Source organism: Symphalangus syndactylus, chromosome 23 (genome assembly GCF_028878055.3).
Source record: "Symphalangus syndactylus isolate Jambi chromosome 23, NHGRI_mSymSyn1-v2.1_pri, whole genome shotgun sequence".
Classification (NCBI taxonomy): Eukaryota; Metazoa; Chordata; class Mammalia; order Primates; family Hylobatidae; genus Symphalangus; species Symphalangus syndactylus.
The window spans coordinates 34,691,486-34,763,574 of NC_072445.2; the positions used below are offsets into that span (position 1 = coordinate 34,691,486).

Here is a 72,089-nt window from a genome sequence, read left to right on the forward strand (position 1 = left end):
AATTAAAACTTTCATAAACACACTGAAAATGCAGCTGTTTCCGTTTTGATGTTTCTGGTTCAAATAACAGAACACTGAATTCAAACTTTGTTGAAATATAAAAAATTTTTTGATTGGCTAGCATAATTACACTTTTCAATGTTATGAAAATATTCAAGGTTAGTTGATATAATGGCTCAATTATATTTTTAAGGAGTATTTTTCTTTGTTTATTTTGTTCCATGAGTCACAGTATTGGATTAAATCTGGCTCTCCTATCAGGAGAAGGGTTTCTATCTGTAGTGATTTAGAGAGTGCTCTTCCCACAACTGCAGCAGAGGTAATTGACCCAATTGCGATGTGGAATAGAGGAGTTATAATATGATGGTTGCAAGAAGTAATGCATTTTTCTTCCTGTTGACTTACTTGAGCACACCTTGTCCTTCTCTTTTCCAATGGTGACAATAAACAGAACCAAAGACAAAAACCACATGATTACCTCAATAGATGCAGAAAAGGCCTTTGACAAAAATCAACAACCTTCATGCTAAAAACTCTCAATAAATTAGGTATTGATGGTACATATCTCAAAATAATAACAGCTATCTATGACAAACCCACAGCCAATAGCATACTGAATGGGCAAAAACTGGAAGCATTCCCTTTGAAAACTGGTACAAGAAACAGGGATGCCCTTTCTCACCACTCCTATTCAACATAGTGTTGGAAGTTCTGGCCAGGGCAATTAGGCAGGAGAAGGAAATAAAGGGTATTCAATTAGAAAAAGAAGTCAAATTGTCCCTGTTTGCAGATGACATGATTGTATATCTAGAAAACCCCATCATCTCAGCCCAAAATCTCCTTAAGCTGATAAGCAACTTCAGCAAAGTCTCAGCATACAAAATCAATGTAAAAATCACAAGCATTCTTATACACCGATAACAGACAGAGAGCCAAATCATGAGTGAACTCCCATTCACAATTGCTTCAAAGAGAATAAAACACCTAGGAATCCAACTTACAAGGAATGTGAAAGACCTCTTCAAGGAAAACTACAAACCACTGCTCAACCAAATAAAAGAGGATACAAACAAATCGAAGAACATCCCATGCTCATGGGTTGGAAGAATCAATATCGTGAAAATGGCCACACTGCCCAAGGTAATTTATAGATTCAATGCCATCCCCATCAAGCTACCAATGACTTTCTTCACAGAATTGGAAAAAAAACTACTTTAAAGTTCATATGGAACCAAAAAAGTGCCCACATCACCAAGTCAATCCTAAGCCAAAAGAACAAAGCTAGAGGCATCACGCTACCTGACTTCAAACAATACTAAAAGCCTACAGAAACCAAAACAACATGGTACTGGTACCAAAACACAGATATAGGTCAATGGAACAGAACAGAGCCCTCAGAAATAACACCACACATCTACAACTATCTGATCTTTGACAAACCTGACAAAAACAAGAAATGGGGAAAGGATTCCCTATTTAATAAATGGTGCTGGGAAAACTGGCTAGCCATATGTAGAAAGCTGAAACTGGATCCCTTCCTTATGCCTTACACACAAATTAATTCCAGATGGATTAAAGACTTACATGTTAGACCTAAAACCATAAAAACCCTGGAAGAAAACCTACGTATTACCATTCAGGACATAGACATGGGCAAGGACTTCATGTCTAAAACACCAAAAGCAATGGCAACAAAAGCCAAAATTGACAAATGGGATCTAATTAAACTAAAGAGCTTCTGCACAGCAAAAGAAACTACCATCAGAGTGAACAGGCAACCTACAGAATGGGAGAAAATTTTCACAACCTACTCATCTGACAAAGGGCTAATATCCAGAATCTACAATGAACTCAAACAAATTTACAAGAAAAAAACAAAGAACCCCATCAAAAAGCGGGCAAAGGACATGAGCAGACAGTTCTCAAAAGAAGACATTTATACAGCCAAAAAACACATGAAAAAATACTCATCATCACTGGCCATCAGAGAAATGCAAATCAAAACCACAATGAGATACCATCTCACACCAGTTAGAATGGCGATCATTAAAAATCATGAAACAACAGGTGCTGGAGAGGATGTGGAGAAATAGGAACAGTTTTACACTCTTGGTGGGACTGTAAACTAGTTCAACCATTGTGGAAGTCAGTGTGGTGATTCCTCAGGGATCTAGAATTAGAAATACCATTTGAACCAGCAATCCCATTACTGGGGTATATACCCAAAGGACTATAAATCACGCTGCTATAAAGACACATGCACACGTATGTTTATTGCGGCACTATTCACAATAGCAAAGACTTGGAGCCAACCCAAATGTCCAACAACAATAGACTGGATTAAGAAAATGTGACACATATACACCATGGAATACTATGCAGCCATAAAAAATGATGAGTTCGTGTCCTTTGTAGGGACATGGATGAAACTGGAAAACATCATTCTCAGTAAACTATCGCAAGGACAAAAAACCAAACACTGCATGTTCTCGCTCATAGGTGGGAATTGAACAATGAGAACTCATAGACACAGGAAGGGGAACATCACACTCTGGGGACTATTGTGGGGTGGGGGAAGGGGGGAGGCATAGCATTATTATATATACCTAATGCTAAATGATGAGTTAATGGGTGCAGCATACCAACATGGCACATGGATACATATGTAACAAACCTGCACATTGTGCACATGTACCCTAAAACTTAAAGTATAATAATAATAATAATAATAATAAAGAGAATGTGCAGGAGTCCATTCCTGAATAGATATTATGAATAGGGATGAGATATTTTGAGGGTGAAAGTCTAGACTATACTGTTAAATAAATTATGAGACCAGTAGAGATGCTAGCAGAAGGTGAAGTGGGAAAAAATTGATAAGGAAGAAGATCGTAAATCACAGTTGCAACTCTGAGATCACCTGCAGTAGCAAGAGAGATAGTTTTTCCTTTAACCTTTCTCTTCTATTTATCCTCAAATAAGAGAATCCTAAAAGAGCTGTTCTGATAATGTGTAGAAATACACAAATTCAAGTGGCATAACGGGTATATTGTGGTGTATATGAAGAGGCCATGCCCTTCCCTTCATTTAGGCAAGAAAGATATATTTTTTTCAGCTGTTGGGTGTGCTGTTAGACAGCATTGAGATGATAGTGCCTTCAATATCTGTAAAGGTGCTTTACCTCACTTACTAGAAAAGGTATCCCCTGGTTAGAAATGACAGTGATTGTGGTACCATAGCAATGGATAATGGATCATTTCCCATACATAATAAATAAGGCTAAAGTACTGGGACTATTATATAACCAGAATATATAATATAATGACAAGATGCTGTTACCACACACTGAGATTCACAATGAAGTGAGCTGTCACAATCTTGTTAGTTGTTTCCCTAGCTATTGGTGCCATGTTAGGAAGGTAATGATGGACACTGCTAATGGCATTTTGGACCTTGAACACTGACAGTAGCCAGAGCAGCCATGGTGAAAGGCAGATTATGTTCTTCTTTGAGCCCTTGTAAAATAATCATCTCTGCCACAGAGACTACAAATATGACTGGGAAAAAAATTCATGAATGACATCCAAAATACAGTTCAAGTTGCTGACTACATTTCTGTAAGCCTCCTCTGCCGTAGGTTCCCTTTGATAGGCACTTATGTGAAAAACTAACTATTGCATTTGGTGCCCATTCTGGGTATCTGTACCACTCCACCTGCTTTGTAATCTTTTTTCCATTTTTAAATTTCCAATTTCCTCAATTTCTTATCAAATATGTTACCCATGTTCTTGAATCTTTGTGGACCCATAACTCAGGCTATTTCTCTTTCCAAATGAAGTGGAAATCCAAACATAATCCTCAAAATACTGCTCACTGGGATATTTTCCTCCACTTCATTGTCTCAATGTCACCTTCCAGGGAGAGTACTGTGCAGCATTTGTCCGGTTTCACTTGCTTTTGCCATACCAAGCAGATTGGTAATGTCTTTTGTTGTTGTCTTTCAAACATAGTTTGCTGTGTGGTTTTTAGTGTTATTGAGGTGTAATTCAAAAATATTTTATGTAGTTAAAGTGTACAATATGGTGTTTGATATGCATACACCTTGTGAAGGGATTACCACTATGTAGCTAGTTAATGTATCCATTATCTCACAGTTACCCTTATTTGAGGTAAGAACATTTGATGTATATTCTCTTAGCAAATTTCACGTATCCACTATGTATTACTAATTATGATCAACATCCTGTACCTGAGCTCTTCAGAATTTATTCATACTGCATTACTGAATCTTTGTACTCTGACCAACATCTCATTTTCTTCAGCCCCAGCCCCTGGCAACCAGCATTCTAGTCTCTGGCTTTTATGAGTTTGACATTTTTTAGATTGCATATATGAGTGGGATGATGTGGCATTTATGTTTCAGTAGAGGAAAGAGAACACTGGTGTACTGTTGTTGGAAATGTAAATTGCTATGGCCATTAGAGGAAACTCTATGGAAGTTCCTCAAAAAATTAAAATTAAAAATATGATCTAGCAATGTGACTTTTTGTAATATATGTGAAGGAAATGAAATCAATATCTTGAAGGATGCCTGCACTTCCATGTATAGTGCATCGTTATTCACAGTAGTCAAGATATGAAAAAAAAAGTCTATCAAAGATGAATGTGGAAAGAAAATATGTATCCAATGTGGAATGATATTTATGTATCTATATACTTAAAATTGTATTATAAATTATAGTCATCATGCTGTACCTTACATTACCAGAATTTATTTATTCTGTATAGCTCATTTTTGCCTATATATAATACAATATTATACAATAGATAAATATATATAATACAATATTATTCAACCTTAAAATAGAAGAAAATCTTCCATTTTTGACAATATATATGGACCTGTAGGACTTAATAACTTCACCACTTTATTTCACTTTTAATTGATGAACAATAATATTATATATTTATAGGGTACAATATGATGCTTTTAAATCACTTGCAGTATCATGGATGAACCTGGGAGGCATTATGCTAAGTGAAATGTGTTCTTGAATGAATGTTTTGTGCATTAATTTTTCAGTCTTTATTATTTTCTAATTAATACAACTAAGATTTATGCTACTTTTACAAGCTTTGGTAGGTTGTATTTTTAAAAACCTTAACATCAAAATATTTTCTAATTTCCATTGTAATTTATTTCACCAATAGTTTGTTAAAAAATGATTTACTTAACTTCGAAGTATGTAGAAATTTCTGGAGAATTTATGTTATTTTATTTTTTATATTTTTATTTTTCTACAAGTTATTGGGGTACAGGTGGTATTTGTTTACATGAGTAAGTTCTTTAGTGGGGATTAGTGAGATTTTGTTGCACTCATCACCTGAAGAGTAAATACTGCACCATATATGTAGTCTTTTATCCCTTGCCCCCCTCCCACTCTTCCTCCCAAGTCCCCAAAGTCCATTCTATCATTCTTACGCTTTTGCATCCTCATAGCTTAACTCTCACATATCATTGAGAATATATCTAATTACCTCCTGGCAGGCTTCACCTCCAACATTAGGTATTACATTTTGACATGAGATTTGGGTGGGGACACAAATCAAAACCATTTCGTTCTGTTCCTGCCCCCTCTAAAATCTCATGTTCTTCTCAACTTTCAAAATACAATCATGCCTTCCCAACAGCCCCCCAAAGTATTAACCCATTCCAGCATTAATTGAAAGTCCACAGTCTAGTCTGGTGGGAGACAATGCTAGTCCATTTCACCTGAGCCTGTAAAATCAAAAGCAAGCAAGTTACTTCCAAGATACAAAGAAGGTATAGGAATTAGGTAAATACTTTCATTCCAAAATGAAGTAATCAGCCAAAAGAAAGGGGTTACAGGCCCCATACAAGTCAGAAATCTCGTACAACAGTCATTAAATCTTACAGTTTCAAAACAATTTCCTTTGACACCATGCTTAACATCCAGGGTGTACTGGTGCAATGGATAGGCTACCAAGGCCTTGGGTAGCTCCACTAATGTGGCTTTACAGGGTTTCTCCCCACAGTTACTCTTACTGTCTTTTGTTGCTCTTGTGGGGGCCTGTGACTTTTCTAGGTGCAGGGTGCAAGCTGCTGGTGGATCTGTGATTTTGGGGTTTGGAGGATGGTAGTCCTCTTCTCACAGCTCCACTAGGTAGTGCCCCAGTGGGCACTCTGTGTATTTGCTCCAACCCCACATTTTCCCTCTGCACCGCCCTAGTACAGATTCTCTGTGATGCTCCACCCTGTAGCAGGCTTGTATCTGAAATTCCAGGCTTTTTGATACATTCTCTGAATCTTAGGTGGAGGCTCCTAAGCCTCATCTCTTGCAATTTGTGCACCTGCAGGCTTAGCACTACATGGAAGCCCTCAAAGCTCACAGCTTTCATCCTCTGAAAAAGTGACCCGAGCTGTACCTTGGCCTCTTTTAGCCATGGCTGGATCTGAAGTGGCCGGGATGCACACAGCAGTGTCCCAAGTCTGCTCAGGGCAACAGAGCCCTGGGTCCGGCCCAGAACACCATCTGGTTCTCCTAGTTCTCCAGGCCTGTAATTGGGGGTGCTGCTGAAAATGTCTCTGAAATGCCTTTGAAGGCTTTTCCTCATTTTCTTGCCTGTTAGCTCTTGGCTCCTCTTAGTCAAATTTCTGCAGCCTGTTTGAATTTCTTCCCAGAAAATGGGCTTTTCTTTTGTACCACATGACCAGGCTTCAAATTTTTCAATTTCAATAAGTGCCAGTTTCAGGTCATTTCTTTGCTCATTCATTTGAGCTTAGATTATTAAAAGCAGCTAGGCTAAATCTTGAATGCTTTACTGCTTAGAAATTTCTCCTGCCAGATACCCTAAATCATCACTTTCAAGTCCAAACTTTGGTAGATCCCTACAGCAGGGGCACAATGCAGACAGTCTTTGCTGAAGCTCAGCAAAAGTGATCTTTATTCCATCCAGTTCCCATTAAGTTTTTTATTTCCATCTGAGACCTTCTCATTCTAGACTTGACTGTCCTCTTCACTATCAGCATTTTGGTCACAGCCATTCAAAAACTCTCTAGGAAGTTCCAAACTTTCTTTCACCTTTCTGTCTTCTGAACCCTCTACACTCTTCCAGCCTCTGCCTGTTACCCAATTCCAAAGCTGCTTTCACATTTTCAGGTATCCTTATAGAAATGCCCTATTCTTTGGTACTAATTTTCTGTGTTAGTCCATTCCTCCATTGCTATAAAAAATATCAGAGACTGTAATTTATAAAGAAAAGAGGTTATTTGGCTCATTTTTCCACAGGCTGTAACTGAAATCATGAGGCTGGCATCTCCTCAGCTTCTAGGGAGGCCTCAGTAAATTTACAATCATAGTGGAAGGCAAAGCGGAAGCAGGCACATCTCACATAGCAGGAGCAAGAAGGGGAGTTGCCACACTCTTTTAAACAACCAGATCCCATGAGAACCCACTATTTTGATGACAGTACCAAAAAGGAATGGTGTTAAATCATGAGAAACTTCCTCCACAATCCAGTCACCTCCCACCAGCCCCTATCTCCAGCATTGGGTGTTACATTTCAACATGAGGTTTGGGTGGGGACACAAATCCAAACTATATCATTTTTAAAAAGATGATTTGGACCACTGTATTTTCTTTTTTATGTTTTATTATCTTCTTTTTTATATTTCTGATTTACTTTTATTCAGTTGTATCAACAGAGCCATTTATTGCATTGTACATTTCCTACTAATAATATAATTCTGAAGCAGAGCATTAAATAACTTCAGTTAAGTTCTCCCATTTATGTGAAAAGGAGTCTAGTATTTTTTCCTAACATTAACTGACTTATGTCATATATGAGAGAAATAGTTAATAGTTTTATTCTCAAGAGTCAAAATAATCTCATGGGAAAATAATAATCATGTCCTTTCTAGGAATTATTATCCATCTATGTGCTCCTTTCCCATTTGCTATGATTTTTTTCAATAACTTATTACTCTTTTAAACCCAATTTCAGCTTTTGTTAAGCCATTATTATGTGGGTTTTAAGGGGTACAATATGTCCATTATGATGTACTTTTTAACCCATTTATGTCCATAGACCATGAGGAAATCTCTGCCTTAGATCAATGAGATGTAATTGGGCAGGCAAATTGGTATTATGTAGTGTTTCTGTCACTTGACAGTGTTGTCCCTTGTGCCTTGTGTCATAGGCTAATTGAATTCCAAAATGGAAAAACATCTATTTTAAGAAAATCTATTTGAAACCACTAGGATCTATGGCTAATGGTCCTATGAAATAGCCAAAAAACAGTGTTGTAATATTTAACCAAGCAAATACTCCTCAAAGTGTTACAGAACTTTATTCTTCACCACATTTTGGTTGGCTTAGTGGAGTATGTCATTATTCTGCTCATCATTATATGTCATTCATGCATATATTCAAGTGGCCACCACCTCAAAAGCCTAGGCCAGTGGGATTCTCTTTCTTTTTTGAGTCAAAACCTGGGTTCTTTGGTGGATTCCATGCCCACTTTAAACTTCCCTGAGAATACTTGTATGACTTTCCATAATAGCATTCTGCATTCCTGAATTTCTTTGTAATCCATTCATCAGAGATTCTTCTGCCTAACCAAATGGCAAGAGTACCACAAAGCTGTTTGAAACTATGCAGACATTGCATGGATAACCAAATGCTACGTGCAGTGAAGGATACGCTCTAATACATATAGTCCTTCAGGGGCATTAATTTCACCTTATTTGACCAAGGTTTTACCATTCAGAGGGAGAATTTCAACAGATTTCCATAACAATCATACCCCTCAATTAGAGAAATTCCATTGGGAAATTCAGTATTTTGTTTTTCTCTGGTAGGAAATGTATAATTGCATTCATACTACTGAGCAATAGGAGTGGAAACCTCTGCTCGAGGTCCTTTTTGTTCTGAAATTTATGCTTATGAATATGATATACTTCCCAGGACCACCTCCTAAAATATGTTTCTGTACATACTATTTCCATTTTGTTAAGATATTTTGTTATGCTATGCCATTAATAACAATAAATTATGTCTCTGTGAAAGCCCTATAACTTTTCAGTAGTGCCTATCCAATGGGCTTCCTCTGGACATGCTATCAGGAATTTGAATCCCAAATTCCAGGAATCATTACAGGATGGCAGGATTAGATTTCTGCTAGAGTCTCCAGTCTGCATATGTTCATATATTTACACTTCCAAAAATGACTGGACATTAGGTTTCTTGGGTCTAATGGCACTGCATGAGTAACTTCCCATTATGACACTTCTAGGGCCCTTGTCATTTCTTTCTTACTACCAGGATGTGGAAGAGCTAGTGGCATAATTGCTAAGGTTTGAGAAATGTCTCTGATGGTAATTGACCACGTTTTTCCAAGAATCTTGCATGATTAGTCTAAGCTCTGTTTTTTTACTAGAATGATCAATCACATTAGACTAATAATATTTACTGTAGTCCCTGTACTATTCCATGTTGCTTCTTCTGAGGAAGAAACTATTACAATGTTATCAAAGTAATGAATAAATTTTAATTATGTTCATGTCTAAATTTTATTTCACTAAATTATGGCATTATGATAAGTATATATATATATATATATATATATGTTTGGGGAAAATGGCAACCGTATGTTGCATTTCTTTCCACATAAAAGCAAACTATTCTGGATATTCCCTTAATCCTAAAAGTAGATCTAATATAATGCGGTGCTGTTTGAAATGTAAATAAGTTAAAGTACTTGTAAATTAAAACCATTTCATAAACACACTGAAAATGCAGCTGTTTTAGTTATGATGTTTTTGGTTCAAGTAATAGAACACTGACTTTTTAATGATCACCATTCAAGTATAATAAAAAAATAGAACACTGAATTCAAACTTTTTTGAAATATAAAAATATTTTTTGATTGGCTAGCATTATTGAACTTTTCAGTGTTATAAAAATATTCAAGGTTAGTTGATAAAATGGATCAATTATGTTTTTAAAGAGCCATTTTCTTTGTTTATTTTGTCCCATGAATCACAATATTGGATGAAATCTGACTCTTTTTTTTTTTTTTTTTTTTTTTTTCTTTTTTTTTTATTATACTTTAGGGTTTTAGGGTACATGTGCACAATGTGCAGTTTTGTTACATATGTATCCATGTGCCATGTTGATTTCCTGCACCCATTAACTCGTCATTTAGCATTAGGTGTATCTCCTAATGCTGTCCCTCCCCCCTCCCCCCACCCCACAACAGTCCCCGGAGTGTGATGTTCCCCTTCCTGTGTCCATGAGTTCTCATTGTTCAATTCCCACCTATGAGTGAGAACATGCGGTGTTTGGTTTTTTGTCCTTGCGATAGTTTACTGAGAATGATGTTTTCCAGTTTCATCCATGTCCCTACAAAGGACACGAACTCATCATTTTTTATGGCTGCATAGTATTCCATGGTGTATATGTGCCACATTTTCTTAATCCAGTCTATCGTTGTTGGACATTTGGGTTGGTTCCAACTCTTTGCTATTGTGAATAGTGCCGCAATAAACATACGTGTGCATGTGTCTTTATAGCAGCATGATTTATAGAGGATGACTTTGAAGAGAAATCTGACTCTTTTATCATGAGAATGGTGGCAATCTGTAGTGCTTTAGAGAATGCTCTTCCCACAAACAGGGCAGAGCTAATTGACCTGATTGTGATGTGGAATGGAGGTGTTATAACACAATGGTTTCAAGAAATAATGCTTTTTCCTTCTTGTTGACTTACTTGAGCATATCTTGCCATTCTCTTTTCTAATAGTGATAATAAATGAGAAAGTTCAGGAGTCCATTCCTGGATGGGTATAATGAAGAGGAAAGAGACATTTTGAGGATGAAATTCTGGACTATACCATTAAATAAGTTACGAGATCAGTAGAGATGCTAGTAGAAAGTGAAGTGGGAAGAATTGATAAGGAAGAAGATGGTAAATAACAGTTGTAACTCTGAGATCAGCTGCAGTGGCAAGAGACATAGTTTGTCCTTGAACCTTTCTCTTCTATTTCTCCTCAAGTAAGAGAACCCTAAAAGAGCTGTTCTGATAATGTGTAGGAATACATAAATTCAAGTCGCATAAGGGGTATATTGTGATGTATATGAGGAGGCCATGCCCTTCCTTTCATTTAGGAAAGATTTTTTATTCAGCTGTTGGGTGTGCTGTTAGTAGACAGGATTCAGATAATAGCCACTTGAACATCTGTAAAGGCACAGAAAGCCACTTCAGAAATGTCTCATGCCTTTTCTGAGAGCAGTCCCTTTTTGCATCCAGATTAATATTTAGGTTCAGGTATCATAAGAGTGCAAGTAGGGCCGGGCGCGGTGGCTCAAGCCTGTAATCCCAGCACTTTGGGAGGCCGAGGCGGGTGGATCACGAGGTCAGGAGATCGAGACCATCCTGGCTAACACGGTGAAACCCCGTCTCTACTAAAAATACAAAAAAATTAGCCGGGCGTGTTGGCGGGCGCCTGTAGTCCCAGCTACTCGGGAGGCTGAGGCAGGAGAATGGCGTGAACCCGGGAGGCGGAGCTTGCAGTGAGCTGAGATCGTGCCACTGCACTCTAGCCTGGGGGACAGAGCAAGACTCCATCTCAAAAAAAAAAAAAAGGAGTGCAAGTAGGAAATATGGCCCTTTTCTAGAAGAAACTAATATATTTTTGTTAAAAATTACACATCTAGATAATTTAAATGACAATAATCACAGGAAAATGTGGAATTGGATCTTGTGAATATTAAAATGGAGAAGGACATTAATTAGGCTGCATGGGAGAATGTTTATCAGTGTGAAGATAATCTCCCATAAATATATGGGGCACAAGGTTTATCTTGACTAAAATTACTGAGCACATACTGTGTGTCAAACATATGGAAGAAAGCATTCCAAGTTTTTAGGGTGGAATGTTCAGGGTGGCACCATGACTCACCCTTTAGGAGGCCATTCCGGTGTTCTGTCTAGACAGTAGTTTCCAGGTGTTGGGAAATGTGGTCATAGTGGTGAATTCTATGGTGGTGAGTAATTTCCTTTACCTCATTTACTAGAAAAGGTATCCCCTGGTTAGAAATGACAATGACTGTGGTAACATGGCAATGGATAATGGATTACTCAGCATGAATAATAAATAAGACTAAAGTACTGGGACTATCACATAACCAGAATATATAATATAATGACAAGATGCTGTTTCCACCACACTGAGATTTGCAATGAAGTAAGCTGTCACAAGCTTGTTGGTTGGCTTCCCTATCTTTTGGTGCCATGTTAGGGAGGTAATGATGGACATTGATGATGGCATTTTGGACCTTGAGCACTGACAGTTGCCAGAGCAGCCATGGTGAAAGGCAGATTATATTCTTCTTTGAGCCCTTGTAAAATGTTCATCTCTGCCACAGTGACTACAAAGATGACTGGGGAAAAAAAAACCTGACTGACATCCAAAATATAGCTCAGGTTGCTGACCAGGTTTCTGCAAGCCTCCTCTACAGTAGATTCCCTTTGATAGGCATTAATGTGGAAAACTAACTGCATTTGGTGCACATTCTGGGATATCAATACCACTCCAACTGCTTCATAATCTTTTTCCATTTTTAAGCTTCCAATTTCCTCAATATCTTATATCTGTTAGCAATATTCTTGAATCTCTGTAGACCCATAACACAGGCTATTTCTCTTTCCACATGAAGTGGAAAACCAAATGTGATCCTCAAAATACCGCTCACTGGGATGCTTTTGCTTCACTTCAGTGCTTCACTACCACCTTCCAGGGAGAGTAGTGTGCAACATTTGTCCAGTTTCACCTGCTTTTGCCACATCAAGCAGATTGGTAATGTCTTTTATTGTTGTCTTTCAAACATAGTTTGTTTATGTTGTTCCTAGTGTTACTGATACTTCACAAATATTTTATGTACTTAAAGTGTACAATATGATGTTTGATAAATGTATGCATTGTGAAGTGATTACCACTATGTAGCTAGCTATTGTATCCATTATCTCACATAGTTACCTTTATTTGAGGTAAGAACATTTAAGGTATATTCTCTTAGCAAATTTCATGTATCCAATATGTATTACTAATTATGATCAACATGCTATGCCTGAGCTCTTCAGAATTTATTCATACTATATAACAGAAACTTTGTACCCTTTGATCAGCACTTCATTTTCTTCAGCCCAAGCCCTTGGCAACCACCATCCTAGTCTCTGGCTTTCATGAGTTTGACTTTTTTTATATTGCACACATAAGTGAGATCATATGGCAGTAGAGAAAGAACACTTGTGCACTATTGTTGGGAATGTAAATTGCTGTAGCCATTATAGGAAACTCTATGGAGGTTCCTCAAACCATTGTAATTAAAAATATGATTGATTTTTTTATTATGGCCATTCTTGCAGGAGTGAGATGGTATTCTGTTGCAATTTTGATTTGCATTTCCCTGATCATTAGTGATGTTGAGCATTTTATCATATGATTTTTGGCCATTTGTATATTTTCTTTTGAGAATTGTCTATTCATGTCCTTAGCCCAATTTTCAATGGGATTGTTTGTTTTTTTCTTATTGATTTGTTTGAGTTCATTGTAAATTCTGTATATTAGTCCTTTGTCAGATGTATAGATTATGAAGATTTTCTCCCACTCTGTGGGTTGTCTGTTTACTCTGCTGAATGATCCTTTTGCCATGCAAAATCTCTTTAACTAGGTCCTAGGTATTTATCTTTGTTTCTATTGCATTTCCTTTTGGATTCTTGGTAATAAAATCCTTGCCTATGCTAATATCTAGAAGCATTTTTCCAATGTTTTCTTCTAGTTTTTTTGTTTGTTTCAGGTCTTAGGTTTACGTTCTTAATCCTTCTTGAGTTGGTTTTTGTATAAAGTGAGAGATGGGGATCCAGTTTCATTCTCGTACTTATGGCTAGCCAATTATCCTAGCACCACTTGTAGAAAAGGATATCCTTTCCCCACTTTATGTTTTTGTTTGCTTTGTCAAAGAACTGTTGGCTGTATGTATTTGGGTTTATTTCTGGGTTCTTTACTCTATGTCATTTGTTTATGTGCATATATTTTTTTTTACCTGTACTACAATGTTTTTGTGACTATGGCCAAATAGTCACTTTGAAATCAGGTACTGTAATGCCTCCAGATTTGTTTTCCTTTTTACTTAGTCTTGCTTTGTCTATACAGGTTCTTTTTGGTTCCATATGAATTTTAGAATTGTTTATTTTTTTATTTCTGGGAAGAATTATGGTGTTATTTTAATGTGGAATGCATACAATTTGTAGATTGCTTTTGGAAGTATGATCATTTTCACAATATTGATTCTACTCATCTATGAGCATGGGATGTGTTTCCATTTGTTCATATCCTCTATGATTTCTTTCAGCAGTGTTTTGTAGTTTTTCTTGTAGAGGTCTTTTGACTCCTTGGTTAGGTATGTTCCTAAATATTTTATTTTTTAGTTTTTGCAGTTATTATAAAAGGGATTGAGTTCTTGATTTGATTCTCTTCTTGGTCCCTGTTGGTGTATAGAAGAGCTACTGATTTGTGTAAATTAATCTTGTATCTGGAAACATTGCTGAATTCTTTTATCAGCTCTAGGATCTTTTTGGAGGAGTCCTTAGGGTTTTCATGGTAAATGATCATACCATCAGCAAACAGTGACAGTTTGACTTCCTCTTTACCAATTTAGATGCCCTTTGTTTCTTTCTCTTGTCTTGTTTCTCTGGCTAGGACTTCCAATGGTATGTTGAAGAGGAGTGGTGAGGGTAGGCATCCTTGTCTTGTTTCTGTTCTCAGAGGGAATACTTTCAACTTTTCCCCATTCAGTATTGTGTTGGCTTTGGGTTTGTCATAGATGGCTTTTATTACATTAAGATACATCCCTTGTGTGCCAATTTTGCTGAGCATTTTCATGATAAAGGGATATTGGATTTTGTCCAATGATTTCTCTTCATCTATTGAAATGATCATGTGATTTTTGTTTTTAATTCTGTTTGGGTGGTGTATCACATTTATTGACCTGTGCGTGTTAAACCATCCCTGCATCCCTGGTGTGAAACCCACTTGAACATGGTGGATTATCCTTTTGACAAGTTGTTAGATTCAGGTAGCTACAATTATTTTTCTTTTTGTATAACAGTGTTTATTTCAGTTTGATTGCATTATATTATTGTACTATATTTGTTTTTGGTTTTACCATGATGTGTCTAGCTTCAGGTTTCTTTTTTATTACTATTATATGTTAAGCTGCTGGACTGCTCTGATGATAGTTTCTTTTCTGTGAAGAAGCCCTTTAGTTTAATTAGGTACCATTTGTCAATTTTGGCTTTTGTTGCAATTGCTTTTGGTGTTTTAGTAATGAAGTCTTTGCCCATGCCTATGTCCTGAATGGTATTACCTAGGTGTTCCTCTAGGGGTTTTATGGTTTTAAGTTTTATGTTTAAGTCTTTAATCCATCATGAGTAAATTTTTGTATAAGGTGTAAGAAAGGGGTCCTGTTTCAGTTTTCTGCATATGGAAGATCAGGTATTTGCAGATGTGTGGTGTCCTTTCTGATGCCTCTGTTCTGTTTCATTGGTCTATACATCTCTTTTGGTACCAGTAACATGCTGTTTTGAGTACTGTACTTTTGTAGTATAGTTTGAAGTCAGGTAGTGTGATTCCTCCAGCTTTGTTCTTTTTTCTTAGGATTATCTTGGCTATACAGGCTCTTTTTTAGTTCCATATGAAATTTAAAGTATTTTTTTTCTAATTCTGTGAAGAAAGTCAATGGTGGCTTGATGGGAGTAGCATGGAATCTGTAAATTACTTTGGGCAGTATGGCCATTTTCACAATGTTGATTCTTTTATCCATGAGCATGAAATGTTTTTGCATTTGTGTTCTCTCTTATTTCCTTTAGCAGTGGTTTGTAGTTCTTAAAGAGATCCTTCACATCCCTTGTAAGTTGTATCACTAGGTATTTTATTCTCTTTGTAGCAATTTTAAATGGGAGCTCACTCATGATTTAGCTGTCTGTTTGTTTATTATTGGTGTATGGGAATGCTTGTGATTTTTGCACATTGATTTTTTTATCCTGTGACTTTGCTGAAGTTGCTTATCAGCTTAAGGAGTTTTTGGGCTGAGATAATGGTGATTTCTCAATATGCAATCATGTCATCTGAAAACAGAGACAATTTGAATTACTTTCTTCCTGTTTGAATATGCTTTATTCCTTTCTCTTGCATGGTTTCCCTGGTCTAAATTTCAATATCATTTTTAATAGGAATGGTGAAAGAGGGCATCCTTTTCTTGTGCCAGTTTTCAAAGGAAATGCTCCCAGCTTTTGCCCATTCCTGTATATTGGCTATGGCTTTGTCATAAAAAGCTCTTATTATTTTGAGATGTGTTCCACAGATTTTTGATGAAGATGTGAAAGAAACTGTAGAAAAAAATGGAGAAATTGAATAGAATTAAACTTAAGAGCTTCTGCAGAGCAAAAGAAACTATTGACAGAGTAAACAGAAAACCTACTGATTGGGAGAAGATATTTTCAAACTATGGTCTGACAAAAGCCTAATATCCAGAATCTTTAAGAATCTTTAATAAATTTACAAGCAAAACACAAATATTAAAATGGTTCTTTGCTCATTAGAAATGGGCAAAGGGCATAAACACATTTTTCAAAATAAGACATACATGAAGCCAACAAGTATAAAAAAATGCTCAACAACATCAAATGTGCAAATCAAAATCAAATCAGAAACCATTTCACAAGAGTCAAAATGGTTATTATTAAATGGTAAAAAAATAAAATAAAATAACGGGCAAGGAGCGGTGGCTCACGTTTGTAATCCCAGCACTTTGGGAGGCCAAGGCGGATGTATCACAAGATTGGGAGATCGAGACCATCCTGGCTAACACGGTGAAACCCCGTCTCTACTAAAAAACATACAAAAAAATTAGCCAGGAGTGGTGGCAGGTGCCTGTAGTCCCAGCTACTCAGGAGGCTGAGGCTGGAGAATGGCGTGAACCCTGGATCTTGCAGTGAGCTGAGATTGTGCCACTGCACTCCAGCCTGGGGGACAGAGCGATACTCTGTCTCAAAAAAAAAAAATAAAATAAAATAAAAATAAAATAAATAATTAATAAAAATTAACGGATGCTGGTAATGTTGCAGAGAATATTAAATGCTTATATACTGCTGGTGAGAGTGTAAATTCATTCAGTCATTATGGAAACCAGTGTGACAATCACTCAGTGATTTAGAAACAGAATTAAAATTTCACCCAGCCTCCTCATTATTGATTATATGCTCAAAGGAACATAAATTGTTCTATTATAAAAATACATCAATGCATATTGTATTAGTCTGTTTTCACACTGCTGATGAAGACATACCCGAGTTTGGCAATTTACAAGAGAAAGAGGTTTAATGGACTTACTGTTCCAAGAGGCTGGAGAGGCCACACAATCATGGCAGAAGGCAAGGAGGAGCAACTTATGTCTTACATGGATGGCAGCAGGCAAAGAGAGAGCTATGCAGGCAAACTACCCCTTATAAAACCGTCACATCTCCTGAGACTTATCTCCTATCATGAGAACAACATGGGAAGGACCTGCTCCCATGGTTTGATTACCTCCCATCAGGTCCTTCCCACAAGATGTGGGAATTCAATATGTGATTTGGGTGGGGACACAGCCAAACCATATCATTCTGCATCCTGGACCCTCCCAAATCTCATGTCCTCACATTTCAAAACCAATCATGCCTTCCCAAAAGTCCTTCAAAGTCTTAATTTATTTCAGCATTAACTCAAAAGTCTACAGTCCAAAGTCTCACCTGAGACACCTGAGACAAGGCAAGTCCCTTCTGCCTATGAGCCTGTAAAATCAAAAGCAAGTTAGTTACTTTCTAGGTACAATGGGGGTACAGGCATTAGGTCAATACAGTCATTAGAAATGGGAGAAATTGGCCAAATAAAGGGTCTACAGGGCCCATGCAAGTCCAAAATCCACTAGAGCAGTAAAATATTAAAGTTTCAGAATGATCTCATTGGACTCCATGTCTCACATGCAGGTCATGCTGACGCGAGAGGTGGATTCCCATGGTCTTTTACAGTCTGCCAAAGTAGCTTTGCAGGGTATAGCCTTCCTCCTGGCTGGTTTCATGGGCTGGTGTCATGTCTGTGGCTTTTCCAGGTACATGGTGCAAGCTGTCAGTGTATCTGCCATTCTGGGTTCTGGAGGTCTGTGGCTCTCTTCTCACATCTCCACTAGGCAGTGCCCTAGTGGTGACTCCCTGTAGGGGCTCTGACCCCACATTTCCCTTCCATACTGCCCTAGCAGAAGTTCTCCATTAGTTCTCTGCCCTGCAGCAAACTTCTGCCTGTGACATCCAGGCATTTCCATATATCCTCTGAAACATAGGTGGAGGTTTCCAAACCTAAATTCTTTAATTCTGTTCACCTGCAAGCTCAACACCCATGGAAGGTGCCAAGTCTTGGGGGTTGCACCCTATGAAGCCACAGCCTGAACTGTACCTTGCCCCCATTTAGTCATGGCTGGAACAGCTGTGATGCAGTGCACCAAGTCCATAGACAGCACACAGCAGAGGGACACTGGGTCAGGCCCATGAAACCATTTTTCCTTCTTGGTCTCATGGCCTGAGATGGGAGGTGCTGCTACAAAGTTCTCTGACATATCCTAGAGACATTTTCCAAATTGTCTTGGGGAATATCATTCATTCCTCATTATTTATGCAAATATCTGCAGCTTGCTTGAATTTCTCCTCAGAGAATGAGATTTACTTTTCTATCACATTGTCACATTGCAAATTTTCTAAACTTTAATGCTCTACTTTCCTTATAATACTGAATGTCTTTAACAGCACCCCTGTCATATTTTGAGTGCTTTGCTGCTTAGATACCCTAAATCATTCTATCAAGTTCAAAGTTCCACAAATCTGTAGGGCAGGGGCAAATTGCTGCCAGTCTCTTTGCTAAACCATAACAAGAGTCACCATTGCTCCAGTTCCCAACAAGTTCCTCAACTCCATCTGCAACCACCTCAGCCTGGATTTTGTTGTCCATACCATTATCCACATTTTAGTCAAAGCCATTCAACAAGTCTCTAGCAAATTCCAATCTCGCCCACATTTTCCTCTCTTCTCCTGAGCCCTCAAAATTGTTCTGACCTCTGTCTGTTACCCAGTTTGAAAGTCACTTCCTTATTTTGGGGCATATTTTCAGAAGTGCCCCACTCTACTGGTACCAATTTACTGTAGTAGTCAATTTTCACCTTGTTGATAAAGACATACTCAAGGCTGGGCAATTTACAAAGGAAAGGTTTAATGGACTTACAGTTTCAAGTGGCTGGGGAGGCCTCACAATCATGGTGGAAAGCAAGGAGGAAAAAGTCCTGTCTTATGTGAATGACAGCAGGCAAAGAGAGAGCTTTTGCAGGCAAACTCCCCCTTATAAAACCATCAGAAATTGTGAGTCTTACTCATAATTAAGAAAACATCATGGGAAAGACCTACCCATCATTCAATTACCTTCCACTCATCTGTCCCATAATACCTGTGAATTCAAGATGAGTTCTGTGTGGGGACACAGTCAAGCCATATCACATATGTTCATTACAGGAATATTTACAATAGCAAAGACATAGAATCAAACTAAATGCTCATAAACAGTAGACTGGATTAAAAACATTTGCCGGGCGCGGTGGCTCATGCTTGTAATCCCAGCACTTTGGGAGGCCGAGGCGGGCGGATCACGAGGTCAGGAGATCGAGACCACGGTGAAACCCTGTCTCTACTAAAAAATACAAAAAATTAGCCAGGCATGGTGGTGGGCCCCTGTAGTCCCAGCTACTTGGAGAGGCTGAGGCAGGAGAATGGCGTGAACCAGGGAGGCAGAGCTTGCAGTGAGCCGAGATTGCGCCACTGCACTCCAGCCTGGGAGACAGAGCGAGACTCCATCTCAAAAAAAAAAAAAAAAACATTTGGTACATATACACCATGGAATGCTTTGCAGCAATAAAAACATTGAGATCATGTCCTTTCAGCAACATGGATAGACCCAGGGGCCATTATCCTAAGAAAACTAGAACAAATACTACATGTTCTTACTTATAAGTGGGAGACAAGACTGGTTGTTTAAGCTAAACAAGAAGAACACATGGGTACTAGAAGGGGAACAGCAGAAACTGAGGCCTTTGTAATAGGGGTGGGTGTGAGTAGGGAGACTATCAGAAGAAATACCTATTGAACGCTATGCTTATTATTCAGGTGATGAAATTTTCTGTCAACCAAACCTCCATGACATACAGTTTACCTATATAAGAAGTGTGCACATGTACTCCTAAACCTAAACAGAAAAATCACAGCCATATATCTTCAAGTATTTTCCCTATCATCTTTCTGCAATTATAATTCAATGTATGTTAGAGTTTTGCACTATGAACTTTATACTTCTTTTATACTATTTTCTGCATTTACTTTATTACTCTCTTCTTTGTTCTGCGTATTTTCTTCTAATCTTTCCTCTAATTGACTATTTATCTCTTTAACTGTTTCTAATAATCTGTTACATCCAACCATTGACATCTAAATTGTGTTTATTGTACATTTTAATTTTCACATTTAGTTGGTTCAGTGTATTATGCATCTTCTGTTTTAATTGTATACATGAGACACATTTAAAAATGCTTGTTTTTCATTAAGTGAGTCATCTCTGTTTTATTTTGCTTTTGTCTTTTGATCACACCTTGTCTTCCCCTATACTTTGTTATTTCTGAGTGCTGCATTTTGCATATAAAAAAATTGTAAGATATATTAAGACTTTTACTATGTTGGTTTTCTTTAAAAGAGGATTGACTCTTTTTTATAGCCAGAAGCTAAGATTGAAGATATAAAAATCCCAGACAATGTTAATCCAATGAAGAAATGAGATGACCTAAGCTGGGCTTGAGTTCCTTTGCATACTACTCCTTTGTGTATTCATCCCTACTCCAAAAGTGAAGTCCTCTGTGGTCTCAAATGAAAGCCTAGTTGTTTCCAAAGACTATTTTCCTTGGTAGGCTTTGAGTTTCACTTATTCTTCAGGGAATAAATCAATATAAAGTTCCACCCCGCTTTTCAGACTTTCATTTGTGGCTTTAGACTTATTCTGTACTCTTAGAGAAAAGAGCCCAAAAGCAGGGTTTAGCACTCTAGCTTTTCTTTGAAATGTTATTCCCGCAAATTCTTGACTTTTAAAGTTTTTAAATGCTTTAAAGTGCATGCATTTCATATTTTTTTAGCTCTTCCATTTTTTCTGATTTTAAATTTGCTATGAAACAAGTGATTTCTGCTTTTTTAGAAGATATATATCTATACTTTACTGTCTACTTTGGCAATAAATATGGGTTATAGAGAATTACTATAGATTATGGCATATTTTAAGGCAATATCTACATCAATTAGTATTTTTGATGTATTTTTTCATTGGAGCAAATAAATTCAAATTCTGAGCTGTTGTAAGCATCATCTGAGCTAGCAAACACTTTTGTCTCATTCAGATAAGTGGAAAGTATTAGTAGTTCTTTGACTTCAGCTGGAAGGAACATAGAAAATTCTGCCTTATTCTTGTATTAGTTCTCCATCTTGGAGTCATAATTTAATGCATAGTACCTTTGCTCACATCAGATCATTTTTCAGAATTAAAGATATGTTTGTGTATCTTTTACCATTTTCCAATAATAGAACATAGCATCTTGACGTACTCTTTAAATCTTAGAAGTGATCCAAATTACATTTGGTGTGTCTAGATTTAATCCATTTATTAGGCAAGTTGAAAACGGCCAACTTTTAATGGTGGCTATTACATAATAAATCAGGTTGAGTGGTGCCTATTACATGATAAATATCTTTAGCTAGTTCAGGTAAGTATTTATGAGACTCTATACCTAAGGCCCTTATGACACAGAAGTTTCACTAAACCTACAATGAGGTAAATGTGCTCAATGCAGCCAATGACAAGCCAATTTATGGAAAGAGCAATGTAAATCCTTAGGGAATTATGCCCCTGTTGGAAAATTAAAATTTCTTTCTTGTAAAAACAGTTATTGAATTAATATTGGACTAAAGGGATTGAATTAATGGACTACATATCATTATGGTTGCATCTGACACAAATTCAGGCCTTGATCAAAATCTTGTAGTTTAACCTAAAATTGCAGAACTGTGACTACCTGTTTTTCCGATAAGTAGAACATCAACTTCAGTTCAAGGATCTCTGCCTTTGAGCTTCAGGGCTTCTTGGGCAGGGATTCCTAACAGCAAGAGTAAGGCACCTATTTGCTGGTATTATAATTGGGTAAGAAAATATGAGGCTGGTTCATTCTAGCTGAAATATGGCTTGCTTTCCATAAATATTTCATAATATGAAACTCATATTTTATTTTTCATTTTACCTTAGAATTTTCTTATTTACATTACAGGCTTTACACATTACTTGGCATTCCGCTACTGTTCCTTGGCAAGAGCCAAGTCTTTTTCCTAAGAGATTGTCCTAGGAAAAAACGTGCTTGGAGAGAATACTTCATTTGAATTTGTTCTGAATATTCTAACTATGTTATCTACATTGACCTTACTGCCTCTTTTATTTAAAACAGTGATGATGTGAAAGTCACAGACTGTGTCTGCACACATAAATTGAAGAATTATTTTTCTGATAGGAAAACTCAAGTGACGAGTTAAACTCCCACCAAAGGTAGAGTATGCCTTCAGTTGGTATCTAGTTCTCTAGGTGGGATGTTTTCTTGTTGGATCCACCATTGCTTGTAGTAATTTGTGAAAGGTCTCAATTTCCTGGAATGAGATTGGGTAGATATGGAGACCTGCATTTAATTAGGAAAGAAGTGTCTTAGGGATATTCTATTTGAATGACTGAAGGATTTAATTTCAGCAGAACTCTTCAACATTTTAGTCATTCAAACAGCTTATTTCTAAGACTACTCCTTTCCTAAATAAAAGCAAGAGAAAGCTGTGTCATTGACTTTTTTCAAAGTTAATTCCCTACATTTTCCTTGTTAGCTGCAGAACTTAATAGCTAGGCACATGAGTGTTATCATAAATCCTCAATAACAGCAAAGTAATTATGGGTGCTTCACCATAATTGACTGAGAAGAGAAACATTCAAGTAATGAATTTTAGTGTTGCTAAATTGTTTGTTTGTTTATTTGTGCCACTAAATTATGAACTTGTCCAGGTTAATTTCCACTAATTAGGTCAATTTTTGTATAGTCATGCAAATGCAGAATCTTTGTTTTCCTATGAAGAATTTTTTTCAGCAGTTGAGGATATTCAACTACCTTTGTACAGTAAATATTGACATACTCTTTAAATCTTAGAAGTGATCCAAATTACATTTGGTGTGTCTAGATTTAATCCATTTATTAGGCAAGTTGAAAATGGCCAACTTTATATTTTTAGCAGCTGCTTTAAATACTTCTATACTTTTCTGAAACACTGCATTAATGAGGAGCCTGTGTGAAAATATGAAAACTGTAGCCACTAAGAACTATTTCTAGATCCATGGATAAACCATCCTTTTTCATGTGTTTTATGATCACACATAGATGCATGAAGTATCTACAGTAACTCTCAGTAAAAGAAGCATTGATTTTTTTTGGACCAAGTACAAAGCTCAAGATGTGAGTTCTTGAAACCACTGACAGGGATATTCATTAAAAATTCCTGTGATATGTTTAAATATAGGTAATATCTTTTTTATTATCATTATTATACTTTAAGTTTTAGGGTACATGTGCACAATGTGCAGGTTTGTTACATATGTATCCATGTGCCATATTGTTGTGCTGCACCCATTAACTCGTCATTTAGCATTAGGTATATCTCCTAATGCTGTCCCTCCCCCCTCCCCACACCCCACAACAGTCCCCGGAGTGTGATGTTCCCCTTCCTGTGTCCATGTGTTCTCATTGTTCGATTCCCACCTATGAGTGAGAACTGCAGTGTTTGGTTTTTTGTCCTTGCGATAGTTTACTGAGAGGTAATATGTTAACTATCATATATTTTCATTGGAATAATTCTAGTTGAGAAAATTAATCTAGCAGAACACAGACATTAATCAGGGTATACAAAGTATATTTGTTTTTAGAATACACTCTGATAGGCATTATTTTCCATTTTGCCATTAAGTAGATAAACAAGTTCCATATTACAGCTGTAATAAATAAACCAACACATTTATTATTTTAATTTATAGGTTATAATGTTTTACATGATATGTTAATGAATATGTAGAATTAGTTTTAGATATATTTAAATAAGAATTTAAAATTGCATATCATGTCAAATGTGTTAGAGTGTAAAGGAATCAATGACTATTATGTTCTGGAAGCATGATATGGATTTTTATGTGTAAATCTAAAAATTATTTCAGCAGACATATTAGTGTATGCATGTAAAGAAATCCATGCTCGGGAAAGTACCTTGTGTACTGTTATTAAGAAATATTTACAAAAGTGTAATCGTTAAGTATTTTAGAGGGTTATGTTTGTGTTTATGAAATTTTATCTTTTGAAAATGTCATGTTGTGAAGAAACTGTGTTAAATTTTTTTATTAGAAATGTGTTAACTTGGTGGTTTAAGTTAATAGTCTATTAGTACTCTCTTTCAGTTTTTAAGGTATTAAATCTTTGATGACTTAAACTATAGGAGATAGTTTACATATCCTGTTTTTTCAAGTAAACTGTTAAACTGCCCATTAGATTTAGCATGATTAAATTTATCCTTGATGATTACATAGAGAAAAGGAATGAATACTTGCTCAAGTAAGATGTGAAAAACAAAGAGAATTGGATGTAGACTACATTATGCCCTTGTGTTCTTCAGCAGGTGTATCTCTATCAGTCTACAGCTTCAAGAATGATAGAACTCCGGAATCAGTGGGAAGATGTAGTGTGAATGACACATAGACTGTCCATCACAGCTGGCTTCTAGAGACAGCTTGAACTCTGCCTGCATGTGCTCTCTGCCACTACCAGATCCATGTAAATGGAATCATCTTGACTACATTTTAGGTTAGTCATTCTGTATGTTTCTTCAGCAGTGAATAATCAGAAAGTTGAGTTTGTATCTCTGCTTGTCCTATTGTTCTCTTTTCTTTAGGTTTGTCCTTAACTACAGGCATAGAGAAAATACTAATTTTTTTCTTTTTGAAATTTATTTATTTATTTATTTATTTTTATGAGGATTTGGTCTGTATCTATTTGTTATGGCTACGCTAAAAACCCTCCTGAATCACCCCAGGGAACAAAGCAGGTTGCGTGCTTCCAGTATTTCCTCATTAAAGGAAATCTTTTTGAAGAAGAATTTTAAAAGAATTGTAGCCTCACTTAATTATCACATTAATCTTCTCATTACTTGTAGATATTTATTTATTAACTATAATTTCTGTTTTCTTATTTGATTCTTCTTTTCTTTCATCTTCAATATTTAGCTTTATCTGTGATAATAGATGCATTTTTTCCTATAATGATGTTGCTGGAAGTCAGGGACCCTGAATGGAGGGACTCGCTGAAACCATGGCAGAAGAACATAAATTTGTGAAGATTTCATGGACATTTATCAGTTTCCAAAATTTGTACTTTTATAATTTCTTATGCCTGTCTTTACTGCAGTCTCTGAACATAAATTGTGAAGATTTCATGGCCATTTATCACTTCCCCAGTGAATACTCTTATAATTTCCTATTCCTGTCTTTAATCTCCTAATCCCATCATCTTCATAAGCTGAGGAGGTGTGTCACCTCAGGACCCTGTGATGATTGCACTAACTGTACACATTTTTTGTAAAACGTGTGTTTGAACAATATGAAATCTGATTGTACAACATGGGTGTTTGAGCAATATGAAATCAGGACACCCTGAAAAAGAACAGAATAACAGCGATTTTCAGGGAACAAACAAAGATAGCTATAAGGTCTGACTGACTGAGGGGTCGGGCAGAATAGAGCCATAGTTTTCTTCTCACGGAGAGCCTATAAACAGATGTGTGAGTAGGAGAAATATTGCTGAATTCTTTTCCCAATGAAGATGTGCTCTGTGACATCATGGATGTAATCATATTCCTGTTCACTATTTCATTACACATCCTGTTCTCCTGAGCTCTCAACTGTGACACAAGCTTTAGAGAATACTAAATAGGACTGAGTAACAATGTTACAGGATTTGTCCTCCTTGGCCCAACTCAGGAGCCTTATGTGCAAAATGCATTATTTGTCATGTTTTTACTCATATACACTGTGACTGTGGTGGGGAACCTGCTCATTGTAGTAACCATTATTGCCAGCCCCTCCTTGGGCTCTCTAGTGTACTTCTTCCTTGCCTGCCTGTCATTTATAGATGCTGTGTATTCCACCACAATTTCTCCCATATTGATTATAGCCTTACTCTCTGATAAAAAGACTATTTCCTTCCAAGCTTGCATGGGCCAGCTATTTATAGACCACTTATTTGGTGCTGCTGAGATCTTCCTTCGGGTGGTGATGGACTGTGATCGCTATGTTGCCATCTGTAAGCCACTGCACTATTTGACCGTCATGAATTGACAGGCTTGCATCCTTCTCTTGGTGGTGGCTGTGACTGGAAGTTTTGTACATTCTGTGTTTCAAATTGCAGTTGTGTATAGTCAGTCTCCCATTCTGTGGCCCCAATGTCATTGACCACTTTGTCTGTGACATTTACTACACATGATTGGAACTGATATGCACTGACACCTACTTTATAGGCCTCACTGTGGTTGTCAATGGTGGAGCAACCTGTATGGTCATCTTCACCCTTCTACTAATCTCCTATCAAGTCATCCTAAACTCCCTTAAAACTTACCATAAGGAATGGAGGTGTAAAGCCCTGTCTACCTGTATCTCCCACATTGCCTTGGTTGTCCTCTTTTTTGTTCCCTGTATTTTCATGTATGTTAGACCTGTTTTGAACTTTCCTCTTGATAAATTCATGACTGTATTTTATACAGTTAACACACACCCATATTGAATCCACTAATATACGCACTGAGAAATTTAGAGATGAGAATTGCCTTAAAAAAAACTCTGGTGTAAAAACTTAACTACAGTTAGATTAAGAGTGTTCCTTGTCTTTTATGTAGGTATATGTAGACAACGTCTTTCCCATGAGATTGTTAGATTGTTATGGAATCATCAAACATTGAGGTGCCACTTTTTTTTTTTTTTGAGATGGAGTCTCACTCTGTTGCCCAGGCTGGAGTGCAGTGGCATGATCTCGGCTCACTGCAACCTCCATCTCCCAGGTTCAAGCAATTCTCTGCCTCAACCTCCCAAACAGATGGAATTACAGGCACCTGCCACCATTCCCCGCTATTTTTTTTTTTTTTTTAGTAGAGATGGGGTTTCACCATCTTGGCCAGGATGGTCTCAAACTCCTGACTTTGTGATCCACCCACCTTGGCCTCCCAAAGTGCTGGGATTACAGGCATGAACCACTGTGCCCAGCCGAGGTGCTACTTTTTATTCTGGTCCTCCCTTCATGCATGGTGCAAGGTTCCACAGTTTTTGTGAGTTAAAACAACCAGCATTTAATTATTTCAATTGTTTTCAGGCCAGAAATTCAGGCAATTGTTGGCTGAGTATTTCCTCTATTTTGTTTGGCGAGGACTGAAGTCAGTGTCTTTTTCATCTGATAACTGGGTAGTTGTAGGATGCAGGTTAACTTACTTTACATTTATAGTATATTGGAAGAGAGTAGGACATCCACTGGGTCCCCCTTCCTATCTATTTAGATGAAAACCAGAAGAACCAGAAGGGGAGTCAGGCGTTTTACATGGTGCTAAGAGATCCCATTAATAGAAATTAGAGATGTCAGGCCAGTTAATGGCTATGTCCACAATTGGCACAATGTCACTTGCACCATATTCTATTAGACAGGTCGCAGATAAGAGGTTTTACAGAAATAGAAGATAACCCTTGATGGGGAAGTGGCAAAGTCACTTTGCAGAGCAGCATGCAGAACAATTGCCTACATCTCAAAAAGAGTGTAATGGAATTTTATTTGTGTTGAGTTGGATCCATAAATCATCTTGCACTAACAATATCTTAACAACATTGGGTTTCTAGTTCCTGAATACAACGTATCTCATAGGTATTTTAAATATTTATTTTTGGAGAGTTTTATAGTTTTTATTAGCCTAGGGATCTTCCTTATCTAGTCCAAAGTATTTATGTTTTTAGATTGCATCACAGGTTTTTATTTTAAAACAAAATTCCAATTTTTATTGTCGCTAGTATATGTAAAGGAAATTGAATTATTTATTTGGTGCTTGAGTTCCATAAGATTGCTAAATTCAGTTCTTATTCCTACAAAATTATTTCTGTAGATTCTTTAGGGTTTTCTAAAACACTATCATGTTCTCTACAATTAAGTATAGCTCATTACATGGAAGGATATAGAAGTGTTTCAATTTCTCTTTGTGTCATTTTTAGAAGGTTGTGCTTTTCCTACATTTTACCTATCATCTATGCTGTCGAATTAATTGAAGTAATGTTTTTCATAACAATCATTTTCTACCCTTTTAAAGTCTAAATGATCTGTGGGATGATTTGTTTATTTCTGATACTGGTCATTTGAATTTCTCTTTGTTTTCTCTTGATCACTCTTGCTAGTAGTTCATCAGTTGTATTATAAAAGTACCAATTTTTGGCTAATTTATTTTTTCTATTTCATGTTTTTCCTTTTATCGACTTTTGATCTTATGTTTATTATGTCCATTTGTTTAATTAGCTTGACTTTTATTTGATCTTCTTTTTTTTGTTTCTTAAGTTGAAGGCTCAGATGGCTGCTTTTAAACCTGTGTTTTAAATGTAAGGATTTTTGCTATACATTTTTCTTTAAGTACTGTTTTAATCACACCCTACACATTTTGATATGTTTTTGTTATTGCTTATTTCTAAGTATGTGCTTATTTCCATTATACATTTTTATTGGATTCATAGGTTCACTAAATATTTATGGCATAATTTTTAATATTTGAAGAATAGTCTAGATATATTTATGAGTTATTTATTTAGTCATAACAAATTATTCCAAAACTTAGTGATTCAAACAATATGTACACATTCTCGATTTCTGTAGATCAGGAAACTAAGAATGGCTTAGCTGGTTCCTGTGTTTCAATGTCTCTCACAAAGCTCTAATCAAGGTGCTGGTTCAACTAGAGTCTCATATGAAGGCTTGGCTGAGGAAAGATCCCGTTCAAGCTGGCTGTTGGCAACATCCAGTTTCTAAGTAGAAATGAAAAATCTTTTGAATATGTAATTATTCTTATATCCCACAGCATTTTGAAATTGTTTTATATACTTTACTGCTACATGTTATAAACTCCAGAATATATTATTAATCTCACTTTAAACCATTAATTTTATAAATCAATTTAGAGAAGAATATTTATTCTGTATACACTGTTTCTACTAACTTCATTCTTTTCTATAAATGTGATATTCAAGTAATATTGCTTTCTTCTTGCTGGGGAAATTTTTTTGTATTTTTTGTAATGTGAGTCCACTGGTTATGACTTTTCCCAACACTCAAATACTTAGCATATTACTGAGTAGCATAGAGGTATGTTGAGACTACGTTCATTTCTCCCTTCTAGGAAGAATAGGTGAAAGCTTGAAAGAGTGAGTAGAACTATTAGCAGTTTAGAAGGGTGAAAAAAAAGTTTGGAGTTCAATCTGCATGATTAGAGTCACTTATTAAATACTTCAGCTTTCCACTGAAATTTAAGCAGATGTGTCTCATCACTAATGACTACATCCCCAAATTAAGAATTATACTGTCAAATTTTTAGCCATTCCTTGTATTAGTGAATACTTGGATTGCTATATAAATATTAATACTTGAAACTGCTTAATTTGTAGAGAAAAGAGGTTTAGTTAGCTCATTGTTCCACAGACTTTACAGGAAGAATGATTCTGGCATCTGTTTGACTTCTGAGGAGGCCTCAGGAAATTTACAATCATGGCAGAAGGCAAAGTGGGAACAGGTACATCTTACTAGACAGCAGCAGGAGCAAGCAGGGAAGGTAACACATAATTATAAATCACAAGATCTCATGAGAACTTACTGTCATGTTGACAACACCAAAGGGAGAGGTATTAAACCATGAGTCATGGCACTATGATTCACCCTTTAGGAGGCCATTCCAATGTTTTATCTAGACAATAGCTTGTTGGTGATGAAATGTGATCATAGTGGTGAATTCTACTGTGGTGAGTAATTTGCTTTACTTCACTTCCTAGAAAAGGTATCCCCTGGTTAGAAATGACAATGTTTGTTGTACAATGGCAATCGAGAATGGATTATTCTGCATGAGTAATAAATAAGACTAAAGTACTGGGGCAATCATATAACCCGAATATATAATATAATGACAAGATGCTGTTTCCACCACATTGAGATTTGCAATGAAGTAAACTGTCACAAGGTTGTTGGTGGTTTCCCTGGTTATTTATGCCATGGTAGGGAGTCAATGATGGACAATTTTGATGGCATTTTGGACCGTGAGCTCTGACAGTCCAGTTTCACCTGCTTTTGCCCTACCAAGCATTTTGGTAACATATTTTGTTGTTGTCTTTCAAATATAGTTTGTTTTTGTTGTTTCTAGTGTTATTGAATTATACTTCACATATATTTTATATACTTAAGGTATACAATATGATGTTTGATAAATGTATACATTGTGAAGTGATTACACTATGTAGCTATTTAATGTATCCATTATCTCACATAGTTACCTCTATTTGTGACAAGAACATTTAAGGTATATCCCTTAGCAAATTTCATGTATCCATTATTTATTACTAATTATTATCAACATGCTGTACCTGAGCTCTTCAGAATTTATTCATACTGCATAACTGAAACCTTGTACACTTTGACCAACACCTCATTTTCTTCAGCCCTGGTCCCTGGAAACCACCATTCTAGTCCCTGGCTTTTATGAGTTTGACATTTTTTAGATTGTACATGTAAGTGAGATGATGTGGCATTTATGTTTCAGTAGAAGAAAGAGAACCCTTGTGCACTGTTGTTGGAAATGTTAAATGCTATGACCATTATAGGAAACTCTATGGAGGTTCCTCAAAAAGTTAAAATTAAAAATATGATCGGCCGGGCGCGGTGGCTCACGCTTGTAATCCCAGCACTTTGGGAGGGTGAGGCAGGCGGATCACGAGGTCAGGAGATCGAGACCATGGTGAAACCCCGTCTCTACTAAAAATACAAAAAAAAAAAAATTAGCCGGGCGTGGTGGCGGACGCCTGTAGTCCCAGCTACTCGGAGAGGCTGAGGGGGGAGAATGGCGTGAACCCGGGAGGCAGAGCTTGCAGTGAGCTGAGATTGCGCCACTGCACTCCAGCCTGGGCGACAGAGTGAGACTCCGTCTCAAAAAAAAAAAAAGTGATCTAGCAATCTGACTTTTTGTAATATATGTAAAGGAAATGAAATCAATATCTTGCAGAATGCCTGCACTTCCACATATAATGCAGCATTATTCATAGTAGTACAGCTGTGAAAACAAAATGTATCAAAGATGAGTGGGTAAAGACAATATGTATCCAATGTAGAATGATATTTAAGTGTGTATATATATAAATACCTAATATTATATTATTAATTACAGTCATCATGCTGTACCTTACATTACCAGAATCTGTTCATTCTGTATAGCTCAAAATTTGTGCCTATAGATGTAATACAATATTATACTATATATATATAAAATACCATATTATTTAATCTTAAAAAGAAGAAAATCCTGCCATTTTTGACAATGTGTATGGAACTGAAGGACTTTAATAACTTCATTATTTCATTTCACTTTAAATTGGTGAATAATAATATTATATATTTATAGTGTACAATATGATGCCTTTAAATCACTTGCAGTATCATAGATGAACTTGGGAGGCATTATGCTAAGTGAAATATGTTCTTGAATGAATGTTTTGCGCATTAATTTTTCAGTCTTCATTATTTTCTAATTAATACAACTAAGATTTAGGTTAATTTTACAAGCTTTGGTAGGTTGTATTTTTATAAACATTAAGCTCAAAGTATTTTCTTCTTTCCATTTTCACCAATAGATTTTTAAAAAGTGATTTACTTAACTTTCAAATGTGCAGAAATTTCTAAAGAATTTTATTTTGTTTTATATTTTATAGTTTAATTTTTCCATAAGATATTGGGGTACAGGTGGCATTTGGTTACATGAGTGAGTTCTTTAGTGGTGATTAGTGAGATTTTGGTGAAACCATCACCCAATCAGTATACACTGCACCATATGTGTAGTCTTTTATCCTTCACCACCCTCCCACTCTTCCTCTCAAGTCCTCAAAATCCATTGTATCATTCTTACGCCTTTGCATCCTCATAGCTTAGCTCCCACATATCAATGAGAACATACAGTGTTTCGTTTTCCATTCCTGAGTTACTTCACTTAGAATAATGTTCTCCAACCTCATCCAGGCCACTGCAAATGTAGTTAATTCATTCCTTTTTATGGCTGCATAGTATTCCATCCTATATATATATACACACCACAGTTTCTTTATCCACTTGTTGATTGATGAACATTTGGGTTGGTTCTGCGATTTTGCAATTGTGAATTGTGTGGCTATAAAAATGCATGTGCAAGTATCTCTTTTGTATAATGACTTCTTTTCCTCTGGAATAGATACCCAGCAGTGGGATTGCTGGATCAAATGGTAGTTCTACCTTTAGTTCTTTATGGAATCTCAGCACTGTTTTCCACAGCATCTGTACTAGTTTACATTCCTACCAGCAGTGTAGAAGTATTCCTTATTTACTGCATCCACACCAACATCAACTGTTTTGTTTTTATTTTTTGACTATGGCCATTCTTGCAGGAGTGAGGTGGTAGTCCATTGTGGTTTTGATTTGCATTTCCCTGATCATTAGAGGTGTTGAGCATTTTGTCAGGTTTGTTGGTCATTTGTATATCTTCTTTGGAGAATTGCCTATTCATGTCCTTAGCCCATTTTGATGGGATTGTTTTTTTCTTGCTGTTTTGTTAGAGTTTGTTGTAGATTCTGGATATTGGCCCTTTGTCAGATGTATAGATTGTGAAGATTTTCTCTTACTCTGTGGGTCATCTGTTTATTCTGGCTGACTGTTCACTTTACTGTGCAAAAGCTTTGTATTTTTTTTAGGTCACAGGTGTTTATCTTTCCTTTCATTGCATTTGCTTTTGGGTTCTTTGTCATAAAATCCTTGCCTATGCCAATGTGTAGAAGGGTTTTTATAACGTTATCTTCTAGAATTTTTGTAATTTCAGCTCTTAGGTTTAAGTACTTAAACCATCTCAAGTTGATTTTTGTTTAACGTGAGAGATGAGGATTCAGTTTCATTCTCCTATGAGTGGCTAGACAATTATCCCAGCACCCTTTGTTGAAAAGGATGTCTTTTCCCCACTTTATGTTTTTGTGTTTTTGTTGTTGTTGTTGAAGTTCAGGTGGCTGTAAGTATTTGGGTTTATTTCTGAGTTCTCTTCTGTTCCATTGGTCTATGTGCCTATTTTTGCACCAGTACCATGCTGTTTTGGTGACTACGGCCTAATAGTATAGTTTGAAATTAGGTAGTGTGATACCTCCAGATTCATTATCTTTGCTATGTGGGCTCTTTTATGGTTCCATATGAATTTTAGAATTTTTTTTTCTAATTCAATGAAGAAGGATAGTGGAATTTTGATAGGGATTGCATTGAATTTGTAGATTGCTTTTGGCAGTATGGTCATTTTCACAATATTGATTCTACCCATCCATGAGCATGGGATGTATTTCCATTTTTTGGTGTCATCTATGATTTCTTTCAGCAGAATTTTGTGGTTTACTTGTAGAGGTCTTTTGACTCTTTGGTTAATTATATTCCTATTTTTTTTTTTTTTTGCAGCTATTGTAAAAGGGGTTGAGTTCTTGATTTGATTCTCTGCTCAGTTGCTGTTGGTGTATAGAAGAGCTACTGATTTGTGTACATTAATCTTGTATCTGGAAACTTTGCTGAATTCTTTTTAGCAGTTCTAGGAGCTTTCTGGAGGAGTCCTTAGGATTTTCAATATAAACAGTCATATTGTCAGCCAGAGTCCAGGACTCTTTTTGTTGGTAATTTTAAAATTACCGTTTCAATCTTGCTGCTTTTTATTGGTCTGTTCAGGATATCTAATTCTGCCTGATTTAAGCTAGGAGGGTTGTATTTTTCCAGGAATTTGCTCCATCTTCTTGAGGTTTTCTAGTTTATGTGCATAAAGTTGTTCATAGTAGCCTTGAATGATCTTTTGTGTTTCACTGATGTCGATTGTAATGTTTCCTGTTTTGTTTGTTAGTAAGGTTATTTGGATTTTCTCTCTTCTTTTCTTGGTTAATCTTGTTAATGGTCTATCAATTTTATTTATCTTTTCAAAGAAATAGTTTTTTGTTTCATTTATCTTCTGTATTTTCTGTTTTTTCCAATTTCAATCAGCTCTGCTCTGATCTTGGTTATTTCCTTCCTCTGTTGGGTGTGGGTTTGGTTTTTCTTGTTTCTCTAGTTCCTTGAGGTTTGACCTTAGAGTGTCAATTTGTGCTCTTTCTGTCTTTTTAATGGAGGGACTTAGGGCTATAAACTGCCTATTACCACTGCCTTTACTGCATTCCAGAAGTTTTGATAGGTTGTGTCATTATTTTTAAATTTTCATCTTCATTTCCTTTTTGAGCCAATGCTTATTCAGGAGCAGGTTGTTTAATTTTAATATATTTGCATGGTTTTGAAGGTGCCTTTCGGAGTTGACTTCCAGTTTTGTTCCACTGTGGTCAGAGAGAGTACTTGATTTAATTTCAACTTTCTTAAATGTATTGAGGCTCATTTTATGGCCTATCATATGGTCTGCCTTGGAGAACATTCCATGTGCTGTTGAATAGAATGTGTATTCTGCAGTTGTTGGATGAAATGTTCTGCCCATATCTGTTAAGTCCATTTGTTCCCAGGTATAGTTTAAATCCATTGTTTATTTGTTGACTTTCTGTCTTGATGACCTGTCTAGTGCTGTCAGTGAAATATTGAAGTCTCCTGCTATTATTGTGTTGCTGCCTATCTCATTTCTTAGGTCTATTGGTAATTGTTGTATGAATTTGGGAGCTCCAGTGTTAAGTGCATGTATGTTTAGGATTGTGATATTTTTCTGTCACACAAGGCCTTTTACTATATAATGTCTCTCTTTGTCTCTTTTAACTTCCATTGCTTTATTTATTTTTATTTATTTTTTATTATACTTTAGGTTTTAGGGTACATGTGCACAACATGCAGGTTAGTTACATATGTATACCTGTGCCCTGTTTGTGTGCTGCTTTAAAGTTTGTATTTTCTGATATAAGTCTAGCTACTCCTTCTCGCTTTTGGTGTCCATTTGCATGAAATGCCTTTTTCTACCCCTTTACTTTTATTTTATGTGAGTCCTTATGTGCTAGGTGAGTATCCTGAAGGCAGCAGACAGTTGGTTGGTGAGTTCTTATCCATTCGTCAGTTCTGTATCTTTTAAGTGAAGGATTTAGGCCAGTTATATTCAATGTTAATATTGAAATGAGAGGTACCGTTGCATTCGTTGTGCTCTTCATTGCCTGTGTACTTTGGTTCTTTTGTTTTTGCTTTTTAACTTGTATTTTTGTTTTATAGTTCCTGTGTGATTTGTGGTTTACAGTTTCTGTTTCATTGCATTTCCAGGATTTGTTCCAGGATTTCAAGCTCCTTTTAGCAGTTCTTGAGTGGTGGCTTGGTAATGGCGAATTCTCTCAGGATTTGTCTGAAAAATACTGTCTTTTGATATATGATACTTAGTTTTGTGGGATACAAAATTTTTGGCTGATGATTGTTTTGTTTGGGGAGGCTGAAGATAGGGCCCCAATCCCTTCCAGCTTGTAGGGTTTCTGCTGAGAAATCCACTGTTAATCTGATAGGTTTTCCTGTTTAGGTTACCTGGGGCTTCTGTTTCACAGCTTTTAAGATTCTTTCCTTCATCTTAACTTTAGATAACCTGATGACAATGTGCTTAGGCCAAGATGTCTTTGTTAGATAAATTTCCCGGTATTTTTGTGTTTCTTATATTTGCATGTCTAGGTCTCTAGCAATTCCTTATCATTTGGGTAGGCTCTGTCAGAGGGAAGGTCTAGGGCTGGAGGCTGTTGTTCAGATATTTTCGTCCCACCAGGTGTTCCCTTGATTTTCCCCTTTTTCCTTTGGATGTGGCTTTCTGTCAGCCAACCTGCAGTGATTGTTGTCTCTTTTCTGGATATAGCCACCCAGTGTGTCTACCCTGCTCTGGGCTGGTACTGAGGGCTGTCTCCACAGAGTCCTGTGATGTGAACCATCTGTGGGTCTCTCACCTGTGGGTACCAGCACCTGTTCCAGTGGAGGTGGTGGAGGGTGCAATGGACTCCATGGGGGTCTTTAGATTTGGTGGTTTAATGCTATGTTTTTGTACCAGCTGGCCTCCTGCCAGGAGGTGGCGCTTTCCAGAAAGCATCAATTGTAGTAGTATGAAGAGGGACTGGCTGTGGGTGGGGCTCTAGAACTCCCAAGATTTTATGCCTATGCCGTTTTTCTTCCACTACCACTGTGGATAGAGAAGGACCATCAGGTGGGGTTGGGGCTAGGTGTGTCCTAGCTCAGACTCTCCTTCAGCGGATCTTGCTGTGGCTGCTCTGAGGGATGGTTGTGATATTCTGAGGTCACTGGTGTGTGTATCTAAGAGGATTGTGGGTGCCTCTGCTGAGTCACGCAGGATGTCAGGGAAGTGGGGGAAACCCAGCAGTCACAGGCCTCACCCAGCTCCCATGCAAACCAAAGGGCTGGTCTCACTCCCACCGTGATGCACCCCACCCCCCCAAACCCCCCACCCCCCCAAACCCCCCCAGCCCCCTACCCCCCGCCTCAGCAGCCCCAGTCTGTTTCCAGGTGGAGGGCAAATCGGGCTAGAAAACTTGCCTGAGGCTTTCTGCGAAAGAAAAGGGCTTTAGTTCTTCCCCCACCTGTGAAGTCTGCAAACCAGATTTGAGCCCTCCCCCAAGTTCTGGCCATAAGGCTTCTCATCCCTTTCAAATTGTTGCAAAGTTCAGCTACAGAAGTCCTTCTCCCTGGGGAGTTTCACCCTCTGGTCCTCTAGCCACCCACCTAATGGATCCCTGTGGTGCCAGGCAGGAATGGGCTGCTTGGGGATCAAGTGAGCTCCCAGGGCCTTTCTGCTGTTTCCTCTATCCCTGTATTTTTCTTGGCTTGGCTCTCTAACTTGACTCAGCTCCAGGTAAAGTCGAGAACTTCTCCTGCAAACAGACCTTCAGCTTCCCCAGTGTGGGTGTGTGTTCGGGAGCAGAGGGTCTCTCCCACTTCCAAGGTCGAGGTAGTATTTGAGGTGCTTCCTGCATCCTGCAGGAGCAGTCTGCCTCTTTCAGAGGGTCTGTGGGTCCTCTCAGGATGGCTGGTTTGTTCTTGTAGTCAATCTGGAGCTGAAATTCACAATGCAAGCCTGCATAAGCTTTTCCGTGTATCGCTGCCATCTAGTTCTGCCTCCCATCCACCATGATCCCTGAAATCCTCAGTCTTAAAAATACCTGGGAGTACATAACATTCTGATATAGTTTGGCTGTGTCCTCACCCAGATGTCATTTTGGATTGTAATGCCCATTATCCTGATGTGTCATGGGAGGGACCAGGTGGGATGTAATTGAATCATGGTGTGTGGTTTCCCCCATGCTGTTCTCATAATTGTTAGTGAGTTCTCATGAGTTCTGATGGTTTTATAAGTGTCTGGTATTTCCCCTCCTGACACTCATTCTCTCTTCTGCTGCCCTGTGAAGAGGCATAGTTGTAAGTTTCCTGAGGCTTTCCCAATCATGCAGAACTGGGAGTCAATTAAACCTCTTTCCTTTATACAGTACCCAATCTTGGGTATTTCCTTATAGCAATGTGAGATGGACTAATATACATGCATTTCTCCTTTAAAAAATAAATTTATACTGTAACTATATTTACTTTCTAGCTTAGTAATAAGTATGGATTGCAGATTGTTACTATGGACTATGGTGTATTTTTGGCAATTTCTACATTAGTTACTTTTTTATGTACTTTTTATTATTGGACCAAATAAATTCAGATTCTGGGCTGTCAATAGGCATCCTGTGATCTAACAAACACTTTTATGTCATTCTGAAAAGTTGAAAGCATTAGTGGTAATTTGAATTCAGCTAGAAGGGACATAGAGATTTATGGCTTATTTTCATATTGGTTCTCCATCTTGGCATCATAATTTAATCCATGGTATCTTTGATCATATCTGATAGTTCTTCAGAATTAAAGATATGTTTGTGCATCTTTTACCACTTACCAATAAGAGAGCACAGTGCTTATAGACATGCTCTTCAAATTTTTGAAGTTGATACATATTACATTTGGGGTGAATGAATTTAATCCATTTATTAAGTTGAAAATGACCAACTTTTAGTGGAGCCCGTTAAGTGATAAAGACTTTAGCTGGTTCAGATAAGTATTTATGGGACTCTATCTAAGGCTCTTATGATGCAGAAGATCCAATATTTAACTAAACATATGATGAGCTGAAGGTGTTCAAAGGAGCCAATGGTAAACCAAGTCATGGAAATAACAATGGAAGCCCTTAAGCACTGGTCCCTTGTTGGCAAATACAAATTTCTTTATTGTAGAAACAGTTACTGCATTGATGTTGGAATAAAACTAAAAATTCAATTAATGGACTACAGATGATTATGTTTATTTCTGACATAGAGGTCTTGATCAAAAGCCTGTACTCTAACCTAAAACTGCAGAATTATGATTACCTACTTTTTCAAGAATCAGAATGTCAACTTCTGCTCTTAGGCTCTCTTACTCTAAGCCTCAGGGCTTCTTCAGCATGGACTTTCTAACAGGAAGGGTAAGGCCCTCCTTGTTGGGAATATGCTTAGGGAAGAGAACCTGGGGCTGTTTACCCCTTCATTCTGTCTTAAATATTACTTGCCTTACCTCAGTATTTCATAACATGAAACTCATAATTTATTGTTCAATTTATTTTAGAGTTTTTCTTTTCACATCATAGGCTTTGCACATTACTTGGCATTTCCTACTCTTCCTTGGTGAGATCCAAGTCTTTTCCCTCTAGGGAATTTCTAAAGGGAAAACAAGGTGTTCAGGGAGTTTACTTTATTTGAATTTATTCCAAATATTCAAATTAACTAATCTATAATGACTTTACTCTCACTTTTATTTAAAGTAGTGATGATGTAAAAGTCATAGATTGTGTCTGCACACATAAATGGAAATATTATTTTCCTGACAAAATAACCCAAGAGATATCTGAAGAGTTAAATTTCTGCCCAAGGATGAATATGTCTTCAGTTGGAATCTAGTACTCTAGGTGTGATGTTTTCTTGTCCTATCCTTCATTTCATGTAAAAATTTGTGAACATTCTCAATTTACTGGGATGAAGTTGGGGAGATATAGAGACACATTTTTAATTAGGAAAGAAGTGGACTTACGGGTATGCTATGGGAATGATGTTAGAATGACTGAAAGACTGAAGAGTTTGGCATCTGCCTGTGAGAAAGCTCTGTCATTGGTTTTTTCATGAAGTTAAATTTCAGCATTGTCCTTGTTAGGTACAAAGCTTAATAGTGGGGCACGTGAATGTTATTATAAATTTTCAATCACAGTAAAGTACTTCTGGTTGCTTTGCCATAATTGAGGAAACTTTCACATCACAAATTTTAGTGTTGGTATACTTTTATTCACTTGCGTCACCAGATAAGGGTCTTGTCCAGATTAATTTCCACTAATTAAGTCTATTTTTACAGAGTTATGCTGATAATATGTTTGTTTTTCTGTGAAGAAATTTTCTAGCAGGTGAGAATATTTAACTACCTTTCTACATTATGTTTAAGCATCTTTATATTTTGGTCATCTGTTTTGGATAGTGCCATACTTCTCTATCGACCAAGATAATGAGAAGCCTGTTTGGAATTGTGGAAACTGTAGCCACTAGAAACTAATTCCATATCCATGGATCAGCCATTCGTATTCATGTGTTCTATGATCACATATAGATACCTGAGGTATCAAAATTAATGCTCAGTGAAAGAAGCAATGCTTTTTTGGATCATGATGTGAGTATTTAAATCCACTGATGAGATATTCATTGAAAATTCTTGTGATATGCTGAAATGTAGGAATGTCTTAGATACCATATGATTTTCTTTAAGGAATCTAATTGGGAATGTTAAGCTAGAAAACATAAAAACTTTTCAGAATACACTATGTATATTGCATTTTAATATACGGCTTAATTTTTTTTCCTTTTCTGTTTGCTAAATATGAAGAAAAGCATGTCCCATATTACATGTATAATAAACCAATAGATTTATAATCATAATCTTAGTTTATGGAATGTTATATTTTATATGATGTATCAATAAAGGTGTACAATTACTTTCAGATATATTTGATTAAATAGTTTTAAATTGCAGATCATGTCAATTGTGTTAGAGTGTGAAGGAACCAATGCCTGTTATGTTCTGGAAGCATAATATGGGTTTTTATCAATGAATCTTAAAAATATCCCAGCAAGCATACTAGTAGATATATGCAGTGGAAAGTACCCAGTCTACTGTCATTTAAATAGGTTTATAAAACTGTGACTATCAAATATAATATTATAGAGGTTTTTTAGTTATCATAGCATTTTATCTTTTGAAAATGTCATGTTCTTAGGAAACTATGTTAAATCAATTTTTTCTATAAAAATGTTAACTTAGCAGTTTACATTGAAAGACTTGTAATGCTATCTTTCAGTTTCTAAAGTGTTCCATTTTTAATTACTGAAAGTATAGAAAATAGTTTACATACCTTATTTTTACAAGTAAACATTTAAATTACCAAAAGAGCTATCCTGTTGAACTCTAGTTTTGGTGATGAAAGGGGGAAAAGTCACTAAATCTTGCAGAAAGTAAGGTGTGAATAAATAACAGAATTGGCTATAGACTACATTACTCCCTTGTGTTCTTCAGCAGGTGCATCTCTATCGGTCTATAGCTTCAACAATGCCAGAACTCTGGAATCAGCTGGAAATGGTAATGTGAGGGAAACATGTAAAATGTTCATCACAGCTGGCTTTTAGAGACAGCTTAAACTCTCTCTGAACAGGTCCTCTTTCACTGCCAGATCTATGTAAATGGATGCATCCTGTCTACATTTGAGGTTTAGTAATTCTGCAGTTTCCCTCAGCAGTGAATAACCCGGGTTTGTATCTCAACCAGTCCCATTTTTCTGTGTAATTGGTTTGTCCTTCACCGTCAGATCTAGAGATTTAGAGAAAAAATTTATTTTTCCTTTTGAATTTTTTTTAATAGGACCTGTTCTGTGTTTGTTGGGGCTACCACAAAAAAACCTCCTGAGTCTCCCCAGGGACCCACAGGAGGTTGCACTTTCAGTATTACCTCATAAACGGAATCTTTCTGAAGAGAATTTTAAAAGTATACTAACCTCACTTAATTATCCCATTAATCTTATTGCCGTGGATACTCATTTGTTAAATACAATTTCTCTTTTTGCTTATTTTAGCCTTCTCATTTCCTGAGTTCTTCCCCATGGTGGGTCCAAGTTTTTACTATAATTCTACTTGCTTCTCATTAAGATACATTACATCACAGGTAAAATTACTACTCATAAAATTAAATCATTATTTTCTAAGACATACAATTTTATTGTTTGCCCATAAAAGGCTTTACTCAATTATATATTTATCCTGAACTATGTCTGTAGATCTTTTCAAGTTGACAGAGATCTGCATATTTGGTTCTGATTCTATGTTCACAATGAAGAATACAAAAACACTAATAATAGCTATCATTTATGAGCACTTAAGAGGCACCAGCTAGTGTTCCAGGCACTTTACTTTGTCTTAATTAAACAACAACTCTAAGAGGTAAGGGGTATTGGGATCCCCATTCTAAAAAGGATGCAAGTTAGGGATAGAGAGCCTTAGTAAATGGCCCAAAGTTTTATAAAAAATGGTGAGGCTGAGGTTGTAGCTGAAGCAGTGTGGCTCCAGTGTGCACATTATTCACCACATGCTACACTTTCTCTCCAAAGATGTCTTGGATCTTAGATAGGTACATACTGAGTGAGAACTTGTAGTCACTATTTACTCACTGTAATCATGAAACCCCATGTCCCACTGACTACCATTTTTCATGTAACAGACATAAGCTTGGAAATTTTTATTTATTTATAAATTTATATAAAGAAAAAAAGTCAGCAGAATACCATAAAGGAGAGGTGCACTAATAGTTCTGTAGATAGTTGACTAGAAAGGATTTTGAATTTCTCAATTTAATCCCAGTGTTTTGCAGTGAGTAAACTGAGACAGACTTGTAAGTGCATTCAGAAAATGACTCAAATCCATGCCTTCTTACAGTGAACTTGGAATTTCTCCTAGAGTATGCTTCTTTTGGTATCTGGTAACTAAGATTCTATCTTTGAGTACTTTTGGTATCTAAATAATGTTATGAATAAAATCATGTCCTACTGTTCTGCACCTCTTTCTACAGTGTCTATTTTCTCATCTTACAGTACCTACCTCATCTCAAAAATTGGGAAAAAAATACTCACTGCTTTTTGGCAGTTGGTGATAGTCATGGGTTAGTTCACTTGAGTTCAAAATTAATTGCTGATAATTAGAATATTGTCTGTAAATTTTATAAAGATTAGTGTATAGGCAAGGATAAAATGGAGATAATCACAGCTCCCTATTAGGTGGACAGAGAGTCAGACCAAGTAATTGCTACAGGGAACAATGTGATAAATAATATCATAGAATTTATACAGCTCAGAATACTGTGTTTTGACATTTAATAAAAGACTAATGTAGCTTAAACATCCTTTGAGGCATGAAGAAATGAAGGACTAACCATAGAAGACAGAGTACTGTGTGAGGTATTTCAGAAGATGCTATTCTTGGTGCTACACAAAACATATTATAAAGATACCACAAATACAAACACAAAGGACTAAATCTATGTCAATTTATTTATTTAGTGTTTATTACCACCATCAGAGAGTAAGTTTCTTGAGACCAAATACCCATTGCCTATTCATCACAGCTGACTTCTGTGCCAAGAAAAAATGTTTTAAATAAGAAGTTATGAAATATATGAACGGCTGTTGGAACTTTAACTTTTCTTCTGTATAGAATATTCACTAAAAGATAGAGGTAGAAGCATTTACCTGTGGCTGAAACTAAAAAAATTGAGGAGAAATAGAATCATCAGGGCAAGATGAGCTCTTTGGGTGAGGAATTCAGTAGAGACTCACTAAATGTTTATTGTGTGTAAATAACTATTGAGGATAAACGATGAAGATGTGCTCTGCGACACAATGGATGTAATCATATTCCTGTTCACTCTCTGATACAAGCCAGAAAGAAGACAAATGAGACAGAAGAACAATATTACAGAATTTGTCCTCCTGGGCTTTTCTCAGGATCCTGAGGTGCAAAAAGCATTATTTGTCATGTTTTTATTCACATACTTGGTGACAATGGTGGGGAACCTGCTCATTGTGGTGACCATTATTGCCAGCCCTTCCTTGGGCTCCCCAATGTATTTCTTCCTTGCCTGCCTGTCATTTATAGATGCTGCATATTCCATTACCATTTCTCCTAAATTGATTGTAGACTTACTCTTTGATAAAAAGACTATTTCCTTCCCAGCTTGCATGGGCCAGCTATTTATAGACCACTTGTTTGGTGGTACTGAGATCTTCCTTCTTGTGGGGATGGCCTATGATCGCTATGTGGCCATCTATAAGCCACAGCACTATTTGACCATCATGAATCAACAGGTTTGCATCCTTCTCTTGGTATTGGCTGTAACTGGAGGTTTTGTGCATTCTGTGCTTCAAATTGTTGTTGTGTACAGTCTCCCTTTCTGTGGCCCCAATGTCATTGACCACTTTGTCTGTGACATGTACCCATTATTGGAACTGGCGTGCACTGACACCTACTTTATAGGCCTCACTGTTGTTGTCAATGGTGGAGCTATGTGTATGGTCATCTTCACCCTTCTACTCATCTCCTATGGGGTCATCCTAAACTCCCTTAAAACTTATAGTCAGGAAGGGAGGCGTAAAGCACTGTCTACCTGCAGCTTGCACATCAATGTTGTTGTCCTCTTTTTTGTTCCCTGTATTTTCATGTATGTTAGACCTGTCTCAAACTTCCCTATTGATAAATTCATTACTGTGTTTTATACAGTTATCACACCCATGCTGAATCCTTTAATATACACGTTGAGAAATTCAGAGATGAGAAGTGCTATAAAAAGACTGTTGTGTAAAAACTAGCTGTAGTTAGAATAACAGTGTCCCTCCTCATGTAGATAAGGAAGTATGTAGACAACATCTTCCCAGTGTGGTTTTCTTCCATATGCCCAGCACAGAATGGAGATTCTGTGTAATAGGTAATTAAAATAGATGCTCCTGTTCAAAAGTGAAGGCTATGGTGCTACCTTCTGTGTAATTTATTTAAAGACTTTGTGGAATATAAAAGCACCATATTCACAAATATCTTTGAAGCTGGCCCTTCTCAGACTTGGGCTGAAACTCTATTGCAGTCAGATAATACTCTTAAGAATCTTAGAATTAAATTTGTTTAGTTTAAATTACTTATGATACACACTTTTAAATTTTTCTAAAGTCTTTCAAAGTGTCTTAACATCCACTACTTTGAAATGACATTTATTTTGATGACCTTTCTTACTTTTAGAGTACTTAGCTCTTTGCAGAGACTAGAAGGTGAAACCAGTTTTATCTTTGAAATCAGGAGGTTCTGGCTCTTTTATGCTTCTTGTAAATTCTGTCTGAAAATGTAACAGTTAATATTTTAAGTAATTAAAAAAATCTATGACTTACTAAAAGATACAATGCTATAGTAAACAGCTGTAACTTTCAATATTCTACTTGGAAATTTTAGCCAAGTCCACCTATTCACTTAAGTACATGTTTTTTTTTCTACCTTACTATAGGTGACAGGATTACTAAATTTCTTCAGCACTAGCTAGCAACTCACTTTTTTCACAGCTTTTGGAACAGTTCCATCTGTCCTTTCAGCCTTTACTGACAATATCCTGGAGGCCCCTATTTTTGGGCACTAAAACCAATGCCATACACTTTAAATTGTTGTTATGGAAACACCATGCCTTGAAATGCCACTTTTTATTCTGGTCCTGACTTCATGCATGGTGCAGGTCTCCACAGTTTTTGTGAGTTAAAACAACCATCATTTTATTTTATGTCAGAATTTTGTGAGCCAGGAATTCAGGCAGTTGTTGCCTGAGTATTTCTTCCATTTTGTGTGTCAAGGACCGAAGTCACTGTCTTATTCAGCTGATATCTGAGTTTTATGTAAGATGCAGGATGACATAATTCACATTTATAGCAAAGTGGAAGGGATGACAGTAGGAGATCCACTGGGTCCCTCTTCCTATCCCTTTAGATGAAGGACCACAAGATCACTCCAGAGAATAATCAAAGTTTTTACATGAGGAAGTGATGTCTGCTGAAAGCTGTGACAGCAAGCACAGAGAATGGTGATCAGAGATCCCAGTGGTAGAAAGCAGATGGGTCTGGCCAGATAAGGGCTATGTCCAGAACTGGCACAATGTCACTTGCATCATATTCTATTCATCATGAGTGGTCACATACCACTCCAGATTTGGGGTTTTACAGAAACAGAAGATAACACTTGATGGGGAAGTGGCAAAGTCACTTTGCAGGGCAGCATGCAGAACAATTATCCACATCTCAAAAAGGGCATATTGGAGTTTTATTCATTTTAAGTTGGATCCATAAATCATCTCGTACTAGCAACATGTTTACAATACTGGGTTTTCTAATTCCTGAATACAATATGTCTGCTAGGAATTTTAAATGTTTATTTTTGAAGAGTTTTGTAGTTTTTGTTAGTGTCGGGATCTTCCTCACCTATTCCCAAGTATTTGTATTTTCAGATTTCATCACAAGTTTCTAATTGTTAAAAACTTCCAATGGTCATTGTTTCTAGCACACATAAAAAATTGAATTTTTTACTTGACAGTTGGGCCCTGTAAACTTGCTATGTTTAATTCTTATTCCTAAACAGAGTTATGTCTGTAGATTCTTTAGGGTTTTCTGAAACACTATCATGTTATCTACAAGAAAGGATAGCTCATTACTTTGAAAGATATAGGAGGTTTCAGTTTCTCTTTGCGTCATTTCAGGAAGGTTGTCCTTTCTGTACAGTTTGCCCATTTCATCTAAGCAGTGAAATTAATTGAAATAATGTATTTCATAACAATACTTTTCTAACATTTTTAAGTCTAAAAGTTCTGTGGGATCATTATTTGTTTTATGACTTCTGATCTTGGTAATTTGAATTTATCTTTGATTTCTCTTAATCACTCTTGATAACAGTTTATCAATTTAATTATAAAAATATCAAATTTGGTTATTTTAATTTTCTCTACTTTATGTTTTCCATTTTATTGGTTTTTGATCTTAAATTTATGTCCTTTTGTTTACTTGCCTTGGCTTTTATTTACTCTTCCAGTTCTACCTTCTTAAAGTGAAGGCTCAGATGGCTGCTTTTAAACATTTATTTTATTTTATTTTTATTATACATTAAGGTTTAGGGTACATGTGCACAACGTGCACGTTAGTTACATATGTATACATGTGACATGTTGGTGTGCTGCACCCAGTAACTCATCATTTGACATTAGGTATATCTCTTATGCTATCCCTCCCCCCTCCCCCCGCCCTAAAACAGGCCCCAGAGTGTGATGTTCCCCTTCCTGTGTCCATGTGTTCTCATTGTTCAATTCCCACCTATGAGTGAGAACATGCAGTGTTTTTTTTTTGTCCTTGCCATAGTTTGCTGAGAATGATGGTTTCCAGCTTCATACATGTCCCTACAAAGGACATGAACTCATCATTTTTTATGGCTGCATAGTATTCCATGGTGTATATGTGCCATATTTTCTTTTTTTTTTTTTTTTTTTTTTTTTTTTTTTATTATACTTCAGGGTTTTAGGGTACATGTGCACAATGTGCAGGTTTGTTACGTATGTATCCATGTGCCATGTTGATTTCCTGCACCCATTAACTCGTCATTTAGCATTAGGTGTATCTCCTAATGCTGTCCCTCCCCCCTCCCCCCACCCCACAACAGTCCCCGGAGCGTGATGTTCCCCTTCCTGTGTCCATGAGTTCTCATTGTTCAATTCCCACCTATGAGTGAGAACATGCGGTGTTTGGTTTTTTGTCCTTGCGATAGTTTACTGAGAATGATGTTTTCCAGTTTCATCCATGTCCCTACAAAGGACACAAACTCATCATTTTTTATGGCTGCATAGTATTCCATGGTGTATATGTGCCACATTTTCTTAATCCAGTCTATCGTTGTTGGACATTTGGGTTGGTTCCAACTCTTTGCTATTGTGAATAGTGCCGCAATAAACATACGTGTGCATGTGTCTTTATAGCAGCATGATTTATAGTCCTTTGGGTATATACCCAGTAATGGGATGGCTGGGTCAAATGGTATTTCTAGTTCGAGATCCCTGAGGAATCGCCACACTGACTTCCACAATGGTTGAACTAGTTTACAGTCCCACCAACAGTGTAAAAGTGTTCCTATTTCTCCACATCCTCTCCAGCACCTGTTGTTTCCTGATTTTTTAATGATGGCCATTCTAACTGGTGTGAGATGGTATCTCACTGTGGTTTTGATTTGCATTTCTCTGATGGCCAGTGATGAGGAGCATTTCTTCATGTGTTTTTTGGCTGCATAAATGTCTTCTTTTGAGAAGTGTCTGTTCATGTCCTCTGCCCACTTTTTGATGGGGTTGTTTGTTTTTTTCTTGTAAATTTGTTTGAGTTCATTGTAGATTCTGGATATTAGCCCTTTGTCAGATGAGTAGGTTGCAAAAATTTTCTCCCATTCTGTAGGTTGCCTGTTCACTCTGATGATAGTTTCTTTTGCTGTGCAGAAGCTCTTTAGTTTAATGAGATCCCATTTGTCAATTTTGGCTTTTGTTGCCATTGCATTTGGTGTTTTAGACATGAAGTCCTTGCCCACGCCTATGTCCTGAATGGTATTGCCTAGGTTTTCTTGTAGGATTTTAATGGTTTTAGGTCTAACATATAAGTCTTTAATCCATCTTGAATTAATTTTTGTATAAGGTGTAAGGAAGGGATCCAGTTTCAGCTTTCTACATATGGCTAGCCAGTTTTCCCAGCACCATTTATTAAATAGGGAATCCTTTCCCCATTTCTTGTTTTTGTCAGGTTTGTCAAAGATCAGATAGTTGTAGCTATGCGGCATCATTTCTGAGGGCTCTGTTCTGTTCCATTGATCTATGTCTCTGTTGTGGTACCAGTACCATGCTGTTTTGGTTACTGTAGCCTTGTAGTATAGTTTAAAGTCAGGTAGCGTGATGCCTCCAGCTTTGTTCTTTTGGCTTAGGATTGACTTGGCGATGCGGGCTCTTTTTTGGTTCCATATGAACTTTAAAGTAGTTTTTTCCAATTCTGTGAAGAAAGTCATTGGTAGCTTGATGGGGATGGCATTGAATCTATAAATTACCTTGGGCAGTATGGCCATTTTCACGATATTGATTCTTCCAACCCATGAGCATGGAATGTTCTTCCATTTGTTTGTATCCTCTTTTATTTCATTGAGCAGTGGTTTGTAGTTCTCCTTGAAGAGGTCCTTCACATCCCTTGTAAGTTGGATTCCTAGGTATTTTATTCTCTTTGAAGCAATTGTGAATGGGAGTTCACTCATGATTTGGCTCTCTGTTTGTCTGTTATTGGTGTATAAGAATGCTTGCGATTTTTGTACATTAATTTTGTATCCTGAGACTTTGCTGAAGTTGCTAATCAGCTTAAGGAGATTTTGGGCTGAGACAATGGGGTTTTCTAGATATACAATCATGTCATCTGCAAACAGGGACAATTTGACTTCCTCTTTTCCTAATTGAATACCCTTTATTTCCTTCTCCTGCCTGATTGCTCTGGCCAGAACTTCCAGCACTATGTTGAATAGGAGCGGTGAGAGAGGGCATCCCTGTCTTGTGCCAGTTTTCAGAAGGAATGCTTCCAGTTTTTGCCCATTCAGTATGATATTGGCTGTGGGTTTGTTGTAGATAGCTCTTATTATTTTGAGATACGTCCCATCAATACCTAATTTATTGAGAGTTTTTAGCATGAAGGGTTGTTGAATTTTGTCAAAGGCCTTTTCTGCATCTATTGAGATAATCATGTGGTTTTTGTCTTTGGTTCTGTTTATATGCTGGATTACATTTATTGATTTGCGTATGTTGAACCAGCCTTGCATCCCAGGGATGAAGCCCACTTGATCATGGTGGATAAGCTTTTTGATGTGCTGCTGGATTCGGTTTGCCAGTATTTTATTGAGGATTTTTGCATCAATGTTCATCAAGGATATTGGTCTGAAATTCTCTTTTTTGGTTATGTCTCTGCCAGGTTTTGGTATCAGGACGATGCTGGCTTCGTAAAATGTGTTAGGGAGGATTCCCTCTTTTTCTATCGATTGGAATAGTTTCAGAAGGAATGGTACCAGTTCCTCCTTGTACCTCTGGTAGAATTCAGCTGTGAATCCGTCAGGTCCTGGACTCTTTTTGGTTGGTAAGCTATTGATTATTGCCACAATTTCAGAACCTGTTATTGGTCTATTCAGAGATTCAACTTCTTCCTGGTTTAGTCTTGGGAGGGTGTATTTGTCGAGGAATTTATCCATTTCTTCTAGATTTTCTAGTTTATTTGCATAGAGGTGTTTGTAGTATTCTCTGATGGTAGATTGTATTTCTGTGGGATCGGTGGTGATATCCCCTTTTTCGTTTTTTATTGCATCTATTTGATTCTTCTCTCTTTTCTTCTTTATTAGTCTTGCTAGCGGTCCATCAATTTTATTGATCTTTTCAAAAAACCAGCTCCTGGATTCATTAATTTTTTGAAGGGTTTTTTGTGTCTCTATTTCCTTCAGTTCTGCTCTGATTTTAGTTATTTCTAGCCTTCTGCTAGCTTTTGAATGTGTTTGCTCTTGCTTTTCTAGTTCTTTTAATTGTGATGTTAGGGTGTCAATTTTGGATCTTTCCTGCTTTCTCTTGTGGGCATTTAGTGCTATAAATTTCCCTCTACACACTGCTTTGAACGTGTCCCAGAGATTCTGGTATGTTGTGTCTTTGTTCTCGTTGGTTTCAAAGAAAATCTTTATTTCTGCCTTCATTTCATTATGTACCCAATAGTCATTCAGGAGCAGGTTGTTCAGTTTCCATGTAGTTGAGCGGTTTTGACTGAGTTTCTTAATCCTGAGTTCTAGTTTGATTGCACTGTGGTCTGAGAGACAGTTTGTTATAATCTCTGTTCTTTTACATTTGCTGAGAAGAGCTTTACTTCCAACTATGTGGTCAATTTTGGAATAGGTGTGGTGTGGTGCTGAAAAAAATGTATATTCTGTTGATTTGGGGTGGAGAGTTCTGTAGATGTCTATTAGGTCCACTTTATGTAGAGCTGAGTTCAATTCCTGGATATCCTTGTTAACTTTCTGTCTCGTTGATCTGTCTAATGCTGACAGTGGGGTGTTAAAATCTCCCATTATTATTGTGTGGGAGTTTAAGTCCCTTTGTAGGTCACTGAGGACTTGCTTTATGAATCTGGGTGCTCCTGTGTTGGGTGCATATATATTTAGGATAGTTAGCTCTTCTTGTTGAATTGATCCCTTTAGCATTATGTAATGGCCTTCTTTGTCTCTTTTGATCTTTGTTGGTTTAAAGTCTATTTTATCAGAGACTAGGATTGCAACCCCTGCCTTTTTTTGTTTTCCAGTTGCTTGATAGATCTTCCTCCATCCCTTTATTTTGAGTCTATGTGTGTCTCTGCATGTGAGATGGGTTTCCTGAATACAGCACACTGATGGGTCCTGACTCCTTATCCAGTTTGCCAGTCTGTGTCTTTTGATTGGAGCATTTAGCCCATTTACATTTAACGTGAATATTGTTATGTGTGAATCTGATCCTGTCATTATGATGTTAGTTGGTTATTTTGCTCGTTAGTTGCTATAGTTTCTTCCTAGCCTCGATGGTCTTTACAATTTGGCATGTTTTTGCAGGGGCTGGTACCGGTTGTTCCTTTCCATGTTTAGTGCTTCCTTCAGGAGCTCTTTTAGGGCAGGCCTGGTGGTGACAAAATCACTCAGCGTTTGCTTGTCTGTAAAGTATTTTATTTCTCCTTCACTTATGAAGCTTAGTTTGGCGGGATAGGAAATTCTGGGTTGAAAATTCTTTTCTTTAAGAATGTGGAATATCGGCCCCCACTCTCTTCTGGCTTGTAGAGTTTCTGCTGAGAGATCAGCTGTTAGTCTGATGGGCTTCCCTTTGTGGGTAACCCGACCTTTCTCTCTGGCTGCCCTTAACATTTTTTCCTTCATTTCAACTTTGGTGAATCTGACAATTATGTGTCTTGGAGTTGCCCTTCTCGAGGAGTATCTTTGTGGCGTTCTCTGTATTTCCTGAATCTGAATGCTGGCCTGCCTTGCTAGATTGGGGAAGTTCTCCTGGATAATATCTTGCAGAGTGTTTTCCAACTTGGTTCCATTCTCCCCATCATTTTCAGGTACACCAATCAGACGTAGGTTTGGTCTTTTCACATAGTCCCAAATTTCTTGGAGGCTTTGTTCATTTCTTTTTATTCTTTTTTCTCTAAACTTCCCTTCTCTCTTCATTTCATTCATTTCATCTTCTATCAGCGATACCCTTTCTTCCAGTTGATCGCATCTGCTACTGAGGCTTCTGCATTCTTCGCGTAGTTCTCGAAACTTGGCTTTCAGCTCCATCATCTCCTTTAAGCCCTTCTCTCCATTGGTTATTCTAGTTATCCATTCTTCTAATTTTTTTTCAAAGTTTTTAACTTCTTTGCTATTGTTTTGAATTTCCTCTCGTAGCTCAGAGTAGTTTGATCGTCTGAAGCCTTCTTCTCTCAACTCATCAAAGTCATCCTCCATCCAGCTTTGTTCCGTTGCTGGTGAGGAACTGCATTCCTTTGGAGGAGGAGAGGTGCTCTGTTTTTTAGAGTTTCCAGTTTTTTTGGTCTGTTTTTTCCCCATCTTTGTGGTTTTGTCTACTTTTTGTCTTCGATGATGGTGATGTACAGATGGGTTTTTGGTGTGGATGTCCTTTCTGTTTGTTAATTTTCCTTCTACCAGACAAGACCCTCAGCTGCAGGTCTGTTGGAGTTTACTAGAGGTCCACTCCAGACCCTGTTTGGCTGGGTGTCAGCACCGGTGGCTGCAGAACAGCGGATTTTCATGAGACCACAAATTCAGCTGTCTGATAGTTCCTCTGAAAGTTTTGTCTCAGAGGAGTACCCGGTTGAATGAGGTGTCAGTCTGTCCCTACTGGGGGGTTGCCTCCCAGTTAGGCTGCTCAGGGGTGAGGGACCCACTTTAGGAGGCAGTCTGTCCGTTCTCAGATCTCCAGCTGCGTGCTGGGAGAACCACTACTCTCTTCAAAGCTGTCAGTCAGACAGGGACATTTAAGGCTGTGGAGGTTCTCACTGAGTTTTTGGTTGTCTGTGCCCTGCCCCCAGAGGTGGAGCCTACAGAGGCAGGCAGGCCTCCTTGAGCTGTGGTGGGCTCCACCCAGTTCCAGCTTCCTGGCTGCTTTGTTTACCTAAGCAAGCCTGGGCAATGGCGGGCGCCCCTCCCCCAGCCTCGTTGCCGCCTTGCAGCGTGACCTCAGACTGCTGTGCTAGCAATCAGCAAGCCTCTGTGGGCATAGGACCCTCCGAGCCAGGTGCGGGACACAATCTCCTAGTGTGCCGTTTTCCAGGCCCGTTGGAAAAGCGCAGTATTAGGACGGGACTGACCTGATATTCCAGGTGCCGTCTGTTTCCCCTTTCTTTGACTAGGAAAGGGAACTCCCTGACCCCTTGCGCTTCCCGAGTGAGGCAATGCCTCGCCCTGGTTCGGCTCGCGCACAGTGCGCTTCACCGACTGTCCTGCACCCACTATTAGGCACTCCCTAGTGAGATGAAACCGGTACCTCAAGCAGAAATGCAGAAATCACCCGTCTTCTGTGTCACTGGGGCTGGGAGCTGGAGACCGGAGCTGTTCCTATTCGGCCATCTTGGCTCCACCCCCGCCATATTTTCTTAATACAGTCTGTCATTGATGGACATTTGGCTTGGTTCCAAGTCTTTGCTATTGTGAGTAGTGCCTCAGTAAACATACGTGTGCATGTGTCTTTATAGCAGCATGATTTATAATCCTTTGGGTATATACCCAGTAATGGGATGGCTGGGTCAAATGGTATTTCTCATTCTAGATCCCTGAGGAATCGCCACACTGACTTCCACAATGGTTGAACTAGTTTACAGTCCCACCAACAGTGTAAAAGTGTTCCTATTTCACCACATCCTCTCCAGCACCTGTTGTTTCCTGACTTTTTAATGATCACCATTCATTATGGCGATGGTATCCAATGCGATGATATCTCATTGTGGTTTTGATTTGCATTTCTCTGATGGCCAGTGATGATGAGCATTTTTTCACGTGTCTTTTGGCTGCATAAATGTCTTCTTTCGAGAAGTGTCTGTTCATACCCTTCACCCACTTTTTGATGGGGTTGTTTTTTTCTTGTAAATTTGTTTGAGTTCTTTGTAGATTCTGGATGTTAGCCCTTTGTCAGATGAGTAGATTGCAAAAATTTTCTCCCATTTTGTAGGTTTCCTATTCACTCTGATGGTAGTTTTTTGCTGTGCTGAAGCTCTTTAGTTTAATTAGATCCCATTTGTCAGTTTTGGCTTTTGTTGCCATTGCTTTTGGTGTTTTAGACGTGAAGTCCTTGCCCATGCCTATGTCCTGAATGGTAATGACTAGGTTTTCTTCTAGGGTTTTTGTGGTTTTAGGCCTAACATTTAAGTCTTTAATCCATCTTAAATTAATTTTAGTATAAGGTGTAAGGAAAGGATCCAGTTTCAGCTTTCTACATATGGCTAGCCAGTTTTCCCAGCACCATGTATTAAATAGGGAATCGTTTGTCCATTTCTTGTTTTTGTCAGGTTTATCAAAGATCCGATGGTTGTAGATATGCAGCATTATTTCTGAGGGCTCTTTTCTGTTCCATTGGTCTATGTCTCTGTTTTCATACCAGTACCATGCTGTTTTGGTTACTGTAGCCTTGTAGCATAGTTTGAAGTCAGGTAGCATGATGGCTCCAGCTTTGTTCTTTTGGCTTAGGATTGCCTTGACAATGTGGGCTCTGTTTTGGTTCCATATGAACTTTAAAGTAGTTTTTTCCAATTCTGTGAAGAAAGTCATTGGTAGCTTGATGGGGATGGCATTGAATCTAAAAATTACCTTCGGCAGTATGGCCATTTTCACATTGATTCTTCCTACCCATGAGCATGGAATGTTCTTCCATTTGTTTGTATCCTCCTTTATTTTATTGAGCAGTGGTTTGTAGTTCTCCTTGAAGAGATCCTTTCCACCCCTTGTAAGTTGGATTCCTAGGTATTTTATTCTCTTTGAAGCAATTGTGAATGGGAGTTCACTCAGGATTTGGCTCTCCGTTTGTCTGTTATTGGTGTATAAGAATGCTTGTGATTTTTGCACTTTGATTTTGTATCCTGAGACTTCGCTGAAGTTGCCTATCAGCTCAAGATTTTGGGCTGAGATGATGGGGTTTTCCAGATATACAATCATGTCATCTGCAACCAGGGACAATTTGACTTCTTCTTTTCCTAATTGAATACCCTTTATTTCCTTCTCCTGCCTAATTGCCCTGGTCAGAACTTCCAACACTATGTTGAATAGGAGCGGTGAGAGAGGGCATCCCTGTCTTGTGCCAGTTTTCAAAGGGAATGCTTCCAGTTTTGGCCCATTCAGTATGATATTGGCTGTGGGTTTGTCATAGATAGCTCTTATTATTTTGAGATACATCCCATCAATACCTAGTTTATTGAGAGTTTTTAGCATGGAGGGTTGTTGAATTTTGTCAAAGGCCTTTTCTGCATCTATTGAGATAATCATGTGGTTTTTGTCATTGGTTCTGTTTATATGCTGGATTACATTTATTGATTTGCTTCTGTTGAACCAGACTTGCATCCCAGGGATGAAGCCCACTTGATCACGGTGGATAAGCTTTTTGATGTACTGCTGGATTCGGTTTGCCAGTATTTTATTGAGGATTTTTGCATCGATGTTCATCAGGGATATTGGTCTAAAATTCTCTTTTTTGGTTGTGTCTCTGCCAGGCTTTGGTATCAGGATGATGCTGGCCTCATAAAATGAGTTAGGGAGGATTCCCTCTTTTTCTATTGATTGGAATAGTTTCAGAAAGAATGGTACCAGCTCCTCCTTGTACCTCTGGTATAATTCGGCTGTGAATCCATCTGGTCTTGGACTCTTTTGGTTGGTAAGCTGTTAATTATTGCCTCAATTTCAGAATCTGTTATTGGTCTATTCAGAGATTCAACTTCTTCCTGGTTTAGTCTTTGGAGGGTGTATGTGTCGAGGAATTTATTCATTTCTTCTAGATTTTCTAGTTTATTTGCGTAGAGATGTTTATAGTATTCTCTGATCGGTGGTGATATCCCCTTTATCATTTTTTATTGCGTCTATTAGATTATTCTCTTTTCTTCTTTTTTAGTCTTGCTAGCACTCTATCAATTTTGTTGATCTTTTAAAAAAAAAAAACAGCCCCTGGATTCATTGACTTTTTGAAGGGTTTTTTATGTCTCTATCTCCTTCAGTTCTGCTCTGATCTTAGTTATTTCTTGCCTTCTGCTAGACTTTGAATGTGTTTGCTCTTGCTTCCCTAGTTCTTTTAATTGTGATGTTAGGGTGTCAATTTTAGATCTTTCTTGCTTTCTCTTGTGGGCATTTAGTGCTATAAATTTCCCTCTACACAATGTTTTGAATGTGTCCCAGAGATTCTGGTATGTTGTGTCTTTGTTCTCGTTGGTTTCAAAGAACATCTTTATTTCTGCCTTCATTTTGTTATGTACCCAGTAGTCATTCAGGAGCAGGTTGTTCAGTTTCCATGTAGTTGAGTGGTTTTGAGTGAGTTTCTTAATCCTGAGTTCTAGTTTGATTGCACTGTGGTCTGAGAGACAGTTTGTTATAATTTCTGTTCTTTTACATTTGCTGAGAAGTGCTTTACTTCCAACTATGTGGTCAACTTTGGAATAGGTGTGGTGTGTTGCTGAAGATAATGTATATTCTGTTGATTTGGGGTGGAGAGTTCTGTAGATGTGATGAGTTCAATTCCTGGATATTCTTGTTAACTTTGTGTCTCGTTGATCTGTCTAATGTTGACAGTGGGGTATTAAAGTCTCCCATTATTATTGTGTGGGAGTCTAAGTCTCTGTCTAGGTCTCTAAGGTCTTGCTTTATGAATCTGGGTGCTCCTGTATTGGGTGCATATATATTTAGGATTGGTAGCTCTTCTTGTTGAATTGACCCCTTTACCATTATGTAATGGCCTTCTTTGTCTCTTTTGATCTTTGTTGGTTTAAAATCTGTTTTATCAGAGACTAGGATTGCAACCCCTGCCTTTTTTTGTTTTCCATTTGCTTGGTAGATCTACCTCCATCTCTTTATTTTGAGCCTATGTGTGTCTGTCCATGTGAGATGGGTTTCCTGAGTACAGCACACTGATGGTTCTTGAGTCTTTATCCAATTTGCCAGTCTGTGTCTTTTAATTTGAGCATTTAGTCCATTTACATTTAAGGTTAATATTGTTATGTGTGAATTTGATCCTGTCATTATGATGTTGGCTGGTTATTTTGCTCGTTAGTTGATGCAGTTTCTTCCTAGTCTTGGTGTTCTTCACAATTTGGCATGTTTTTGCAGTGGCTGGTACCGGTTTTTCCTTTCCATGTTTAATGCTTCCTTCAGGAGCTCTTGTAGGGCAGGCCTGGTGGTGACAAAATCTCTCAGCATTTGCTTGTCTGTAGAGGATTTTATTTCTCCTTCATTTATGAAGCTTAGTTTGGCTGGATATGAAATTCTGTGTTGAAAATTCTTTTCTTTAAGAATGTTGAATATTGGCACCCGCTCTCTTCTGGCTTGTAGAGTTTCTGCGGAGAGATCAGCTGTCAGTCTGATGGGCTTTCCTTTGTGGGTAACTCGACCTTTCTCTCTGGCTGCCCTTAACATTTTTTCCTTCATTTCAACCTTGGTGAATCTGACAATTATGTGTCTTGGAGTTGCTTTTCTTGAGGATTATCTTTGTGGCATTCTTTGTATTTCCTGAATTTGAATGTTGGCCTGCCTTGCTATATTGGGGAAGTTCTCCTGGATAATATCCTGCAGAGTGTTTTCCAACTTGGTTCCACTCTCCCCGTCACTTTCAGGTCCACCAGTCAGACTTAGATTTGGTCTTTTCACATAGTCCCTAATTTCTTGGAGGTTTTGTTCGTTTCTTTTTATTCTTTTTTCTCTAAACTTCCCTTCTTGCTTCATTTAATTCATTTGATCTTCCATCACTGATACTCTTTCTTCCAGTTAACTGAATCGGCTACTGAGGCTTGTACATTTGTCATGTAGTTCTCGTGCCTTGCTTTTCAGCTCCATCAGGTCCTTTAAAGACTTCTCTTCATTGGTTATTCTAGTTAGCCATTCATCTAAATTTTTTCAAGGTTTTTAACTTCTTTGCCAAGTTCAAACTTCCTCCTTTAGCTCAGAGTAGTTTGATTATCTGAAGGCTTCTTCTCTCAACTCATCAAAGTCTTTCTTTGTCCAGCTTTGTTCCATTGTTGGTGAGGAGCTGCACTCCTTTGGAGGAGGAGAGGCACTCTGATTTTTAGAGTTTCCAGTTTTTCTGCTCTGTTTTTTCCCCATCTTTGTGGTTTTATCTGCCTTTGGTCTTTGATGATGGTGATGTACATATGGGGTTTTCATGTGGATGTCCTTTCTGTTTGTTAGTTTTCCTTCTAATAGTCATGACCCTCAGCTTCAGGTCTGTTGGAATTTGCTGGAGGTCCACTCCAGACCCTGTTTGCCTCGGTATCAGCAGTGGAGGCTGCAGAACAGCAGATATTGTTGAACAGCAAATGTTGCTGCCTGATCGTTCCTCTGGAAATTTTGTCTCAGAGGGGTACCCGGCCATGTGAGGTGTCAGTCTGCCCCTACTGTGGAGTACCTCCCACTTAGGCTACTCAGGGGTCAGGGACCCACTTGAGAAGGCAGTCTACCCCTTCTTAGATCTCCAGCTGTGTTCTGGGAGAACCAGTTCTCTCTTCAAAGCTGTCAGACAGGGACATTTAAGTCTGCAGAGTTTTCTGCTGCCTTTTGTTTGGCTATGCCCTGCCTCCTTAGGTGGAGTCTGCAGTGGCAGGCAGGCCTCCTTGAGCTGCTGTGGGCTCCATCAACTTTGGGCTTCCTGGCTGCTTTGTTTACCTACTCAAGCCTGGGCAATGGTGGGCACCCCTCCCCCAGCCTCACTGCCACCTTGCAGTTTGATCTCAGACTGCTGTCGGAGCCTAGGACCCTCTGAGCCAGGTGCGGGATATAATCTCCTGGTCTGTCATTTGCTAGGACTGTTGGAAAAGCGCAGTATTAGGGTGGGAGTGAGCCAATTTTCCAGGTGCTGTCACCCCTTTCTTTGACTAGGAAAAGGAATTCCCTGACCCCTTGCAATTCCTGGGTGAGATGATGCCTTGCCCTGCTTTGGCTCAAGCTCGGTGCACTGCATCCACTGTCCTGCACCCACTGTCTGATACTCCCCAGTGAGATGAACCTGGTACCTCATTTGGAAATGCAGAAATCACCCATCTTCTGCATCACTCACGCTGGGAGCTGTAGACTGGAGCTGTTCCTACTTGGCCATCTTGGCTCCTCCCTCTGCTTTGTTCTTGCTGAGGAATTTCTTTTTGTATTTTTTGTAATATGGGTCTACTGGCTATGACTTTTCCCAATCCTCAAATACTTAGCTTATTACTGAATTGCACAGAGGCATGTTGAGAATACATATATTTCTCCCTTCTATTTCCTCAAATAGGTGAATGCTTGAAAATGTGAGTAGAAATATTAGCAGCTTACCAGTGCAGAGGGTTGAAAAAAAGTTTGGGGTTCAATTTCTGCATGATTAGAGTCACTTATTACATGCTTCATCTTTCCATTGAAACTTAAGCAGATTTATGTCTCACCATTAATGACTAAATCCCAGAGTTAAGAATTATACTATCAAATTTTAAGACATTCGTTGAATCAGTTAATTCTTTCATTGCTGTAAAAATATTGATACTTGAAACTGGGTAATTTATAAAGAAAAGAGGCTTAGTTAGCTTATTTCTCCATAAGCTGTACACGAAGAATGATTCTGTTATCTTTTTGACTTCTGTGGAGGCCTCAGGAAATTTACAAACATGGCGGAAGGCAATTTGGGAGCAGGTACATTTTACTGGACAGCATCAGGAGCAAGAGGGGGAGATGACACGAAATTTTAAATCACAAGATCTCATGAGAACTCACTGTCAGGATGACAGCACCAAGGGGCAATGACATTAAACCATGAGAAACTTCCCCCATTCCAGTTACCTCCCACCACACCCTACCTCCAAAATTTGATATTACATTTCAACATGAGATTTAAGTGGGGACACAGAACAAAGCCATATCATTCTGCCACTGGCCCCTCCAAAACCTCATGCTCTTCTCACATTTCTCTCACATTTTCTCACATTTCAAAATACAATCAGTCCCCCAAAGTGCTAACCCATTCCAGGCTTAACTGAAAAGTCCACAGTCCAGGCTTCTCTGAGACAAGGCTAGTCCCTTCCACCTGAGTCTGTAAAATCAAAGTCAAGCTAGTTACTTACAGGATACAAAGAAGTTACAGGAATTGGGTAAATACTTTCATTCCAAAGTGGAGAAATCAGCCAAAAGAAAAGGGTTACAGGCCCCATGTAAGTCTGCAATCTAGCAGGGCAGTCATTAAATCTTAAAGCTCCAAAATAATTTCTTTTGACTCCATGCCTCACAACCAGGGCATATTCGTGCAATGGGTAGGCTTCCAAAGCATTGGGTAGCTCCACCCATGTGGCTTTGAAGGTTCAGCCCCCACAGATGCTCTTAGGTTGGGTGTTGCTCCTGGATGCCTGTGGCTTTTCTAGGTACAGAGAGCAAGCTGCTGGGGGAGCTACAATTTTGGGGTCAGGAGAATGGTAGTCCTCTTCTCACAGCTCCACTAGGCTGTGCCCCAGTGAGTACTCTGTGTGTGGGCTCCAATACCACATTTCCGCTCCACACTGCCCGAGTAGAAGTTCTCTGTGAGTGCTCCACCCCTGCAGCAGGCTTCTCTCTGGGCATCCATGCTGTTTGATAGACCTTCTGAATCCTAAGTGGAGGCTTCCAAGCCTCATCTCTTGCATTCTGTGTACCTGTAGGCTTACAAACACCTGGAAGCCTTCTATGCTCACAGCTCACATCCTCTGAAGCAGTGGCCTGAGCTGTACCTTGGCCCCTTTTAGTTACGACTGGACCTGGAATGGCTGGGATGCAAACAGCAGTGTTCCAGGACTGCTCAGGGCAGTAGAGCCCTGGCTCTGGCCCAGAAAATTGTTCAGTTCTCCTAGATCTCCAGTCCTGTGATGGGAAGTGCTGTTGAAAAGGTCTGTGAAATGCCTTTGAGGGTTTTTCCCCATTGTCTTGGAGCTTAGCACTTGGCTACTCTTATGCAAATTTCTGCAGCCCGCTTGAATTGCTTCCCTGAAAATGGGCTTTTCTTTTCTTTCACATGGCCAGGCTGCAAATTTTTCAAACTTTTACACTCTGCTTCCCATTTAAATATAAGTTCCATTTTCAGGTCATTTCTTTGCTCCTTTATATGAGTTTAGATTATTAGAAGCAGCCGGGCTAAATCTTGAATGCTTTGCTGCTTAGAAATTTCTTCTGCCAGATACCCTAAGTCATCACTCTCAAGTTCAAAGTTTGACAGATCCCTAGAGCAGGGGCACAATGCAGCCAGACATTTCTGTAGTTCGGCAAAAGTGACCTTCACTCCAGTTCCCATTAAGTTTTTTATTTCTATCTGAGATCTCCTCACTCTAGAATTTACTGCCCATTTCATCACCAGCATTTTGGTCAGAGCCATTCAAAAACTCTCTAGGAAGTTCAAAATTTTCTTTCATCTTCCTTTCTTCTTCTGAGCCCTCTAAACTCTTCCAGCCTCTGCCTGTTACCCAGTTTCAAAGCTGCTTCCACATTTTCAGGTATCTTTATAGATATGCTTCACTCTTCAGTACTAATTATTGTATTAGCCCACTCTTGCATTGCTATAAAGAAATATCAGAGAGATTCTGTATTTTATGAAGAAAAGAGTTTTAATTGGCTCATTGTTCCACAGGCTGTAACTGAAAGCATGGTGCTGGCATCTCCTCAGTTCTGGGGAGGCCTCAGTACACTTAAAATCATTATGGAAGGCAAAGTGGGAGCAGGCACAACTTACATGGCAGGTGCAGGAGTAGGAAAGGGAACTGCCACACACTTTTAAATAACCAGATCCCATGAGAACTCACAATTGTCATGACAGTACCAAGAAGGGACGGTGTTAAACCATGAGGAAATTCCCCCATAATCCAGTCACCTCCCACCAGGCCCTACCTCCAGCATTAAGGATTACATTTTAACATGGGATTTGGGTGGGGACACAGATCCAAACCATATCTTTTTTTTTTTTTATCATTTGTACAGCTCCTTTTCCTTCTTTATCTTTTATCTTCTTCATGCATTTATAATTCTGATTTGTTCTTATACAATGTTATTAACAGAGTCTTTTGTTGCATTGTGCGTTTCCTACAAATAATATAATTCTGAATCAGAGTATTAAAGAACTTCAGTTAAGTTCTCCCATTCATGTGAAAAGTGGTCTAGTACCTCTTCCTGGCCATAACTCCATGTCATATATGAGTGAAAGAGTTAAGAGTTCTATTCTCAAGAGTTGAGATAATCTCATGGGAAAATAGTAATCGTGTCCTCCCTAGGAGTAATTACCCATCTATATGCTCTTTTCCCATCTGCTATATTTTTTCCTTTCAATAATTTATTATTCTTATGAACCTAGTTTCAGCTTTTATTAAGCCATATTATGTCAGTTTTAAGGAGTATAATATGTCCATGTGATGTATTTCTTAGGCTATTTATGTCCATGCGCCTTGTGGAAATCTGTGCCTTAAATCAATGAGATGTAATTGAGTGGGCAAATTGGTAGCACGTAGTGTTTCTGTAGGTTGACAGTGTTGTCATTTGTGGCTTAGGTCATAGACTAGGTGAATCCCAAAATGGTAAAAAAAAAAAAAAATCTCTTTAAGGATAAATTAATTTGAAACCACTAGGATCTATGGCTAATGGTCCTTTAAAATAGCCAACAAACTGTGTTGTCATATTTGACCCTAGCATATACTTCTCAAACTGTTACAGAACTTTATTCTTCACCACATTTTGGTTGACTTAGTGGGTTATGTTGTTATTCTGCTCATCATTATATGTCATCCATGCATATACCCGAGTGGTTATCACCTCTAAATCCTAGGCCAGTGGGATTATGTTTCTTTTTTGAGTCAAAACCTGGGTCCTTTTGTGCATCCTATGCTCACTTTAAACTTCCCTTAGAATACTTGTATGACCTTCCATAATAGCATTCTCTATTGCTAAAATTCTTTGTCATCCATTCATCAGGGACTTGTCTGCCTGATCAAATGGTGAAGTTACCATACAGGAGTCTGAAAATGTGCAAACGTTGCTCTGAGAGCAAGAACCAAATGCTCCATGCAACAAAGGATATGCTGCTAATATATATATATATATATATATATATATATATATATATATATATATATATATATATAAAATACACATTATATATTATATAATATATATATATGTATAGTCCTTCAAAAGAATTAATTTTGCCTTCTTTGACCAAGGTTTTACCATTCAGAATGAGAATTTCAACAGATTTTCATAATAATCATACCCCACAATTTGAGAAATCCCATTGGGAAATTCAGTATTCTGTTTTTCTGTGGTAGGAAATGTATAATTGCCTGAGCAACAGGAGTGGAAATCTCTGTGACAGATTTCTTTTCTTCTGAAAGTTATGTTTATGAATATGATATACTTACTAGAGTCATCTCCTAAAATATGTTTCTGTACATACTATTTCCATTTTATTAAGATATTTTGTTATGCTAAGCCATTAATGACATTAAATTGTGACTCTGTGAATGCCCAATAACTTGTCAGTAGTTGCCTATCCAATGGGCTTCCTCTGGACACGCTATCAGGAATTATTGAATCTCAAATCCCAATAATCATCACAGGGTGGCAGGACTAGGTTTCTGCTAGAGTCTTCAGTCTGCATATGTTCATATATATACACTTTCAAAAATGACTGCATTAGGTTCTTGGGTCTAATTGCACTGCATGAGTAACTTCCCATCATGAATTTTCTGGAGCCCTTGTCATTTTTTTTTATTACTAGGATGTGGAAGATCTAGTGGTATAATTGCTAAGGTTTGTGAAATATCTCTGATGGTCACAGACCATGTTGTTCCCAGAATCTTGCATGATTAGTCTAAGCTCTATTTTTTGACTAGACCGATCAAGCACATTAGACTAGTAATAGTTACCATAGTCCCTTTACTCTTCCACATTGCTTCTTCTGAGGAAGAAACTGTTACAATGTTATAAAAGTAATGAATTATTTTATTATGTTCATGTCTAAATTTCATTTCACCTAATTATGGCATTATGCTAAGTATATATCTTTGAGGAAAAATGGCAACCATATGTTGCATTTCTTTCCACATAAAAGCAAACAAATCTGGATATTGCTTTAATTTTAAAAGTTGATCTGGAAACCCAAAATATAAAATTTGCAATTAAATTTTGAAAGGATAATGAACCAATCTGAATACCGGGAGGCTGACACGGGCAGATCACCTGAGGTCAGGAGTTCAAGATCAGCCTGGAAAACATGGCAAAATCCCGTCTCTACCTAAAATACAAAAATCAGCTGGGTGTGTGATTGTGCACGACTGTAATGCCAGCTACTCACGATGCTGAGACAGGATAATCGCTTGAAACCATGAGGCGGAAGTTGCAGTAAGCCAAGATCACACCACTGTACTCCAGCCTGGTAACACAGCAAGACTCCACATCAAAAAATAAAAATAAAAAATAAATAAAATGCAGCTGTTTCAGTTTGGATGTTTTTGGTTCAAATGATGGAAAACTCAATACAACTTCTTTTGAAATACAAGAAAATTTATTGATTGGCTGGCATAATCGCACTTTTCAATGTTATGAAAATACTTAAGGTTAGTTGATAAAATTGATAAATTATGTTTTTAAGGAGCCCTATTCTTGGTTTATTTTGACCCATGAATTACAATATTGGATTAAATCTGGCTTTCCTATGACAAGAAGGATTGCTATTTGTAGTGATTTAGAGAGGGCTCTTCCCACAACTGTGGCAGAGGTAATTGATCTGATTATGATGTGGAATAGAAATAACACAATGGTTGCAAGATATAATACTTTTGTGTTCCAGGTTACTAAGTTGAGCACATCTTACCATTCCCTTTTCCAATTGTGATAATAAATGAGAAAGTGCAGATGTCCATTCCTGAATGGGTATAATGAACAGGGATAAGATGTTTTCAGGATGAAAGTCTGGACTATTCCACTAAATAAGTTATGAGATCAGTAGCAATGCTAGCAGAAGGTGAAGTGGGAAAAAAATTTGGCAAGGAAGAAGGTAAATAGCACTTGCAACTGTTGAGATCAGCTGCAGCGGTAAGAGACATAGTTTGTCCTCAAACCTTTCTCTTTGAGTTCTCCTCAAGTAAGAGAATCCTAAAGGAGATATTCTGATAATTCATATAGAGATATAACTTCAAGTGGCATAAGGTGTATATTATGGTGTATTTGAGGAGACCATGCCCTGCCCTTCATTTAGGAAAGAAGAGTTTATTTAAGCTGTTGGATGTGCTGTTAGTAGAGAGACTTCAGATGATAGCACCTTCAATATCTGTAAAGGTGCAAAAAGCTACCTCAAAAAGGTCTCATGCCCTTTCCCAGAGATGTCCCTTTTTGCATCCAGATTAATATTTAGCTTCAGGTATAATTAGAGTGCCAGTAGGAAACAGGGTCCTTTTCTATAAGAAAATAATTTATTCAGCTAAAAATTGCAAATCTAGATAATTTAAATGAGGACAATCATAGGAATATGTGGAATTGGATCTTGTGGATATTGAAATGCAGATGGACATTGATTAGGCTGTATGGGGGAATGTTTATCAGTGTAAACATAATCTCCCATCAATATATGTGGCACAAGGTTTATGTTGACTAAAATCACTGAGCACATTCTGTGTGTCAGACATGTAGAAGAAAGCATTCCAAGTGTTTAGGGTGGAATGTTCAGGAGTCACCATGACTCACCCTTTAGGAGGCCATTCCAATGTTCTATCTAGACAATAGTTTCTAGATGATGGGAAATTTGGTCATTGCAGTGAATTCTATGGCAGTAAGTAATTTTCTTTATTTTTTTTTTTTACTTTAAGTTCTGGGGTACATGTGAAGAATGTGAAGGTTTGTTACATAGGTATACATGTGCCATGGTGGTTTGCTGCACCTATCAACATATCACCTAGGTTTTAAGTCTCACATGCCATAGGTATTTGTATTAATGCTCTCCTTCCCCTTGTCCCCACTCCTCAACAGGCCCCGCCGTGTTATGTTCCCCTCCTTGTGTCCATGTGTTCCCATTGTTCAACTCCCACTTATGAGTGAGAACATGCAGTGTTTGGTTTTCTGTTGCTGTGTTATTTTGCTGAGAATGATGGTTTCCAGCTTCATCCATGTCCCTGTGAAGGACATGAACTAATTCTTTTTTATGGCTGCATACAATTCCATGATATATATGTACCATATTTTCTTTATTCAGTCTATCATCAATGGGCATTTGGGTTGGTTCCAAGTCTTTACTATTTTAAATAGTGCTGCAATAAACATATGATGCATGAGTCTCTATCGTAGAATGATTTATAATCCTTTGGGTATATATCCAGCAATGGGATTGATGGATCAAATGATATTTTTAGTTCCAGATCCTAGAGGAATCACCACACCATCACCCACAGTGGATGAACTAATCTACACTCCCACCAACAGTGTAAAAAGTTCCTATTTCTCCACAACCTCTCCACATCTGTTGTTTCCTGACTTCATATGTTTGTTGGCACGTAAATGTCTTCTTTTGAGAAGTGTCTGTTCATATCCTTTGCCCACTTCTTGATGGGGTTGTTTGTTTTTTTCTTTTGAATTTGGTTAAGTTCCTTATAGATTCTTGATATTAGCACTTTGTCAGATGGATAGATCGCAAAATTTTTCTCCCATTCTGTAGGTTGACCAGTTCACTCTGATGCTAGTTTCTTTTGCTGTGGAGAAGCTCTGTAGTTTAATTAGATCCCATTTGTCAATTTTGGCTTTTGTTGCCATTGCTTTTGGTGTTTTAGTCATGAAGTCTTTGCCCATGCCTATGTCCTGATGTCCTGAATGGTATTGCCTAGGTTTTCTTCTAGGGTTTTTATAATTTTAAGTTTTACCTTTAAGTCTTTAAGCCATCATGAGTTAATTTTTTATAAGGTGTAAGGAAGGGGTCCAGTTTCAGTTTTCTGCATATGGCTAGCCAGTTTTCCCAGCAGTATGTATTAAATAAGGAATCCTTTCCCCATTTCTGGTTTCTGTCATATTTGTCAAAGATCAGATGATTATAGATGTGTGGTGTTATTTCTGAGGCATGAATATTTCTGATGGTTATAGATGTGTGGTGTTATTCCTCTTCTATTCTGTTGGTCTATATATCTGTTTTGGTACCAGTACCATGCTATTTTGGTTGCTGTAGCCTTGCAGTATAGTTTGAAATCAGGTAGTGTGATGCCTCCAGCTTTATTCTTTTTGCTTAGGATTGTCTTGACTATACAGGCTCTTTTTTAGTTTCATATGAAATTTAAAGTAATTTTGTCTAACTCTGTGAAGAAAATCAATGGTAGCTTGTTAGGAATAGCATTGAATCTCTAAATTACTGTGGGCAGTATGACCATTTTCATGATATTGATTCTTCTTATCCATGAGCATTTGTTTGTGTCCTCTCTTATTTCCTTGAGCAGTGGTTCATAGTTCTTCTTGAAGAGGCCAATCTTCTCTCTTGTATGTTGCATTCCTAGGTATTTTATTCCTATTGTAGCAATTTTGAATGGGAGTTCACTCATGATTTGGCTCTCTGATTGTCTGTTATTTGTGTATAGGAATGCTTGTGATTTTTGCACATTGATTAGGTATCTTGAGATTGCTGAAGTTGCTTATCAGCTTAAGGAGTTTTTGGGCTGAGATGATCAGGTTTTCTACATGTACAATCATGTCATCTTCAACAGAGACAATTTGACTTCCTCTCTTCCTATTTCAATACAGTTTATTTCTTTCTCTTGCCTGATTGCCCTGGACAGAACTTCCAGTACTATGTTGAATAGAAGTGGTAACAGAGAGCCTCCTTGTGCCGTTTTTCAAAGGAAATGCTTCCAGCTTTTGCCCATTCAGTATATATTGGCTATGGGTTTCTCATAAATAGGTCTTATTATTTTGAGATATGTTCTGTCAATACTTAGTTTATTGAGAGTTTTTAGCCTGAAGGGGGTTGAATTTTGTCAAAGGCCTTTTCTGCATCTATTGAGATAATCATGTGGTTTTTATCATTGGTTCTGTTTGTGTGATGGGTTACATATATCAATTTGTGTATGTTAAACCAGCCTCACATCCCAGGGATAAAGCTGACTTGATTGTGGTGGATAAGCTTTTCAACGTGCTGCTGGATTTGGTTTTCCAGTATTTTATTTAGGATCTTTTCATCAACATTCATCAGGGATATTGGCCTAAAGTTTTCTTTTTTTGTTATGTCTCTGAGAGGTTGTGGTATCAGCATGATGCTGGCCTCATAAAATGAATTAGGGAGGAGTCCCTCTTTTTCTATCATTTGGAATAGTTTATGAAGGAATGATACCAGCTCCTCTTCGTACCTCTGGTAGAATTCGACTGTGAATCCATCTGGACCTGGGCTTTTTTGTTGTTGTTGTTGGTAGGCTGGTAATTACTGCCTCAATTTCAGAACTTGTTATTCATCTCTTCTGGGATTCTACTTCTTCCTGGTTTAATCTTGGTACAGTGTGTGTGTCCAGGAATTTATCAATTTCTTCTAGATTTTCTAGATTATTTGCATAGAGGTGTTTATAGTATTCTCTGATAGTAGTCTGTAGTTCTGTGAGATCAGTGGTGATATCCTCTTTATCATTTTTTATTGTGTCTATTTGATTCTTCCCTCTTTTCTTCTCTATTAGTCTGTCTAGCAGTCTATCTATTTTGTTAAACTTTTCAAAAAAGCACATCTTGGATTCCTTGATATTTTGAAGTGTTTTTCATTTCTCTATCTCCTTTATTTCTGCTTTGATCTCAGTTATTACTTGACTTCTGCTAACTTTTGAATTTGTTTGCTATTGCTTCTCTAGTTATTTTAATTGTGATGTTAGTGTGTCAAGTTTAGATCTTTCCTGCTTTCTCTTGCGGGCACTTAGTGCTATAATTTCCCTCTGAACACTACTTTATCTGTGTCCCAGAGATTCTGGTACTTTGTGACTTTTTTCTCATCGTTTTCAAAGAACTTATTTATTTCTGCCTTAATTTTGTGATTTACCCAGTAGTCAATAAGAAGCAGATGGTTCAGTTTTCATGGAGTTGTGCAGTTCTGGGTGAATTTCTTAATCCAGAGTTCTAATTTGATTGCACTGTTGTCTGAGAGACTGTTATAATTTCCATTTTTTTGCATTTGCTGAGGAGTGTTTTACTTCCAATTATGTGGTCAATTTTAGAGTAAGTGTGAAGTGGTGCTTAGAAGAATGCATATTCTGTTGATTTGGGGTGATGAGTTCTGCAGATGTCTATTAGGTCTGCTTGGTCCTGAGCTGAGTTCAAGTCATGAATACCCTTGTCATTTTTTTGTCTCATTTATCTGTCTAATATTGTCAATGGGATGTTAAAGTCTCCCATTATTATTGTGTGGGAGTCTAAGTCTCTTTGTAGTTCTCTAAGAACTTGCTTTATGAATCTGGGTGCTCCTGTATTGGGTGCATATATATTTAGGATAGTTAGCTCTTGTTGTTGCATTCATCCCTTTACCATTATGTAATGGGCTTCTTTGTCTTTTTTGCTCATTGTTGATTTAAATTCTGTTTTATCAGACACTAGGATTGCAACCCCTGCTTTATTTTGCTTTCCATTTGCTTGGTAAATATTCCTTCATTTCTTTATTTTGAGCCTATGTGTGTCTTTGCACATGAGATGGGTCTCCTGAATACAGCACACTGATGGGTCATGTCTCTTTATCCAGTTTCAAGTCTGTGTCTTTTAATTGGGGCATTTAGCCCACTTACATTTAAGGTTAATATTGTTATGTTTGAATTTGATCCTGTTATTATGATGCTAGCTGATTATTTTTCCCATTAGTTGAGGCAGTTTCTTCCTAATGTCCATGGTCTTTACATTTTGCAGTGGCTAGTACCGGTTTTTCCTTTCCAGGTTTAGTGCTTCCTTCAGGAGCTCTTGTCAGGCCTGGTGGTAAAGAATCTCTCAGCATTTGCTTGTCTGTAAAGGATTTTATTTCCCCTTCACTTATGAAGTTTAGTTTGGCTGGATATGAAATTATCTTTTCTTTAAGAATGTTGAATATTGGCCCCCACTTTCTTCTGGCTTGTAGGGTTTCTGCTGAGAGATCTGCTGTTAGTCTAATGGGCTTCCCTTTGTGGGTAACCTGACCTTTCTTTCTCACTGCCCTTAACTCTTTTCTTTCATTTCGACCTTGCTGAATCTGACGATTATGTGTCTTTGGGTTGCTTTTGTCAAGGAGTATCTTTGTGGTGTTCTCTGTATTTCCTGAATTTCAATGTTGGCCTGTCTTGCTATGTTGGGGAAGTTCTCTTAGATAATATCCTGAAGAGTGTTTTCCAATTTGGTTCCATTATCCTCATCACTTTCAGGTACACCAGTAAAACATAGATTTGCTTTTTTCACATAGTCTCCTGTTTCTTGGAGTCTTTGTTCATTTCTTTTCATTCTTTTTCCTCTAATCTTGTCTCCATACTTTATTTCATTAAGTTGATCTTCAATCTCTGATATCCTTTCTTCTGGTTGTTTGATTCAGCTATTGATACTTGTGTATGCTTTATGAAGTTCTCTTGCTGTATTTTTCAGCTCATCAAGTCATTTGTGTTCTTCTCTAAACTGGTTATACTAGTTAGCAATTCCTCTAACTTTTTTCAAGGTTCTTAGCTTCCTTGCATTGGGTTACAACATACTGTTTTATCTTGAAGGAGATTGTTATTACGCACATTCTGAAGCCTACTTCTGTCAATTCATCAAACTTATTCTCCATCCAGTTTTCTGGGGTTTCTGTGTGGATGTCCTTTTTGTTGATATTATGTTATTCCTTTCTCTTTGTTAGTTTTCCTTCTAACAGTCAGGCTCTTCTTCTGCAGGTCTGCTGCAGTTTTCTGGAAGTCCACTCCAGACCCTGTTTGCCTGAGTATCACCAGCAGAGGCTGCAGAACAGCAAAGATTGCTGCCTGTTCCTTGCTATGGAAGTTTCCACCCATAGGGGCACCTCACAGGTGCCAGCCAGAGCTCTCCTGTGTGAAGTGTCTGTCAACCCCTGCTGGGAGGTGGCTCTGTGATAAAAAAAAAAAAACACTATTTCCTTCCTAGCTTGCATGGGCCAGCTCTTTACAGAACACCCATTTGGTGGTGCCGAGGTCTTCCTTCTGGTGGTAATGGCCTATGAGTGACATTATCAGATGTGTAATGGCAATTCAGGGATCCTAGATTGGAAAAGCAGGATTTAGGGGCTCCCAGCATATTTAACATGTAATCCCGTCATGGCCTCAATTTGACATCCAAGATCTCAAATTGTATATCCAGAGTGAGTGTGGACAAAGCTCTTTGGGTGTAATTTCAAATGCACAGCTCTTTTATTCTGGTACTTCTCTATTTTCCGATCTATAAACTAGAGATAGTGTTTTTCTTTTACATTCTCAGCATACAATTGAGGAAGAGAGGAGCAGATAACCAAAAACAGACACTTGTGTTCACAAGGAAAGGCTAAGGTGCTTCCTTCAGTGCAATTTCCTTAAAAACTTTGTAATATATCTGTGTTTTTTATTGGCATTTACATTATAAAAGAGGCATATTCACAAATATATTTGCAACTGACTCTTCTTGGGTTTGAGCTGAAAGTTTGTGTGTGTCTGCAGTGGGATAATTCCCATAAGAGCCTTCGAATTATTTTTGTTTAAGTGGTAGGGTTTATGGGACACATTTAAAAATCTTTCTGAAGTCTTCTCAAAGAATCTTCCATTGACGACTTTGAGATGACATTTATTTTGACATTTAAAGTATGTGGCATTGGCTTTAATATCAGTAGCTAGGTGACATTGTTTACATTGAGTCTTTAGATCTTTGGAGAGACTGGAAAGGGAAACCAGTTTTATTTTTGAAACTGGCATGTTTTGGCTCTTTCATTTTTCTTGTACATTTTGCCTGAAAATTCAAGTTACTCTTTTAATTCATATTTTTATCTATGCCTTATCATATTACACACTGTTACAAGAAACAGGTTGAACTTTCAATATTGTACTTGAAAATTTTAGCTGAATCCACCTGTTGACTTAAGTATACTGTCTGTTTTCTACATTACTAGAGGTGGCAATATCACCAAACCTTCCTTTCTGACACTAGATAAGGA

At 37.7% G+C, this 72,089-nt stretch overlaps 1 protein-coding gene and 1 pseudogene across 1 annotated transcript; both read left to right on the top strand.

Moving 5' to 3' along the window:
- The first annotated feature begins 19,421 nt into the window (after positions 1-19,421).
- On the top strand, positions 19,422-41,958 carry LOC129473126 (olfactory receptor 4A5-like; annotated as a pseudogene).
- A 1,653-nt stretch (positions 41,959-43,611) lies between these two features.
- LOC129473416 (olfactory receptor 4A5-like) lies at positions 43,612-44,523 on the top strand. The gene has a single exon (XM_055263891.1). The coding sequence runs from the start codon at positions 43,612-43,614 to the stop codon at positions 44,521-44,523; it is 912 nt and encodes a 303-aa protein (XP_055119866.1).
- Positions 44,524-72,089: the final 27,566 nt, after the last annotated feature.

Excerpts from the sequence above, each read along its gene's own strand:
- LOC129473416 (XM_055263891.1), top strand. The coding sequence starts at position 43,612 with ATGAGACAGAAGAACAATATTACAGAATTTGTCCTCCTGGGCTTTTCT.